At 39.9% G+C, this 72,089-nt stretch overlaps 1 protein-coding gene and 1 long non-coding RNA gene across 3 annotated transcripts; one reads left to right on the plus strand and one right to left on the minus strand.

Moving 5' to 3' along the window:
- Positions 1-22,592: 22,592 nt before the first annotated feature.
- Positions 22,593-28,458, minus strand: LOC120231053. The gene is made up of 2 exons (XR_005528252.1): positions 28,180-28,458; positions 22,593-22,843 (listed from the first exon to the last, which is right to left on the minus strand). It is a non-coding gene; the product is annotated as an uncharacterized LOC120231053 (long non-coding RNA).
- A 106-nt stretch (positions 28,459-28,564) lies between these two features.
- Positions 28,565-40,918, plus strand: AREG (amphiregulin). Of its 2 annotated transcripts, XM_039230931.1 has the most exons (8): positions 28,565-28,632; positions 28,746-28,805; positions 31,091-31,211; positions 32,222-32,470; positions 34,944-35,142; positions 35,858-36,013; positions 38,562-38,661; positions 40,712-40,918. In XM_039230931.1, exons 3-7 carry the CDS (start codon positions 31,151-31,153, stop codon positions 38,653-38,655), a joined length of 759 nt encoding a protein of 252 aa, XP_039086862.1. In that variant the 5' UTR covers positions 28,565-28,632; positions 28,746-28,805; positions 31,091-31,150; the 3' UTR covers positions 38,656-38,661; positions 40,712-40,918. The 2 variants fall into 2 exon arrangements, with proteins under 2 accessions (XP_039086862.1, XP_039086863.1); XM_039230932.1 differs by lacking the exons at positions 28,565-28,632; positions 28,746-28,805 and having other exon boundaries at positions 30,951-31,211.
- Positions 40,919-72,089: the final 31,171 nt, after the last annotated feature.

Genomic DNA, 72,089 nt, shown 5'->3' on the forward strand with positions numbered 1-72,089 from the left:
TTTTCTATTACCTACCATATTTTAAAACCAGAATCGTCTATTAATTTGCACTTCTGAAAATTTTTAGGTACACAGATAGTAATTATTCATTATTACAACACTGGGATGTTGAGACATTCTGAAGAGCTATTTAAAGGCCCAGCATACTTGTATACTCTAATACTTGAAAATAAACAATGCTTATGTAAATCATGTTTGGTGTATCTTAATTAACCATAACATTATTTCCTAAGGATGCCAGACACCAGATTTCTTGTAAATAACATCTATTTATAGGATTCTCCCTTAATTTACATCAGTAGAAAAAGACCCATCATTGAGGCCAATTAGAAAAATGAGTTATACTGAAGAAAAATGATTAATGAATGAATCATTAGCCTCATACTTCAAGCGACAATGAATTTGAACTCATCGATTTCACTTCTCCATCAATTTCCAGTATTAGATGGTTTCTGATTAAGGTTGGTTCTTCTTGACTCGTCTGTCACTTTTGTCATTTGGAGAGTTATGTTTTAGGACCACATTATTGACTTGGAGCACAGATCTGCAATGATGGAAGTGATTGCAAGCTGTAAGAATTATGAAATCCCAATCACTAAAAAGCATTAAAATAGCATTTTGCAAAGCACAGTCCTTGGACAACTCGCACCGAGAAACTATCTGAGATGTTTGGGGCACACATGATTTCCTGGGGCCCACTCTAAATCTGATAAATCAAAATCTTGACATAGGAATGGGCATTTTAATTAAATGCCTCAGTTGATTTTTATTAATGATGAAGACTGAAGGTATCTGGGAAAAAAAATGACTGCTTTTCCTACTTTAAAGCCAAAATGGTGTAAATTCTAGCAATAATTAAAGATTTAGACTTACGGTGATCCTTAAGCTCTTGGCTAATGTCAGACTATCTCTCACCAAGTGATATCAATAGCATGTCCCATTGTCCACAAAACCCATCCTGGAATGCAAGGATTTGGTCAGGGGCAAGGGAAAGCTTTATTGCCATGCAGATTGCAAACTGAGAAGACGCAGCCTTTGCCTACAAACCAAAAATGTGTTCTGAAGGGGGGAGGGTTGGGCTCTGGGTTAAATAGCCAAAAGTCGCCGGTTTTCTGTCCTTTGAGTAATTTGGTCAGACTCAAGTCCCGACCTGCAAGTTTCAGGAGTGGAGTGGCACGGAGGATACAGTTCACTATTTGTGGGAGCAGTTTCAGGAGGTGAGCTCTTCGGGGGCATGATAGCTATGCTGTAGGTGTCTTTTTGCAAATTGTGCTGAATTTTGTGCCAGCTTGTCATCTTAGGCTGTACTGGCTGCTTTGGTTCCTCATAATGACTCAGCCTGATTAAAATTTTAGTTTTTTTTCTTTGACATGAGGAAACCCATCTTTCCTGTCTAATTATTTGGTCTTTTGTGCTCACTATGTAGTCTTGAGGAAGTTCTTCCAAAGTTACAGTATGATGATGATGATAGTGGCAGTAGTGATGGTCGTGGCAACGGTGATGATAACGAAGGCTGTGGTGGTGCTGCTGGTGATGATGATGGTGGTGGCGAGGGTGGTGGGGTGGTGATGATGGTAGTGGTGGTGAGGGTAGTGGTGGTAATGATGATGATGGTGGTATTGGTGGTGGTGGTGACGATGGTAGTGATGATGATGGTAATGGTGATATGGAGGAGGATGGTGATGGTGGTGGCGATTGAGGAGGTTTTTTGGGGGTGACAGTAGGGCTTGCAGGGTCTGGAGCTGATGACTGAGAAAGAATTCTTGAAGATGTCTTTAGTATAAAAAAGTGATTTCATTGAAGCACGGGTCCTGTCCCAGGAAGACGGGTCCTGTTCCAAGCAGGAAGAGCTGCCCTGGAACCAGGAGGAGAGACTGGTTACATGTACTATGGGGTTGGGGGAAGTAAAGTCCAAGGGAAGTTTCCAGTGAGATTTTTGTATGCTAAAGATTCACGGGCTACTGGAGGCCTAGCTATCAGTCATGCTAAGGTTGTTTTTCCCTCTAGCAAAGCATTAATATTAAGACAGTAGGGAGTTCCTGGAGACACATTTTACCTAGTCAGCCTCAAGTATTTGTCAAAGGCCTGTAGGTTATAAGGAAATGTATTTCCATCTGCCATTTCCTTTTGCCTTTGTTCCCCACATTACTATGGAGGGGGGGATGGAGACTTAGGTCCTACGGGACTATGATCTCTATCAGTTCACCACTTGTTTTTCCCCTTTCCTTTGTTCTTGGCCAGCCAGGAGAGTCTGACAAATATTACATGTATCTCACCTCGGGGGTGAGGGGGAGTGTTTGTGGTCTGTCAGCTTGCCTTCTGCCCCCTCATCAGGGATAATGCAGTCAAATTAATTTTAGCCAAAATTCCAGGCTGTTTCTTGAAAATACAAAGTGCAATGCTCATCTCAGGGCCTTTGTACTTATTTATGTTCCCCATCCTGAAATGATCATTCTCTAGATTTTAAGTAGCCAAATTTTTTTTAATGTTTTATTTATTTCTAGGAGAGAGAGAGAGACAGCGTGAGCAGGGGAGGGTCAGAGAGATAGGGAGTCACAGACTCTGAAACAGGCTCCAAGCTCTGAGCTGGCAGTCAGCACAGAGCCCGACGTGGGGCTCGAACCCACGAACCGCGAGATCATGACCTAAGCGAAAGTCGGACGCTTAACCGACTAAGCCACCCAGGTGCCCCTAAATAGCCAAATTTTTATTTGTGCTCAAGAATCACTTTGTCTGACAGATCTTCCTTGGCCATCCTGAAATGTCACCACCCTCCCTTACTCTAACCTCTCACGTGGATTTATTTTTCTTCATAGGTATTATCATGTTATATATTAATATTTCTTTGTTTACTTGTTTTTTAAGTTCTTCTTCCACTAGAATGTAAGATTGATGAGAGCAGTGTCTTCACGTGTTTTGTTCACTGCTCTACTCCCAGTACCTAGGACGGTAACTAGCACGAGATATCTTAATAAATATTTGTTGGAAGTGAATGAGCCAACGTACACAGTTCTTACTCCCTCCGCAAACACATGTTTTCAAATGGTCTAAAAGGGAACTAGAATGTGAACTTGTAAAACCCCAATTAGCCTCATGTTTTTCATGCTCTGGCAAAGCTGCCTACACACACTCACTCACTCACACACACACACACACACACACACACACACACACACAATGGGCTAAAGGTAAATTTATGTTTCAATGTTTCAAGACACTTCCTTTTTCACTGTTGTCACGTCTAATTCATCTTCCACACTGAAACCAAGGCGATCGAATAACATCATTATCTGTTTAAAACCCTTCAATGGCAACCCATTGTGTCCAGGATAAAATACCCCTAGGGCTTTGCATGGTCCAGCCCCATCTGGATTCACACCTGTCAGATCAGCTCATCCCATAGTGCAAACTTTGCCAAACTCAAAGCCATATCGTTACTGACCTCTCTGCAGGGACTGCCCCTTCCTCCTGGCCTTGGCCAGCTCCTGCTTTTCCGTCAGGTCTTAGATGAAATGTCATTTTTTTCTCTGAAGCCTTTTTTTAACCTTGTGATCTAAGTTAGTTCTTCCTGATGCATTTTCTGATAAGCATTCCATGATACATTTCCATAATATTGATCACAGTTCATATAGTTATTGGTGGTATGATTGTTATTTTTAAAAACCCACTTTTCTCCACTAAACTCTACATTCCATTTCACAAGATCCTTGTGTTCTCTGTGTCCCTAGTAATTGGCACAATGCAGCGCGGGCTCTCAATCAATATACGTTGACTGACTGAACGGGCCATCCAGGACTACCTTCTGGTAAGCGTTCTGTTAAACTACTGCCATTTCACACCATTGTGAAGGCTTTGAAGTTCCCGGAAAGTGTAATGCTTTTAAAAAATAGTTTTAATTCTAGTGTCTACTTCTTTATTGTTAACAGTAACTCTCACGCATTACCTGGATTTTATTTAATCTTTTAAAACCCTTCTGAGGTCATTGGTATTGTTCACTCAGAGAGGAGGCTCAGTACAAATGATGGGCGCCAAGATTTGAGTCCCATCCTATTGACACCATAGCCTGTGCTTTAACCTCCAGATGATGCTACCTCAGTAGATCCCTTGTTCCTTTCCGGAGCCTGGGACGCTTGTATTACTGCGGAGTGCCCTGAATTCACATTCACTGAAAACTAGTTCTCTGACCGTGTAAGTAGCCACAGAATCTAATGGAAGCGAGCTAAGACATCCTACTCGATCCGTGTCTACTGCAATCAAATACTCACCTTAGTAATTCATGTACGGCCCTTGTGTTTTTAGGTTCTGGATTTGGGGCCTTAAAAGACAAATTTGCACTTTATGTTTTCACTATTATGAGTCAAAAAATTTTAAGGAGCACAACTATATATATTAACTCTATCTGTTACGATTTGCCTACAGTGCAAGATTCGTATTGGCAGCTCCCTGACATGTTAAATGCTGAGCTTAGACATGCAGTGGCATGTACGAATGAGGTTGCTCTCTCTGACCTCTGTATGACATTCATGCTGATAAAGAAGACTCCCATTCAATGAGAATGCCAGATCAGCTATGGAATTTATAACATTATTTGCTTTAAATCAAAGTTCATTTGATCACCCCTGGCATTCTGGATATCAGCCCGGCTCCTCTTAAATTGTCCTTGTTTATTCTAAAGTAAACCTCAGCTGATGTTTTAAAACCTTGATTAACAGGAAATCAATGGACTCTGTTGAAATAAGTAAAAGGCAAAAATTCTTTTTGTGTCAGAGTCCACTGGGCCTTTGAAGACATAATTGATGCGTGAGTCACCAATGTGAATGAGTTTATTATGCACCACTACGATTTTACCTTTAATCACTAATTTTTTTATGTGAGACAATTGTACTTATACTAAAGCCATTCTAAAATTTCAATACTCTGTGTACCTTTATGTTTATCTCAGATTAGATCCCAAATCTGATTATTCTTGCTTAGATTAAAACAACATGACAAGACAAGAAATCAGAAACTCTCTAACAGAATTACCTATTTTGTTATGTGACTCACAAGAAAGATGAGAAGTAGCATTTAAGAAATTAGACTAATTAGCAAAGATTTCACTCATACTTAAAATAGGAATTAGACCATTTGGTAAGTCATGAATGTTGCTGGAAAGTGAAAAGAATATAAGTAGTCATGTGGCCTCTTATTTTTCCAGGCTTATTACATAAATGTGGACTCAGTGAGTGCATGTAGGCTTTAATGTACATTGGGAATTGCCTGGGTATCTTGTTATGTAACGGTTTGTGATTTAGGAGGCTGGGACCTAAGATTCAGCCTTTCTCTTGAACACTAGCTGATGCCAATGCTGTTGGCTCCTGAGCTACACTGTCCATGCCTTACACCGAGTAAGAATTCAATGTAGGCCGATTTCAATTGAATTCATGCAGATTGATTTCAGAAGGCCATGCTATAACTTTGCCATTCTTTATTTATTGTACAAATATGTTGAGTGCCTACTATGTTCCAGATGCGGCGGTAGCCCCTGGGTAGGCCTGGTGAGAACACCAGACCCATAGCAACTCTTACAGGCCATGGTCGTGAGAACCAACTGAGTCCCGCTCTGCTTCAGAGTCCTGTGGGGATGACAAATATTAAAGAGATAAATACACAGGCATATATATCATTATGAATCCTGGCATTTGCAATGAAAGGTGTAATGAAAAAAACTAACAGGTTTAGGCTGGGATGTGCAGAAGCAGATTTGAAAGAGGCCTAAGTGTTGACCAGATGAAGAGGAGGAGAAATGTGTTTCAGGCAGAAGGAGGGATGATTTGGATGGTGATCCTAAGATGCGAAAGAGTTTAGCTTCCTCCTGAAACTTTATTTTTATGTTTATCTTTAGATGGCCAGTGTTAACTAAAATACAGTGAAAGAGAACGGGCAAAGAAATGGGTCAGAGCTGAGTGACCACCTACCTAATTTATTATCAAATAATCTTTCTGAGAGTAAAAAACTGCATTCTTATTACTTTAAAACAATTAGGGATAGACAAGGGTGTATGGTGACCACCCCAGTGTAGACAGGCAGGCCGAGGCCAATCACACAGCAACTTTTGGCTGTGAAGTTGTTGGGAATTTGTGTTTTGATTTTTCCTCCTATGGAAAGAACTCCTGGTCACAGGGATAACATACTCCCATTTATGACTTCATAGATCACTCTGGTAGCTCTAGGGGTATGACAGTGAAATCAGTCTTTTTAGTTTCTTTCCAAACATTTTTAGTTTCTTTCTAAACTACTTCACAAGAAGCAGTGTTAAAAAGATAGAACAGTAATGGTAAAGAGGCTAAGATCATATTTTAATTTTGCCCACTCATTTATTTCATGTGGTTACATAAGATTTAATTACTATAAATGGCATATGAGTTAAGCAGTTTCCATTTGCTTAATTAAAAGTGCATAAATGCTAAGAAATTCCCATAAAGAACTTTAAGATTCTTATACTGTCAAGCGGTACATAAATTCAAAGAATTATTTTCAAGTTTATTTATTTATTTTGAGAGAGAGGGAGAGACAGAGAACACATGAGGGAGGGACAGAGAGAGAGAGAGAGAATCTCCCTGCTCTATACTGCCAGCATAGCGCCTAATGCAGGACTTGAACTCATGAACCCTGAGATCATAACCTGAGCTGAAACCCGGAGTCGAATATTTAACCAACAGAGCCACCTAGGCACCCCCATATTCAAAGAATTTTTATTGATGGAAAAGTAAATAAGATGAACAAGATATGATTAAAAAAAAAAAGAACTTGGGGAAAATATCAGGTGCATATGCTACCAGCCTGAGTAGATATTCACAGAAATGATGTTCCTTTCCCCATATGTGTCTGCTAGAAAATTAAAATACCTCACACAGATGATACAGAGAGATCTCTGGGGTACTATAAAACAGCTAACTAAATGCCACCAGCTTTCTTTGCATTTCTTCTCTTCAAGAAGTGGTTTTAATGTACTTTATTTTATTGCTTTTACATACAAAAGTGATTTATATCTCTCAAGTGACTTTATGTGCTTTGTTCTAATGACCTTAACTGTAGAAAATATTTCACCACTTTGAACCTTTTACAATACCCACATCATAAAATCTTTCTTATACACCCTTATCTCCTATCTCTACAAAACTTCCTCAGACAAATTTCCACCGCTTGCTTGGTTATACGTGCTGAAGCAATGAAAGGGAATGGAAAAGATTAAGGAAGGTTGTGTGGCTGGAGGTAGACCAGAAAGGGACAGAGAGGGAAGGGAGGGAGGGAGTGGGAAAGGGAGCAGAGGGTGAGATATGGAGAGAAAGAAAGGGAGGAGGAAAAAAAGAAGAGGAAGAGGGGAAGGGAAGGGAGAGATGGAGGGAGGAGATTGGAATAAAGAAGAAGGAAGGAGGAAGAAGAAAAGGAAGAATTAATGAGATGGCTGAAATAGAAGCAAGAATACAGTTTCAGTCATACCATTCACTGGTGACCCAAGACCGATTTCTTAAAAAACTGTCTATTTATCTGGCAATAGATTTTGGAAAATGTTTTTATCTATTTATCTGAGAGAGAGAGAGAGAGAGAGAGAGTGAGCAGGGTGGGGCAAAGGATCCAAAGTGGGCTCTTAGCTGACAACAGCAAGCCCAGTTCAGAGCTCCAGCTCACAAACTGTGAGATCATGACCTGAGCCAAAGTCTGACACTCAACTGACTGAGCCACCCAAGGCTCCGATTTTTTTTTTGTTTGTTTGTTAATACAATATGGCAAAAGATTTTTGTAATCACTTTTTATGGGGGGGGTGGGGTGGGAGGAAACCATGTGAAGAGAAGCCTGAATTCTGCCCATAATTCCCCAAGAGAGAAAATTCTCCCAGTTCTCTTGTATTTACTATTTTATTTTATTTTATTTTATTTTATTTTATTTTATTTTATTTTATTTTATTTTTTTCTATTCCTTCCATAGCCGAGGAAATTCTAAGCCACCCAACTGGACAGAATCAGTCTTGGACAAGTTCTCATGGGCTCTAGGAAATATTGCCCTTAATCACCAAGGGGCTTGTAGGAGGGTAGAAATCATCTCCACCTCAGTGCTGGAGAGCAAATTAATGTGCTTGCTCTATTTCGGACAGTTAGGATTGCCACTCCGTCTAGACACGCTGGCAGAGTTGAATTGTATCCAATTTAGTTTCTTCTCCTGTTTTCATCAATGCAGAAAAAAATCAATCTTGCCCAGTAGTACTTTTTTTTTTTTTACAATTTATGATCTTCACGGTTTATTTACTATTCTGATTACCTTTCAAAAAACTTGGAAAGCTTTTTAAAAAAGCTTGAAAAGCCTGTGCTAAATTAGTTCTTCCCAAATTTTATGTATAGTGGCCTTGGGTTATTCCGAATGCATATATATATTGAAACATCGTTTCCATACATGAATGGAATCTAGATTTGGGCCTCTAAAAGCAGTCTGATAACAATTCGATTTTGAATATAGATAAAATATAGAATATAGAAAAGTCTTTTCTATTATCAAAATTAATGTCTGATGGCTGTTAAAGGAAGCAAGCCCAGATTTGTTGATTGAACTAAAACATAGAAAAATATGCCAAAACCATTGATTTGCGTTTTCAAGAGGGAGGGAGCATCTGGGAACTCCTAGAATTTATATTCACCAGAATTTCATCATTTCATCAAAATTTACATTCACCTGGCAAGTATTTATACCGTCATATTAGTCATTCAAGTATTCAGTGCTTTTGAACTACTTGGTAAATAAATAGCTGTGTCTCTGAGCCCTTGACTCCCCAGCTATACCGTCCACTCTTTCAAGATCTTTGCACTATCTAGAAAGAAAAAGAAAAACAAAAAAAAACAATGATCTCTCATCTCCTTCCCCACCTTTCTGAATAGAAGGCTATCATGCTGGCAATACACAATGCTCTTCTATGACAGCCATTCTTGTATCTTCACCACCTCCCCACAACTGCGGTGTGTCAGACCCTCCCCCAGAGCCGAGCGAGTTTCTGGCAGTGATTTGGTTGCTGGGGGAACCCAGTCACTCTCTCAGGACACCGAAGACTGTTCATGTACCCCAGGAGCCACACATGGGTGTGGGAGTGAGGGCATCCAAAGGCCCCACTGCTTTCTTTCTTCCCTCTTCCCCAACCCCTCACTGCACGCCCTCTGATGCCAGTTGACTCATTCACGCTCCATGACCCATCATCTCCTCTGGAAGCCATCCATGTTCTCCCGCCTTCCCATTTCCTCCGCCTGCAGCTCTAAGGCACAGAAATGCTTTCCTAAAGAGATGAGTGATATCACATCCTTTTCCCAACTGTTTCTCTTATCCCCAGCTCATGCTACACCCAGCAAGTTTAATTCCCTTTGTGCTAGAGATGTCCTTAACATTTGTTACTGAACCAAATTTATTTTAAACGCATGATGACATCTTTGCTGCTGGTAATAGTTCTCCAAAGAATGCTTAAAATAAAGCAAATAAAGCAGGTATTCCTGTCCACCCACCACCATTTATCTCTTTCACGGATAGAGATGTTCACTGATCCTGTTTGCCCAAATGGGGTACATTTGTGTAAAACAAGGCTACTCAGCCATCTCAGATAATAAATGCCCCCCCCCCCCCCGCCTTCAGCATGTAACAACTGGAGACTAATGTAGTTACTGGAAAAAATAAAGGCCATTTTCTGATATTAGGTAGTTCTATAAGATATTTTTTGAGACAATATATTTTTAAAAAATTCTAAAAAACTATATCTTTTTATATTTGTTGCCAAAAGCAATTGAGCACAGAAGACAATGAAACCACCCAAGGATAAGCAGGGTTAGCTTTGGGGACCACTTAAATCACATTTTCAAAGTGAGTTTTCATGCTCTCATGTGGGTAGGCAGGGCTAGCAGTGGGGGTGGGGATGAGAGAATAACAATCATGACCAATGGCTCCAAAGTATTTCTAAGTGGGTGGTAGAAGGTACACATCATTTCCTTGTCCATGCACGATGTCACAGCTGCCTCTGTAGATAGGAAGAAAGGAGGGGGGAGGGTGAAAGCAGAGGAGGGAATGTGAACAAAATTCTCCCATCCCTACCTTCTTCTGGACACTTCCTCAAATGGTAGGAAAAGTCAAAGAATAAAATTTAATACAACTCCTATATTAAGTAATTCACCAAGTCTCTTCTGGGAACACATGAATCTGGTTCTCCTTGTGGATGTGATGTGATCATAGATGAACTCGGGTCCTGAAAGGATTGTAGTCCATTTGAATCTGGGTGGTTGGGTATGTTTGTAACTCTACCTTTGTCACGAATGACACAATTCCATGCAATTATTAGTCCCACGATATGATTGTCCTTTAGGGCTCCTAAGGGGATATGTTATTCCCTAACACAATCCTAGCCCAGAAGACTTCATGCTGGCTATTTCCTCTACCTTGAACAAGGGTCCTCCTAAATCTTTGCATAGTTATTTCTTCATCATTCATCCAGGCTCAAATGTATCCTAAACAGAACTTCCCAAACCCTTTCAACATATAGCAGCCATGGTCACTGCAGCCCTCTCTAAAACATTTCATTTTTCCTCAAGGTTTTACCAACATTTGCAAGTATTGTCTTTACTTACACCAGTTTATTGTCTGTGTCCCAACATTATAATAAGAGCAGAGACCTCATCTCTCTAGTTCACTGCTCATCTCAATGTCTACACCTGACACACACTTTTAAATAGATATTTATTAAATAATGAATGAAACAATATATGATATATGAATGAATGAAACAATATATGATATATTATACTGATGAAATAATTTCACTGAAAGCAGTAAAAAAGCTTAAATGTTTTACACTCTCTGACCAGTCCCTTGAAAGCGGAAGCAAACAAAATTAGGAAATCCTGGGAGAGTATAGCACACAGATTACCCAGAAGGTGAAACAGTCTGAAGATTCTCTTTCTTGTGCTTACTCATTTCCTTTCCCCAGATCCTCTTAATTTAAGCATGTGGAAACACTTGTGCACTGTGACGTACTTTATAAACATAAATGTTTTTTATTTACCAAGAGTCATCTTACGTTTGCCCTGCTTCATTGTTGACGATGAGGAAGACAATGGTTATGTGGGGGAGAACTGAAAGACGTAAATTATCTGAAGGGGCAGTACATGGAAGGTAACTGACCTTCACTGGATGTCTACCATGGGTCAGTTACAATTACAGCTCTCAAAACAATCCTATGAGATACTCCTTGTCATCTCCATTCGTCAGAAGAGAAACTGAGATTAAACGAGTTTTGAAAATCCTGTTCAAATCGCATAACTTATAACTAAAGTTAGTTTCCCCCCCCCATCCAAAGCTAATGTTTTCTGCTATACCATGATGCTCTAAGGAGGGCAATGATGTTGAAAAGGGAAGCCAACTCTGTTACCATTGTCCACTCCTTACTTCACATTATATACAGCATCTAAATATGATGGCTTGTGGTAATACAGTTCCTCAAAATGTGGAGGAAAACGTTGATCATTTACTCTTTCTGCCTCTTCATGAAGGTTCCTCTCTCCCTAAGCTCTCATTTCCCCTGTGCCTTTGACTTAATTTATTATTGCAAAGGAAGTGGGAAGGGAGAAGGAAAGGAAGAAGGAAAAGGAGGAGGAGAGGGAGAAAGGAAGGGACAGAAAGGAAAAAAATATATAGTAAGCCTCTGGGCACCAGGATCCTGTCATTTTTAAAAAAGTCTTGTTGGCCTGCTGTACATAGACATCTATATCTACCATTATAGAAAATGAGACCAAACAGAAGTGCCTTTCCTCCATGTACATCTTGCACCAAAATATCTGGCTCAACGTAGATCTAGATTTTGTGTTTTTCTCTTACCACAAATATCACTCTCCTTTCATGCAATGTTTAGCTTCCAATTTGGTTTTCATGGTCTTTGTTGAACAACCTTTAACAGTGATATGTTTTTGCTGTCTCTGTAACTTTTTAAGGAAATATCCTATCTTTGAATAAGGAGGGAGAAGCTGGGTTATGGATGTGGAAAGGCTGAGATACGAGAGGAAAAGGTGCGGAAGCTCAGTTTTAAATGAAAAACTTTGGGGACACCTGGGTGGCTCAGTCGGCTAAGTGACTGACTTCAGCTCAGGTCATGATCTTATGGTTCATGGGTTCGAGCCCCACGTTGGGCTCTATGCTGACAGCTAGCTCAGAGCCTGGAGCCTGCCTCAGATTCTGTGTCCCCCCTCTCTCTGACCCTCCCATGCTCACGCTCTCTCTCAGAAATAATTTTTTAAAAAGCATTACAAAATTTTAAAAAAACAAAAAAAGAAAAACTTTGGAAAGAAGAAGAGTAACCCCACCACCACTCCTAACTCAGCCCTCAAGAAACGAAGAGGTGGGGCAGGAGGACTATTACCTAAACTGGGTAGGGGCATCCAGCAAAACTGGCCATTTTAGTGTGGGATCTCAGCTTAGAGTCCCATTGTAACTGGTCAGCACTTTGTTCTCCCGGTCACGCTTATAACACCACCATCCCTGTACCATATACTAGAACCAGTCATGTCTGTAGTGAGGTGGAGAGGATTTAGAGTGTCCTCAGCCACCCATATGGTGGTTTAACATGGAGCCATGTTTGGGCCTGGTTCTTCTCTGACTGGTGCCTCCTCTAGCTTTCCCTGGTTAGGTTGACCATGTGCGTATATCGTTCCGGCAGTTAGACCTCTATCTGCTTCATCCTACTGAGACCTTGAATCTGTGGCCTTCTGACATATCCTTCTAGAGTCTTACTTTGCACTCCTGACCTCAGTTCGATGAGTTTTGATGTGGACAATATATTCATGTAACCACCACCCAAAACCAGATGTAAAATATTTTCATCACCCTAGAAAATGCCTTAGTCCCCTTTCCAATCAGCTCATCCTTCCTTTGCTCCTAAAGCATTCACTTTCTGAATTATGACCCTGTAAGGTTAATTTCACCTGTTCTTGGACCTCATACATTTGAAACTCATATATTTGCGTGTTCTTGGACCTCATTAATTTGAAATCTTTATGTCTGGCTGCTCTCACTTAAAATGCTTTGGGGGTTCAGCCACGGTATTGTATGTCTCCTTCCACCATACAAATATACCACAAATTTAACTGTTTATCTTTTCTTCTGTTGATGAACCTTAGGCTCTTCCTAGTGTAGGTCAATCATAAAGATGGCTGCTATGAAGAGTCATGCGCATTCTCTTCAGAAAATACATAGCAGTAGAATTGCTGTGTCCTAAGTTAGATGTGGGTTTACCTTTATTAGAAACTGGCAAACAGTTCTCCATAGTAGCTGCTCCATTTTATAGCTCGCCCCCCACAACAATGTAGGAGAGATCATGTTGGTCCCCATCATCGCCAAAACTTTGTGTTGTCAGTCTTTTCAACTTTAGCCTATCTCAGGGGTATGAAATAGTCTCATTTTGGTTTTAATTTTCATTTCTTTGACAACTAATGATATTGGGTGCTTTTCATTCACATATTCCTCATTCATTCTCTTGCAATGCATTTCCAGTATTCATTATTTCGTTGAGCTGTTCATTTTTGTATTGTCAGTTTGATCGAATTTTTTAAAATGTTTTATTTATTTTAGGAGAGAGAGAGAGAGCGTGAGCAGGGGAGGGTCAGAGAGAGAGGGAGTCACAGACTGAAACAGGCTCCAGGCTCTGAGCTGGCACTCAGCAGAGAGCCCGATGCGGGGCTCGAACCCACGAACCGCGAGATCATGACCTAAGCGAAAGTCGGACGCTTAACCCACTAAGCTACCCAGGCGCCCCGATCGAATTTTTTTATGTAGTCTAGATACAAATTCTTTGTCAGATATAGGTACCATAAATATATTTTTCTAGTCCATGGCTTCTCTATTCATTTTCTTAATGGTGACTTTTGAGACTCAGAAATTTTGAACAGGTCTAAACTATTATTTTTTTTCTTTTATGGCTTACTGTTTTTGTGTCTTATCTAGAATATCTTTGCCTATGCCAAGGTCTTAAAGATATTTTGACATGCTTTCTTTTAGAATAGCACAATTTAAATAACTTCCTTAACTGAACTTTCTTCCATAGCTGCACTATTCAATACAGTGGCCTTTAGGCCTATCTAGCTAGTAAGGACTTTAAGTGTACCTAGATATTTACTAGGGGAAGGGGAAGAGGTGTGGGCAAAATGGAAGAAGGGAAGTGGGAGATACAGGCTTCCAGTTGTGGAATGAATAAGTCATGAGAATAAAAGATACCTCATATGAAATATAGTCAATGGCATCATAATAGCATTGTTTGGTGATAGATGGTAGCTGGTGGTAAGCAGAGCATGGCATGTAGACTTGTCAAATCACTATGTTGTGCACTTGAAATTAAAGAACATTGTGTGCCAACTATACTTCAATTTAAAAGGAGGGAGAGGAACGCAAAATGTGCCTAGTATGACTGAGGAACTGATTTTTCAAATTTTAAAGATGTAAATATATATATATATGTTAGTAACTACTATACTAGATAGAGCAATTTAAGAAGGTTTAAGGTTCTGCATTTTATATTTAGGTCTTTAATGAATATAGACCTACTTTCATGAGTGAAGTAAGAGAGAAAAATAGTTCATTTTTATTTCCATATGGATATCTACTCATTGCAGCAAGACTTCTCAAAACAGACTTTCCTTTCCCCCTTGGATTGATTTGGCATGTTGGTGGAAAAATCATTTGGCTGTATAGCGTGCATGAAAAAAATTCTTAGTAAATGATATAAAAAAATTTTAGCACTTTTATTTCCTAGGCAGTGCTCTAAGCCCTGGGAAAATAAGGAGTCCTGTCTTTAAGTTCCAATCAGGATGCTATTACCTCTGTTCTCATTAAGAACTCAGTGCAATTAGGAACAAATGACAATCACAGAAAACTGCAATATGGTACATGGTAGGTGAAATACAGGGTGCCTTAGATATATGTACAAAGGGCATGTAATCTAGAGTTGGGGAGCAAAGTCATGGAAGGTTTCCTTAGAGGAATTAGTGTCTAAGTTAAGGCTGAAAAGGATTTATAGTCAGTGAGAAAATACTCTTTGCAAAAGAAGAAGAAAACATCTAAGGAAGAATAATGTTTGAGTGCTTACAATTAGCCTATGCCTTACATGGGTCATTTTAGTTAACTTTCACAATGATCAGTTGAGGAACAGTAATAATAACCATTTTGCAGACAAATAAATTGAGACAATCAAAGACTAAATAACTTTCCACATTATAGATGTAGTAAGTAAAAATACCAACATTCCAAAACAAACTGCCACTCCAAAAGCCAGGCTTTTAATCGACACTCAGTAATGTTTGCCTTATTTGATCCGTATTCCGTTATTTTGTATTATTGTATTTCATTTTTATTTTTTAACCATGCTGGGCCTTAGATCTCCAGAACTTATTCATCTTATAACTGAAAGTTTGTAACCTTTGACCTATATCTTCTCATTTCCTCACCTCCCCAACTTTTAGTAACTACCCTTCTACTCTGTATCTGAATTCATTTTTTTTAGATTCCACATATAAGTGAAATCATACAGCATTTGTCTTTTTCTGTCTGAATTATTCTACTTGGTATAATGCCTTCAAGGTCAATCCATGTTGCCATTTGCAAAATGGCAGGTTTTTCTTCTTTTCTATGGCTGAGTAATATTCCATTGAGTGTATATTTAATATGCCTATATATATTTCACATTTTCTTTATCCATTTATCTATCAGTGGACACCTAGGTTGTTTTTATGTCTTGGCTATTATGCTGCAGTAAATGTAGGGGGTACAGATATCTTTCAGGATGGTGACATCATTTCTTTTGGATATATATTTAAGAATGGGGTTGTTGGGTCATATGGTAGGTCTATTTTTAATTTTTGAAAAGCCTTCGCACTGTTTTCCATAGTGGCTACACCAGTTTATATTCCCAATACCAGTGCACAAGGGCTCCTTTTTCTCCATATCCTTGCCAACAGTAGTTATCTCCTGTGTTTTTGATAATTGCCACTCTAATAAGTATAAGATGATATCCCATTGAGGCTTTGATTGTATTTCCTTGATGATTAGTGATATCCTGCATTATTTAAATAAATGTATATATTAAAGAAGAATAAAGAATATAAGCCTTTCTAAGATTATTAGGTCCATTAAGAATCAAGGTATCTTTAAAATTTTCTCCATCAACACTTTAGCCAAAAGCTTCCTCTCTAATAGTATTAACGAATTTTAAGTTAGAAAGTCCTACAGAGATCAGACAATTCTGCACCCACTGAGGATTGGTCAAATCTTTTAACCTGAGTTTAAGTTACTATCATACGGGCAGCCTGAATTTTGTTTTTTTCATTCCCCTTATTCACACTTTGAAACTGCTATAAAAGTTTTGGTTTTAAAGGATCTAATGCTCCGTCACAAGGCCATATTCCAGGCTACGGTAGGAAGAGAAACTAGTTCACAGAGCACATAATGAGTCCCCGAGTTATCAAGAGCTGGTTGTAATAAACTAAGAATAGCCTGTAGCTCACTTCCAAGTCTTTGGTGTTAGCTCTATAGTGCTGACAACAGAGAAAGTAAACAGTCAACAAACGGCTATGACTCAGACCCAGTACATGGTATGTTTATAGAAAGCCAAGTCTGGCTCTTTCTTTGTATCCCACATGGTTCCTCCTTATGCGGAATTCCTTTTGAAGTCAATTAAAGCTCTGTGATGGAAATGCATTAAGAAACGTGTAGAAGAAAACAATAAATGTGCCGGTAAGTGGTTTAAATGACAATTATTTGGGGGAAAAATCATTATGTCTAATCAGGAATCTAAAGTCATTTACTAACATCATACAGCTGACCATCAGTTATACTAAAGTTAGCGAATGGATACCCAAGTGTTCTTTCTGTTTTAACAAGTCCTTTAAATAGTTACATACATGTTATAAATATGCTTTTGTTTGCACAGAATATTTGATAATAAAAATGGAAAAATGGATCCTAACACATTTCCACTTAAAGATACATCAAGAAATTTTATTTCTACACATCTGCATTCCATCATCTGCATTATTAAACTTTCTTATTTATTGCACTAAAATGTCACTTAAAATTATTTACAGCTGGCAAGCTTAATTTGCTTACACTTGAAAGTGTTAACAATTCATATGAAAATAGAATGTTGATCTTTCATTTGATTTAATAATATCTAAAATTCATAACACCATACCGTATGAAAAAAAATCTTCAGCGATTCACAGAGATAAATGAAAGGTGGTTAGAAGGAGAATCATACTGATGATGTTGGATTTCTCAGCAGCAAAGCTGAATGTTAGAAGGCAATGAGGCAGTGATGATAATGTTCTGAGCAGAATAATTTGAAAGTAACATTTGATACACAGTCAGCTATCACACAAATGTAAAAGAAAACACATAATAAGATGTGTAAGAACCTGGACAGCTAACAGCTCACATACCCTATATCAAAAAGTTTATTTGAGGACATACTCCAGAAAAAGAAAAAAAAGAAAAGAAAGAACATGGAAGAGAATGACGTGTGGTAGAAGGAAGAAAGGCAGAGAATATGACCCACAAGAAGCAAAGGAAATTAAACAGAAAGACACTGAGATTAGACTGAAAGACAGAGATGCCTGGAAGATTCTTCTTTGAGCAGTAGAATTTAAGTGACCTTTTTCTCCACAGATGCAATCTCTTGCTTGATTCTATAATGTTGTAAATACTATGTATTAATTTTCAATTTTTAAATCATCTGTATAAAAAGCAAAATGACAGTAATTATAGTAGTAGAATAGGAGGCTGGAGTTACAAAATAGAGTAAGATTAAGGTAATAAAATAACCATTGGAAGGAGATTAGGAAGTGAAAAGTAAAGAAGAAAAAGAATAGGGGCAGGAGTGGCTCAGTCACTGAAGCACCTGATTCTCAATTTTCCCTCAGGTCATGATCTCATGGTTCATGAGTTCAAGCCCCATGTCAGTCAGGCCTCTTTCTCTCTCTAAATAAAAACTTTTAAAAAGTAAAAAGAGTAAAGTACACTTATTTCTGTTTTACTTAAGAGTCAGTATTTTCTATGTGAAGTCAATAAATCCAGTCATATTTAAATATGACTTGTTTAAAGGCAACCAAATAAAAAAATACAATTATAACTTATAAAATATAGGAACCAAATGAAACTGAAAAGTAGGGTCGGTTATTACATTTCTCTTCCTTCTCTGGTAAAACTCAATAATGTGTGAAACAGATTAAGTCAAGAATAGAGCTACCACTGTATTATATAAAGTTATAATAACCATCAGAAGAACCAAAAGCAAATGGATACCAGGGATTGCATCTGAGCAATGGCAGGGTGGGAAGTGGTAGTGGAGGCAGAAGGTCTTTATCGGTTATTTTGTGTACATTTTTACCCATGATTGATTAATCATGTCTAATGATTCATCTGTAAATTTACGAATGAACAACTTGTTAAAATTTCTGTGGTTTAAGGACCCCAGGGTAACTCAGTCGGTTAGGCATCCAACTTCAGTTCAGGTCATGATTTCATGGTTCGTGGGTTCGAGTCCCACATCAGGTTTTGTGCTGACAGCTCAGAAACTAGATCCTGAGGCTGCTTAGGATTCTGTGCCTCCTCCTCTCTCTGTCCCTCCCCCACTTGCACACTTTCTCTCTCTCCCTCTCTCAAAAAAGAAAAAAACATTAAAAAAATTTTTTTCTAATTTTGTAAAAAAATTCTGTGGTTTAGTCAGTGATTTTTATTTCCTGACATTCCAAAAAAGAACTTAAGGAGGCTCAGTTCCATGAGTTCTGGGTTTTATATTTATTAAAAGATTTTTTCTTTCGGGGCACCTGGGTGGTTCAGTTGGTTGAGTGTCCAACCCTTGGTTTTGGCTCAGGTTATGATCTCGCAGCTTTGTGGGTTGAGCTCTGTACTGGCAGCAAAGAGCCTGCTTCGGATTCTCTCTCTCCGTCTCTGTGCCCCTCCCCGACTCACACTGTCTCTGTCTCTCTCAAAATACATAAATAAACTTAAAAAAAAAAAAAAGGCTTTTTTCTTTCATAAGCCAAGCATTTTCAATTTGCTTTTTTCCAAGACATGCTTTGGATATCTTGAGTGTATAAGACGTCCAAGGGGAAAAAATGTCCTTAAAACAAATACCTGGTTATTATATGGCAGCTTGAAGCACATTAATGATTTAGGGGCTGCCACCCTCAGTGTTCTACCCTACTCCAGCATTCCTGAATCTGGCAGAAGGCAGACCAACCCAGGCCGGTGCGCACCTAAGCCTTCAAATGCAGGATATGTCAACATTCTTTATTATTCTGTACTATTCCCAATATCATCCTATTCTAAAATGTGCCCTTTTCAAGATGAGATCCTTAAGAATGTTCTCTTCAGCTTACACTGTCAAAGTCATTCTTTGATTCCTCCTACAAAATTTTACAGAATAATATTAGAGCCTTCCAACCGCGGGCGCCGCATCCCTGAGCTGTGTGTCATTTGCAAACAGTGCACGTATTGAGAACTCTTAAATGCATGAAGGGTGCTACTTGTGTTAAGGTCTCCGGAATGACTCATGTGTAATAGAACTGCCGCAGCAACAGCTCTTGGTAGGTAGCAGTCTTTCTCACAACAGGAGGAAACAAAGCAAGATGATGTCATCAAGGATCAAGTCCAGAAGTGCACTACTGAATGCCTGGGCTTTGGTTTCCTGTCTGTTGATGTGGCTTGTAACAAAGAAAAGGGGTCACAGAAGAAGAGTATTTGTTGCTGTAAGAATGAACCATCATAGGGGTGCCTGAGTGGCTCAGTCAGTTGAGCGTCTGACTCTTGGTTTCGGCTCAGGTCATGATCTCACAGTTCATGAGTTCGAGCCCTGCATCCAGCTCTGTGCTGACAGTGCGGAGCCTGCTTAGGATTCTGTCTCCCTCTGCCTCTTCCTCGCGCGTGCTCTCTCTCACTCAAAACTGAATAAATAAACATTCAAAAAATGAGCCATCATATGTCTTAAGAGTTAGATCTATTTCATTATAACTTTAAGACTGTTGACAGTGGCCTGGTCAGCTCATAGACGGGGCTCTGTCAGCAGCTTGTCCCCAGCTCCTCATTAGATACAGGCCTTTGTAAAATGCTGTCTCCTTGCCTGGAACACTACCATTCTCCTCACCCTCACCCCCACTCCCACAATAAACTCACATACACAATCACCTACTTGTCACCTAACCAGTCCAACTCATCCTTCCCAGATGTCATTTCTCCCACTAAGTCTTGTTGAATCTCCCAAGTCCAAGCTACATTCCCACACTATGTAGGTCTCAAGGTACCATGTCACTTCCTTAGTCACTTCCTCATGCCACCTATCATGGTGCATGATTCTAATCACCTATCATGGTTCTAATTATCTGCTTCTCATCCATATCTGCCTCTGTACTGTAAGCTATCGAAAGGAATTGTCCTGTTCATTTTTGGATCCCTAGGCTTCTCACAGTGCCTGGGATAGAATAAGCACCATATAATAATATGTAATACATAGTAACACTTAATAGATAAGAGGCGTTGAATGGGTGCATGAATAACTTACAGGTTCGGGACACCATTGTGGGCATTGCTGAAGGCTAAATCTGACTTTCAGAGGTGGTCTGACCAAACTTGCACAGTGAGAAAGAAATCCAGATGACAATTTAGTAATTTACAGTAAGAATTATGGCTACTGTTGTGGCTGGTTGCAAAATTTTTCCAGCCTACAGAGACTTTGGACTAGAAAAGTCTAGAAAAGAGGACACATTCTAATCGGGAAGTTGCAAAAGCACGAAGGTGAGATGAAATGAGTGAGTTGGATATATATACTTTTTCCATAATGATGTATCCACTACCAGAATAAGAGAGAGGCATTCCTTGAGCCAAAGAAGATCACTCCAGAAAATGTGTTTGGGTGGACAGAGCCAGCCTTAGCCGTCTTGAATCTCCTTTTTGATTGACACATTTGTCCTTTGATTTTATTAAATCAGTCAATGTCTTGTAGGTCTAGGAGCCATTTTGATCTTTTCGACTTATTTCACATATATGCTTAGTTTACATCTTCTCTATTCACATCATATATCTGCTCTATTGGTTATTATAAACTCAGAGGTCAATTTATTTCCGGGTTCTTCTACACTATGGTATCATCAGCATTTGAGTTTATCAAGCAATCAGTTTCCATTTTAAAAAATGTCTGATAAGCACCTAATATATGCCTAATCTTATGCTAGACATTATATATAATGGTGATTAAATGCATGGGCTGTGGGTCAAAGAGTTTGGATTTCACTTCTATGAAATAAACACGTGACCCTCAGCAAGTTATTTGAACCCTCGATTTCCTCATCTGTTACATGGAGGTGATAACATTTATGTAAAGGGTTTTATGAAAGTCAGGTAAAGTATAATCTCTGAAGTGGTTAGAGCACAAACTGTCAATAAATGTTATCTAAATTATAGGATGATATTTACAACTTAAAGGTACTCTTTCCAGTCAGAGTCACCTCTTACTATAAAGGAAAGGCAAACCGTAATTAATAGTTGCAGAATTAATAATAAATTATGAGGGTTGTTTTAAGTGTAGGAAGCACTTCATGGATTTCTGTTCTTATCTCAGGTACTGTGTACAATAATAAATAATATTATTTACTGAGAACATCCAGCATCTATAAAATTGTGTTAGGAACGAATGGTGAAGAACAGAAAGAGAACACACCCCTTCTCTTATTCTTGCACAGTATCCATGTTGGATATAGTTGGTTCTCATTCTAGGTAGATTTTCAAGTATTTTGTTTCACTTAACTTTGGCAATCAAACTAATGACTACACAGTTCTCTTATGTGAAAAACAAATCATTCAGAACGATGTTAAGTTCATTCAAATGTTATCTTGGCAACTGTGAAACTGGATTTTCTTGAGTTGTTTACTAAGCACTTTCATTCATTTCATTTTTCTAATACTAATGGAGCCCCTAACTTACACCAAGCCCAGTTATAGGTGAGAAAGAAAAAAGCATCCTCTGACATCCAGGAGCTAGGACTATCACCTTGGCCTTGACGTTTTCTTGTTGAACATAAACAATTTCATAGAACATCAACATCAAACAAGGCTACTCTGAGGCCATGATGGATTATGGTGAAAGCAAGACCATTCCATCATTATGTTTGAGCACAGACAAAACATAAACATGGCCTAAGCCACAACACTCCCTAAACACCCTCCTCTCTTGACTCCTATGGGTGATGGCTGATTCTTTAACAATTAAAGCTTTAGTCTCTCTACTTCTATCAGAAATCTATTAAGACACCTAATCATGAAATTATGTTCACTTTCTCACAGTAGCCAATCCGGAGCAAAATGTCATTCCTTCAACCTTCCTCCAAATTACCTAACACAAGCCCAGTCCTGTATGCTCTTTCTAACACTTACTCTACACTATCTCTTACTGAAAAATACACATTCTTCTTCACTGTAACTTGTTCCACCGTGTCCCTGGTGGTCTTTGGCTGGAGGCCATTGACACAAAAAGGCGTATCATAATAAATACAAAAGCGTAATGATTAAGAAATCATTTAATATTGGGCTCAACTGCATAGATCAGAAAGCCTAAAATAAACGGCTTATAAAAGAAGTCCAAAGGTGAAGAGTACAGGGCTGATGTGGTAGCTCCACATCAAGGATTTAGACTCTTTCTTTCTTTCTCTTCCATCATTCTAGCACACACCTTCCAGATTCAGGGTCGGTTCATGGTCGGTCCACCAGTACGACTCCTGGAGATGCAGCCAAGTGTCAATAGTTTAGGCAACTGGAAAGGAGTAAAGACAGAGGGAGGAGAGGAGTGGCCCACATTTTCATCAGCTCCCTTCGAGAAGCCCTCTAGGAAATTCTACACATCACTCCTGCTCAAAGCTCATCAGACCGCATTGGCAGAACTCGGTCACGTGGCCAGCATTATCTTCAGGGAAACGTGGGAAATGTTATGTGTTGGCTAGACACAATGCCAGTCTGAATACCAGGGTTTTACAAAGGGAGAAGATGAGAACCAATAATGAGTAGGGTTTATGACAAAATGATTGACATAATAATTTGGATTAAAAAAAAATAACTCATTATTTTACTTCAGTGTCAGTTGGGTTAGTTTATGGTGAAAAAGAAATTTCACTTCCAAGCAATGTATTTACAGCAGAAATGGCCTGATTTCTAAAGGAAGTTGTGGTCTGATGATATTGCAGGGTAGGAAATTGTCAAACAGCTAAAAAAAAAAAAAAAGAAAGAAAGAAAGAAAAGAAAAGCAAGGAAAGAATTATTCCACATAGACTTTAGATGTGTAAAAACAAGAAATGCCCTGGAAATGTCATATTCCTGGAATCTGCAGTGTAAGCTATTTGAAACAAGACTTTAAAATAACAGAGTTCATTCCTGTTGCTTCATTGGTCTAAAATTTTTGAATTCAGGGCGTCTTGGGTGGCTCAGTGGGTTGAGTGCTGACTTAGGTTCAGGTCATGATCTCGTGGTTCGTGAGTTTGAGCCCCACATAAGGTTCTGTGCTGACAGCTCAGAACCTGGAGCCTGCTTTGGATTCTGTGTCTCCCTCTCTCTCTGCCCTGCCCCTGCTCATGCTCTGTCTCTCTTTCCAAAAATATAATTAAAAACATTTAAAAAGTTAAAAAATAGAAGAAATACCCTGGTCTTTGTACACTTATTAGAACTCCAGGTAAACAACTATCTTTTCAACCAAAGATAAACATTCTTAGTACTTCATATACTCTCAGAATGTTTCTATGCATGTTTATCTGCATAGACACATTTTAAATAATATATACATAAATATCTGTAAATACATTTTTATGAGTTTCACACTGTACACACTGTTTTGTTTTGTTAATGTTTTACATAATAGGTATCACATATTTATTTATTTATTTAAATTTTTAAATGTTTATTATTTTTGACAGAGACAGAGAGCAATTGGGGGAGGGGCAGAGAGAGAGGGAGAAACAGAATCTGAAGCAGGTTCCAGGTTCTGAGCTGTCAGCACAAAGCTCGACACAGGGTTCAAAACCAAGAACCATGAGATCATGACCTGAGCCCAAGTCAGACACCTAACTGACTGAGCCACCCAGGCACCCCTCACATACTTGTAAATGTTAATAACATATGTCTATAAAACTTTCCTTTCTTTCCTTGTTTTATTCTTAAAAATAATGGATTCTTTAAAAATGTAGACTGTTCTCTTCCCTTGTGTGTTTGTGTGTGTGTGTGTGTGTGAGACACTTCAAAATCTATGAATGTGGACATAAAGTTAGACTTTTAGGTTTTTCCAGGAAAATACCAGTAAAGTAATCATTTTGTGCAGACTGAAATATCGGGAAGGAAAATAAAAATGAAGCATATTTCATAAATTAGTATAGATGTATCCTCAAATATCCAAATTGAGCAAATGTAGAAACACAATATTTAACACAGAATTTGTAAAAGTTCTTATATCCTTAGCTATCTGACAGTTGCAATAACTTTTAAAAGTGTAAGCTGCATGACTTTTTCCAAAGACATAATTTTACACAAGAAATACCTTCAAAGTTTCTTTTTTTTTTTCCTATTTAAATACATGTAAGAATTTTAGTAAATACCATTTTTGAGATAGGACTGTTTGACCAAATTCATATTTCTTTTAAAAAATCCTTTAATTTTTTTTTTTCTGTCATGTAAGGAGCACACCCTCATCATTATATCACGATTAGCTCAGGCCAGTTGTATACTGTATTTCTAGGGAGACTGGAGGAGCATCTGACTTTGGCCCAGGTCATGACCTTGTAGTCCCTGAGTTCAAGCCTCATGTCAGACTCTGTGCTGACAGCTCAGAGCCTGGAGCCTGGAGCCTGCTTTGGATTCTGTGTCTCCCTCTCTGCTCCTCTCTCTCTCTCTCTCTCTCTCTTTCTCAAAAGTAAATAAACATTAAAAGAAGTTTTTTTTTTTTTTTTAAGGCCAGGTATTTCCTTATACCTAAGGAAGCTAAGTAGGTACTTCCTACTACAAGGTAGTGCTTGAGAATTGTGAAATTATTTAGCAATTTGATATTAAAACTATGTTCTTAGAATATTTGCTATCTCGAGATGTTAGCAAAACTAATGACTTTTGGAATTCCTATGGAAGGAAAGAAAGCTAGGAGTGAAATCACATCTTCTGCACACCGGACAAAATAATTTGGGAGTACATAAATCCAGGTTTAAGGCAAAAATATTGATTCCAGGAAGACTACTAAGGGACACACTTGATGTTTACAAGATTTATAACTCTATTGTGAATTCCTCTTTTTCTATGAGTCTACATTTGTCCATATTTTTCTATATGAACTTACGATTTTTTTTAAAATTATGGTCATGAAATTTCTGCACACACACTCAGAAAGTTCTGGAAGCATGGCATCCAAAAGCTAGTTTCTTTGTGGCCTAACCTATCCTTGCATAGGACAGACTGTACAGAAGTGGTTTATTCAACAATAAATAAATAAAGTCATTTATTCACTTACAAAATTTAAAAACACCTATTCTCATTGAACTTGAAACAAAAGCTTATTGTGTTCATGGGGAAATACAACAAAAATCTATACATAAGATAGACTAGCTTTGCTAAAACTGTATGGACATTTAAAAAGACTATCTAAATTCATAACAAGATTACATCAACTATAGGTTAATGATAATAGGATCACATAATTTTTAGAGGTATGAAAATGTAGTCAATTAAAAAAATTTTTTAAATGTTTATATATTTTTGATAGAGAGAGAGACAGACAGAGAGTGAGGAAGGGGAGGGGCGGAGAGGGAATCTGAAGCAGGCTCCTGGCTCTGAGCTGTCAGCACAGAGCTCGATGCATAGCTTAAACCCATGAACCGCAAGATCATGACCTGAGCTGAAGTCAGACACTTAACCGACTGAGCCACCCAGGTGCCCTTATTATTGACAATTTTTAAGTAATTATAAGGGAAATAGGAGCACTCAGAAACTAGGAAAAAGTGGTCATCACATAATTTTGAATGTGTGGTACCTGGAGGGATGAATTGTAAAATAAAATACAAAAAAATTTTTAGTAAGTAGAAACACACTAAGGAGAGATTAAATACAAAGAAAACATTTTCTGAAATAACTAATAAAATCAAGAATATCATTTTTTAATGACTATAATTGTTAGTCCATAAAAATCTTTCATACTTCAACCATCTGACTTCAATATATTAATTGCTGAAATAATAAAATGCCAAATATTAATCTGAAATCCTAAATTCATAAAGCATTGATAGAATATTCAAATTTGACATGTTTTCTAATTCAGTGTATGATAGTTACAGACATTCTGTTTTCTGATCTTATTACATTCAGACCGGAGTTAGTGAGAATCTGCAGTAACTTGGTATAGATATGATTCCATTTATGTGACAAATTGGTTTCTGAAAGCTATATGCAAAGTGAATGTTTTCTTTTTCATAGATTCAGATGCATTTTTATTCCACTAGAGTAGTTTCATATTTAAAGGAATTGTATTTGAATCAGTTTGTAACACGAGTTCCTCAGAGATAAATGTCTTCATTACACTTACATGCTTCCTGTTGAAATTCATTTTTCCATCCTTTACATTTCTGGCAAAATTTCCACGTACATGATTGTGCTATCCCACTAGTTTACACTCTCTCTGAATGTAACTTGACTTTTTTTTTTACTTATGTGTCCCCTACTGGAGTAGTTCTTAATTCTAAGTGCACATCAGAATTTTCTTGAAGGTTCTCTAAAAACAAAAAAAATACCATGCAGGCCTGCACCCCACACCAAACCTACCCAATCAAGAGAGGAGAATGGAGTGTATATTTAGAAAAGGCTCTTGGGTGATTCTGTTTATTTGACTTTTGGTTAAGAGCTGGAGACCTCTGATCAGCAGTGCTGAGAGGGTGTTTGAGAAGTGACAGGTGGAATGAATCCTTTTTTTTTTTAAATAATATTTATTTATTGTTGAGAGACAGAGTGCAGGCAGGGGAGGGGCAGAGAGAGAGGGAGACACAGAATCTGAAGCAGGCTCCAGGCTCTGAGCTAGCTGTCAGCATAGCGCCTTACATGGGGCTCGAACTCACAAACTGTGAGATCATGACCTGAGCTGAAGTAGGACATTCAATGGACTGAGCCACCCAGGCGCCCCTGTAATGAATTCTTGTGCAATGTCCCCAAATCCTCCATACTTTTGAGGCTCCTCCATTCAAGGCATCCATCTGTTCACCATCCCTCATTCTTCTTGTCTATGCTTATCTCTATCTCTCTTTCTTGTTCTTGCCTATCTCTGCTTTCCACAGTTGTTATTATCCCGTAAGCTACTCCTCTCCATTTTATCCTGCCCTGTTTCTTCTAGAGAGAAACTGTGACCTACTTAACTGTAGGGGCTACCTTGAATTTCCTTTTATCATCTGCTTCTACTATCCCAAGTCCTCTAGGTCACATATTTTATTTCCTTTCATCACTACCTAAAATTATTTTATGTATATTTTCCTTGCTTATTATATGTTTCTCCTTAATAGAATGCAAAGTCCTTAAAAACAAGAACATTATGACTTATCCAAAGTTTTATCCCCAGTGCCTGGAAGAGGATCTAGTTCTCAAAATGTATTTGATGAGTAAATGAACTACCTAGAGTGTTCGTTTCTCGTGTGTTTAAATGCAGTTAATTGTATGTTACATTTACCTAGTTCCTACTGTATCAAAATGTCTGCTGCTTTCAGTCCCATCTGCTAATTATTGCTCTGCAAAAGCCATCGTGTTAAGGTTTTAAAGGGCAAGTACTTTTATTTTACTAGTATGCCAAGGTACCCAGCAATCAAATTCATGTAAGGCCTGCTTTGAAGAAACTAGGAATTATATATTCTTTAGCATGGATAAATTCCAAGGTGAAAAGTAGAAGATTATAGACATCTAAATGGAGCTAATGCATTTGTTAATAATACAGTAAATGTTACTTATACATTAGAGAATTTCTTAATTTTAGTTGAGGGTTTCATGGGTTGACTCAGTGAAATGACCATGATATAATACTTACTCAGCCTGAAACTCAGATCAATTATACGAACAAACACATAATTATTCTTTGGTTCTATAGCACACCTTTTAGCAGAGTCAAAGTGAGTTTGTTTCTTCTCTACATATAAAATATTATCAGGATCTGGATACTAGGCTTCAAAGTGAGTGGCTGGCTGGGAGCCTTGGCCCATAGAGCTGCCCATAGTCTCAAAGTAAGCGTGGGAACCATCAACTGTTCAGTATAATGAAGAGTAGCTACTTGAATTCTACTTGAATTTCTTGAAATTGTTCCTCCTTGTCTCTGCTTAGCGTGCAGAATGTAGAGGATCCGACACTACGCAGGGTAGGTTTCCTTCTCGTGAGTCAATTCCAGCATGCTGTGAGTCACCAGGGGTGCTACATTGTGATGCAATCATTATGACGCCCCATGGTACCCTATGATGGACCATAAAATGTTCAAAATGGTTAGTGTTCATGTGAAGTAGGTACAAAGTTCATGGGCTTGAAAATACTGAAGGAGATTATTTCACTTGCTCTGTGAGTAGTTCCATTTATAAGAGTCACTTGGTTTTTCAATGTGATTAATAGAATGTAACTATCGTAATGCCAAGGCTAATAATAATAGCTGCCATTTGTTGATCCCTCCACAGATGCTAGGTCTTGGATTGCTTGCATATGTATCTTATCTCATTCGATCTGCTTAACAGAAGGTAGGTAGCTTTGTTTTTATTTTCAGATGAGGAACCGGAGTCATTCAAATATTTGATGGTTGAGTATGTGGTGGAATGTGTATATGAATCCCCGGCTGGTGTGAATTTAAAGCTCATACTAATCACTAGCTATCTGCCCCTATAATTCTATGTTACATCCCATTCCAACGGAAATCGTCACCCTCTCCACGTTTCCAGCTGGAAAAAGACTAACCAACTTGCAGTGTGAAGAGCTCACCTTCACTTCTAAGTGAACCGTTTCTGAGGACACATGTGCACAACTCGCCTTTGTCCCACTTAAGAAGAAAGAGTAAGGGAAAGAGAACGATGGGACAAGAACAAAATCGAAGCCTGAGAGAAGAGCAGCGCCGCAGCCTGAACTCTCAACAAAATCACTGCCATCTTTTGAAATCGGTGGGCAAGGCTCTGAATCTGTCTGAATCAGAATCTTTGCATCCAGTGACAAAGATGACCGTGCAGGTCCCTGCTTCACCCTGGGATGGGCAGTGTCAGCTTCCTAGTCTTATTTTCCATTCTTGGGCATACTTTGCCAACAGATATTCTCTCTATTTAAACTTTCTGCTGGGAAGGACATTGTGGAGGGGGTGGGAGGCAAACTAAACCACATCCTTGTCTCCCATGGCACTCCGAATCCTTCTTAGCATCTGACCTAATAGAATTACTTTTCTGGCCCACACCACCCTGAGCTTCTGGAGAGCAGGGAGGGGTGATCAGTTAATCGCTCTCTTTACTGCCCCCGCCCCCCCACACAAAAAATTAAAACAAGTGGATGACACAAAATATACTCTCAACAAATGTTGACTAGGGGAGAAGGCATGAGTCATGATTGTCTATTTCATCCTACTAAACGTATGGTATTATTTAGCCTACTACCTCCACATGCCATTAAAACGTGAGTAGCTTTCAAAAAGTCTCCCAAAATTAGGATAGATGCACTGTGATCCACACTCTGAAAAGGGCTGTTTTACTGGAAGAATCAAGGAAGAGAGACATATCTTCAGGACAGGGAACCAGTTAGAGAGAGAGAACAATGCTTCTATTTTTTTTTCCAAGTCCAGGAAAATCCAGTTCTGGAGTTGTGTCTACATCAAAGTTAGTCGAATTGACCCCCTTCATTTTTTCTTCTTATGGGGATTAACTGCCCTCCCAGATCCTAGCTGGGTCCTCAAAGCTGGTGGTTTTATCCTGGGATTTGCGGTACACAGGCTTGGGTACCTTCTTCATTTAAATGCCAATACTCTCCCAGCAGAGGTTATTCCTTAGGACCAAGTATTGTTCTTCTCAGAAGCTCTCTTTACAAAGATCGGTTTACTCTAAATGCCTTTATCAGAGTGGAGAGAGGTTTTAGAGTCAGAGGAACTTAAATCCATCTGGCTTCTGCCATAACCAGATGTGTCCCATCCTCCTTGTAAAATAGGGAAAAATGATTCTTAACCAGCCAGGGTACTGACCGAGATGGTGCAGGTAATCCTTGAAGCGTGCAGTTCGGCAATAACAGATGGTCAATAAATCCTCATTTTGACAAGGCCCTTGGGACACAGACAAATGGGAGGGGAGATGATTTGAAATTCTGGCCGCTTTCCAGCAGTGGGTAAGAAAGGGCTCTCGGTTGAGAAAAGGGCCCGTCATAAACAAAGCCGCTCCTCATTAGGGGGCGCTCTCTCTAGTCATTTAATGAACTTCATAGTCCCTGTTAAAAGGCATCGGGCTCTCCTTGTTAAGTCACTCTTAGTCTTAAAGTACTTTTACATCTTAATATGGAGCCTTTCTAATCAATCCCTGCCATTTGTAGTATTAGGATCAACCAAAGTCTATACGGAGGTTTTTCAGGAGGTTGGAAAAAGTGGGACTTCCGACGGTCAGGTATTAGCTCTCCAGCTCGACTCCTACTCTCGAATGTGGAGCGGGCGTGTTCCCAGCTCGCAGCTAGGGTTTAATTTCCATTTCCTCCCCGTGGCTCTCCGCGCTCCAGGGAGGTGGGGCGCCTGCCATCCGCGTGTGGTTTTGGGGTAGTACCCTCTTCTGGTGCGGCCGCCCGCCTCCACCCACGGCCGCGGCCGTGACGTCACGGCCTGGCCTATAAAGCGGCAGGTGCGCGCCGCGCCTCCGGAACGTTCGCACACCTTTGGCCCGCGCCCGTGTCGGAGCCCAGGGATCCCGGCGCGAGCTCTAGGCGCTCTCCCAGCGCCCGAGCCCGGCCGGGCGGCGAGCACAGCCGCGCACTCCCTCCCGTCCCCTCTCTCTCCCGCCACCTCCCGTTCCAGCCGCGACTCCCCGCCGAGTTGCCCCAGAGACCGCGACGCCGCCGCCGCGCCGAGGGACCAATGAGAGCCCCGCTGCTGCCGCCGGCGCCCGTGGTGCTGTCGCTCCTGATCCTGGGCTCAGGTGAGGGCATCCCGGCTCCGAACTGCGGGCCTGCGCTTCTCCCACGGCGGGAGGCGTCCGCGGCAGCTCCCTCCCTAAGGTGATTGCCGAGGAGGAGGAGGAGAAAAGCGGGCAGGTGCCTCTGATGTCCCAGGTCAGGAAGAGGGTGCCAGAGAGTCCCTGAATTTTTGCTTTAGTCCACCTGGAGGAGACTTCAGGGATCCTGTGGTCCAAGTCCTACCTTTTACAGATAAAGAAACCGAGTCCAAAAAGGCGAGGTGATTTCCGCAGATCTTAGAGTAGTTAAATCCTGGACCCAGAGCGCTGCCTCCTGTCTACATTCTCCGTCTCCTCTGTCGAGTGACTGTACCTTCACCTTCCCAGAGGGCCTCACAACGTCCCAGGTAGAAGTAGAAGCACCACCCTGTTGCTGTTTCGGTGAGACCTGAAAGATACAGCAGGGGCCTGAAACTTGAGGCCCTGAATCTAACCTTGTCCCCCCAGTTTCTTCCCTAGGTAGGGACAAGAATAATGAAACAATGACAGTACGAGTCATTACTATCAAAGAGCGTTGATGTTGTGTTACGTTTACATGTGTGACCTTTTTAAAAATGAGACGACGTGTTAAGACAGTTTGATACTCATATCTAGAACCCATCCATGCAAATGGGTCATTCTGGCAAACACTAAGGCGTTGGGCATGTGAAGCGATGGGACTCTATGCATTACCTGTTCCGTAATTAGATGAACTTGTCCATTTGGCAGCATTATTTAGTGTGGAAGGCAATGGAGACTATCTGTGGAAAAGAAAACCTCGATGAAAGAGGCTCTGTAAATTGGAGCAGCTGAGTTTGCTTGTTGGCAAAATGTGAAGATGCTTTCATAAGTGACTCAATCCCAAACAATAGCACATGTGCAATAACAGCTTTGATATCAGAAGATAAACATTTCTCCTGAACGCAGCTGACTGGTGAGAAAAGCACTCACTCTGCTTTACCTTTTCTTTTCTCTCCTTGTTCTTTCTCCCACAGCCCATTATGCTGCCGGTTTGGATGTCAACGACACCACCTCAGGCAAAGGGGAACCATTTTCTGGGGACCACAGTGCTGCTGGATTTGAGGTCACCCCAAGGAATGGGGTGTCCTCAGGAAGGGAGATTTCCCCTGTGAGTGAAATGACTTCTAGTAAGGAACTGTCCTCGGGGATCGACTATGATTATGCAGAAGAGTATGATAACGAACCACAAATATCTGGTTATATCATAGATGATTCAGTCAGAGGTGAGTGGAGGATAAGGCAAAAACATAGCCTAGAAGATGTGTGTGTATGTATGAGCAAAGCTCATAAAAGAAAAGCCATTCCCTGGATCTTGGAGTGGTTTTCTTGTGTGCATGTGTGTTGCATATCCCTTGGGGAAGCTTCCACCTGAGATGGAAGGAGCTGTGTGTGGGTACATCTGATATGTCTGGAGCTCTAAAAGTGGTTAATGTCTGTTTAGTCTGCTTTACAAGTAGGAATTGTTAGCATTTTACAAAGATGTTGACTGGAGAAGGTGGTTTTGTCCAAGGTTCCATAGCAAGCTAGCAGTTGAGCGAGAATGAGAATGCCACTGTTTGAGGACACCCTATGCTCTTTCCCACCGGCCACACAGCCTCCATGCTGAGCGGCAGGCATGGAAATCAACCAGCTGCCAACTTCTGTGGCTACTCCCCTCCACTAGGCTTCCCTAAATACCTGCATTTTAACACAAATAAGGGAACAGAACAAAGTAGTGGGGAAGGAGCAATTGGACATTAGCCTTTAAGTCCTGGTGACTTTAAGTCCTGGTGACTCTAAGTAACTGGTGATTCTAAAACACAACAACAATAATAATATAACCTTCTGGAAATATTAAAGAGCAAATATGCATGGATTTCAAATTGCTAAAGTCATGATTTAACCCCAGATTCCATGTGTTAGTTAAATAATAATGACCCACAGTTTTGTTCTCTTTTGCTATTATCTGATCTTTAAAAAAGAACATCCCGCTATGGAGGCAGGACATAATGCCCCTTCTCTCCTGACCTTAGTTTCCCTGACTTCTCCCCCTCTGTCTGCCTCCCAGACCCGGTGAAGGGACAGCAGGTGATACCACAGGGACAGTGCCTGGGTTTAAGCGACAAGTGGGAAAAGCTTTAGGAAACACTCCACTTGACCCCTTGCTCAATAACTTGTGCTTTTATGTGAGGTGGGGAAGAGGTTCCCTTTATACTTCTTTTTGGAGGGGTAAGATTAGAAACTGTTCTCTTAAAGATGTTTCAAGCCATTGACATTTCAAAAGGCCAAATAAACTGTTAGCAGTGAAACTGACTAGTGCCTTGTGAAATACAGGGAAACTGATGGTTGAGCTCCTTTGAAAGGCTGTTGAACCGCTGGGGTTGATGTCTGTTGCAGCACTTCAGCATTGTCTCTGTCTACAATTTGCAACATATCTGATAATGTGCACCATATCTGATAATGTGCTGTAATATTCATTTAAAGTGTTTTCTGTTAGAGGACTTATTCTAACTTGTGCTTATTTATCATCAAAGGTTCAATATAAAAATTGCATAAGCGGTTACACTTCGCTCCTAATTTGACTATTATTGTGTCATAATAACCTGCTAAAATCCTCATAATATTTGTTTGTTGCTTCCTTAATCACAGGGTTCTATCTCTGATACCCTTCCCTATATTTCTAATGTTTTCTGTTTAATGGGACATTATGCAGGACCAGTATGACTAATGGTATTATGACATTATGGCATTTTTCCTCCTTTCACTAGGTTATGTTTGCTATACTTGCTTAGGTAAGCCTGTGCAGGTACTGATACAACAAAACACGCATCTCCAACATGAATGCTCCTCCTTCCCATATTTAGTATGTGGGTAAACTATGCCCTGAATGGCAATAACACTGAATGAATGTTGCTGTAGATCAAAAGAGTTAAGATGAATGAATCTCTGAAGCATATCAAGTACAAATATTTCTGGATTCCTATTTTTTTCAAATAGATTGACCACAGAGATGAGCCCCATATAATTCATAATTAGAATCCGTCATAATCTGGGAGTTGGAGAAAATTGATTAATTCTAATATAATTCTGTTTTTTCCACCCTCAAGTAACACGCAGTAATTCTCCACTATGATAATGGGCACAAGACTGAGATGCATAAATAAAATCATATAAAGCCCGAGGTTAATCAGTAGTTTTGACCTATCCAAGAGAAAACATAGGATGGGGGAATGCCAGGTTTTGATACCTCAGCAATGTCATTCTCTAGCTGCATGTCCCAGGGCACATAACTCGTCCTCATTCAGCTTCAGTTTCCTAATCTATATCACCTGGATAACAATGCATTCAACTGTGATCTGAGTTTAATCAAATTAATGCTCATTACCAAGAACTTGGTTTGTATAAGAAATTCAAGAAGTGTGCAAGGTATTTCCTAGATTTTTTTAGAGACAGGTAAATACTAGTAATAATACTGGTACAAATAAATTCAAAATCTGTTTCTGAACTAATAAAATAATGAGGAGGTTCAGATTTTTAAGTGCCACACCACTCAGATATTCTCTTTAACCAATTATTATGTATGAATTTGGGTTAAATAATGAGAAAAATGATTATCATCTCCATGAGCTCTCACTGCTAGGACTTCTTTCATGTCTCCAAAATGATATGCAAGATGAAGAGAGACTGCTGTCAATAAATCATATTTATTTTTTTTAGTTGAACAGGTAGTTAAGCCCATGAAAAACAAAACAGAAAGTGAAAAAACTTCAGATAAACCCAAAAGAAAGAAAGGAGGCAAAAATGGAAAAAACAGAAAAAACAGAAAGAAGAAAAACCCGTGTGATGCAGAATTTCAAAATTTCTGTATTCATGGCGAATGCAAATATATAGAACACCTGGGAGCAGTAACATGCAAGTAAGTTTTCTAAACTTAAAAAGAAATCTATGTTTATAACGCTAGGTCTGAACCGCCTAGATGCAGAAAACCATTTATTTCTCCAGTGTCAAGGGTCTGTAAGTTTTTTCTTAAAGGACCAGCTGGCAAATAATTTAAGCTTCTCTGGTCCAGATTATGTATGTACTTACAATTAAAATGTAACCATTTAAAAAATGTAATCATTTTAAACCTGGTAACCATCCTTGGCTTTTTTTTTTTTACACACTGTAAAATAAAAGCCTGGCAAATGGCCATATTTGACCTATTGGCTACAGTTTGCTGACCCCTGGTTTTATAATATACAAAGCAAAATAAATAAAAATATACAAAAGGTTTAAAAAACCTTTTAGTACCTAAAGATACTCCTCACATATGTTCTGTCCTCCCTGCCCTCAAAAGCCACTAGCACATTAAATGATAGTGGAATGTATTCTGTGCATAACAAGTCACTGAACTCATCAGTTGGTCATAAAAGGAGCACAAAGAATGAGAAGGTGTGTCTTCCTGGAATATCACACCCAAACTAATCTCAACTTGTTCTTATGCTAATAGATCTTTGGCCTGAATGCATTCTCATTGAAATACGAATCTAATCGATGGCATGCCTTTTTTTTTTTTTTTGAGTGTTATAATTAAGTGCTAAAATATATAGAATGCTTTCAGTTATTAATTTCTGAATGTGGGTTGTTTCCAGATGCCATCAGGATTACTTCGGTGAGCGGTGTGGGGAAAAGTCCATGAAGACCCACAGCACAGTCGACGGTGATTTATCAAAAATCACTTTAGCCGCCATAGCTGCCTTTGTGTCTGCCGTGAGCTTCACAGCCATTGCTGCTGTTATTACAATCCAGTGAGTATGGCATAACTTAAAGATTCCTAATAAAATGATAGCAGCTTGGTTTATTTTCAGTGTGCTATCACAAGGTACTAGATCCTATTTTAGCTGAATTCTTCTACGGGTGACATGGAATCCTTGGTCGTATGTTTACACTTCACTAACAGAGATGACAGAACTAGGTCAAAATTTCTATTACTTGGGCCACCATTGAAACTTCATATGTAAAGTTCTTTTTCAAAAAGCCTAGAAATTTTTTGAACTTAAAAACGGATGGTTGTGTTTCATGTCCTATTGGAACTCATGGCTACTTCCTATTGGTATCCATCCACTATGAATATCTTTAAGCTTCAGGAAGCTTCCCAGAGTCTAATGAAAGCCTGGTTCTGGTTCACAGTAGGTTGTCAGAGATTCTGCGTTGGCACTAAAAATCACAAAAAGCTTCAAACCAGGAGCCAAGCAAAGATACATCTGCCTTTGTTAAAATGCAGAATTTGGAGTTAGAAATGTCATAGCGTGGCTCTGATTTGCATAGAGCTTATGCCTACTTTGTAATTGTCAAAGGTAATATGGGAACTCAATTACTAAAAAAGAAAGAGAAAGAAAGAAGGAAGGAAGGAAGGAAGGAAGGAAGGAAGGAAGGAAGGAAGGAAGGAAGAAAGGAAGGAGAGAAAGAAAGGAAAGAAAGAAAAGAAAGATTTCCTCCACATGGGCGTGGTGTAGGAAGCAGAGACAATTCGGTTACTGTCTACTCCTGCAGTATCTGCCCTGTGCTCATAATAACAGATCATCACACTTCATGACCAATGAATGTTAGAAGTAGACTGTTCCTGGTAGTAGGCACTGGTGGGTATGTCAAAATGGCATTGTCTGTCAGACAGAAGTCACTGAATGAAGGAAGCTGGAGGAGGGCGTGAATGGCTCTATAATGACTCATGTGCTACTAGAGCTTGGGAAAAGCACTAGACTCATTATTCTAATTTTAGGTCTTGGTAAATTACTTTAACAACTGGACTGTGTGCATGATCTACCACTCCTGCCATTCAGAAAACAAGGAGTTATCTTCTGCCATTGTTTACTATTATTTAAGATGCAGATTAGATAATGATAAAAAAGACACATAAAAAACTGTTTTATGATGCACATAGAGTTTGATGTGTGACTTAAATTTGTTTTACACACCCTGGAAATTATTTTGATCTGTTAGCACCTCAAGCCAGTTATGCAAATGTGTTCAGGAAAAATATTCTCAGACAAATCATTATTGTTTGACAGAGAAAGATGGAAGGGAAAAAAATAGCCAGATAGGAAAGATGTTTTGAAATAATTATTTAAACTTGTGGTTGTTTAGGGTGAAATATTTAATACTCCTTTGGAAAAGTATGGAAAAATTTTTGTCATGTTGGCACTCTTAAAAGTAAGCAGTGACTTTTCTCCCATATTCTGGTGTTTGAAACATATATCAAACACTAGCCCAAGCCACAATTTGCCCTTTTTTCAGCATTGAATTTTTTCCCAAACATCATGTCAAAGTTTTTACGATTTTAGTAGGAACAGTTAGTAGATGGATTAAAGACCTACCCAAAAGAGAATTTCTTGTACAATACCAAGACATTTCTAAACAATTGAATTTTAATAGAAAGTAACAATAAATAAATCTAAAAGGAAGTATTTGTTATATTTAGGCATAAAGAAAACCCAACTTGTTTTGTAAGCTTGTTTGAAAAAAATCTAACCATTTCAGTTAATTTGTACACGTGTAAAGTCCTTCCCTGGTAAAACTCTACCATCTTTTTCTTTCTCCATTTGCACATGGTAATTGTGCTAAGTGTTGAGGAAAAAAAGAATGAGACCTTGCCATTTGCAACAACATGAATGGACCTAGAGGGTATAAGGCTAAGTGGAAGTCAGACAAAGAAAGACAAATACCACAGGATTTCACTTATATGTGGAATCTGAAAAACATAACAAATGAACAAACCAACAAAAAGCAGAAATAGACCCATAAATAGAGAGAACAAACTGGCAATGCCAGAGGGGAGGGAATGGGGACATGGGCAAAGTGGGTGAAGGGGAGTGGGAGATACAGGCTTGCAGGTACAGGGTGAACAAGTCATGGGAATGAAGGGCACAGCACAGGGAATATAGCGATGGTATTGTAAAAGTGTTACATGGTGACAGATGGTAGCTACGCTCGTGGGGAGACTAGCATAATGTATAGACTTGTTGAATTGCTAATATTGTGTGTCAGCTATTAAACACACACACACACACACACACACACGAATGTGTTCTCTGCCTTTTGAAAGTTTGTGTCTCAAGGTATATCTGTTTAAATCTCAGTACTCTGGGAATATGTTCATATAAAGTCACCATGAACACCCTCTTGAAAAGAACAGTTGTAAAATATTTTAGAGCTGGGTTTAAGTTTTGGTTTGGTGCATAATACAGCATAACGGTCTAGAGGGACTCACAGAAAGGAATTCCCTGTACTCACAAAAACCCCAGTCAAAATGGAGATGAGTAGAACTTTGATGACCGTAGAATATCTTGTTCTCTGAAGGCTTCGAAAACGATACTTCAGGGAATATGAAGGAGAAGCTGAAGAACGAAAGAAACTTCGACAAGAAAATGGAAATGCACATGCCATAGCATAGCTGAAGGTAATGAATGATAAAGGTTTGGGTTTAAACTTTAGATCATATCCTATGATTTTGAAAAACTACAGCATCTATTATCTCAAGGAAAGTGAGGAAAGTAACTGTCCTCAATTATGGAGACACTTTGAACATTGACCACATGAAAGTCTTGTTTTTGAGCATGAGATGGGTTCACTAGTGAGAAAGGGCTATGTCCTTAGTATCCTAAGAGATGTAAAGACGAGGCAGACACAGATCCTCTTCTCAAAGTTAGTGTTTAATAGATAGAAAATAGTATAAGGAACCAGAATGCTAGGGCCAGTGAGCTGTGTCATACTGAAGGGAACATGGGGAGTGAAGGAGAAAATGGAAAATATAAAGTGTTGACCATGGGGTGTGTGTAGGGAGCAGGGCAGGATGTTGTATGTAGGCATTGGAAGTGAGCCTCAAAAGACTGAAGAGATTGGGATAAGCAATTATGAAGGGAGAAGAAGATTAATACTATGAGATGGACGCGGTCCTAAGAGATGTAAAGATGAGACAGACACAGATCCTCTTCTCAAAGAGATTAATGTTTAGTAGATAGAAAAATGGCCTCGTTCAGATGGGTGTTGGAGAGGAGGTTGGAATGATAGGTTGAACTCACGCGGTGGAGAGCCAAGTCAGCTGCACAACCACAAACATAAGAAAGTGGCAAGAACAGGATGAATATCCTTTTAAAGACAGGAAATTGGAAGGGGGAAGGCGGTACAAATTTGCGAGATATCTTGGTTAAGATATATTATAGTTCTTGTTCATATTTTGTGTGTGTGTGAAGAGGTAGAGTTTAGCACATTGTAGGAAAGGTGAGGAACTATATAGAGAGGAATGTTTTATTCATCACTAAAGTGGACAGCTAAAGAGGAAGAGGAGGCAATGAGATGGAGGATACATTTAAAATTGGTCAGGAGAGGGGCACCCTGGTGGCTTAGTCGGTTAAGCGTCCGACTTTCGCTTGGGTCATGATCTCGCAGTTCGTGGGTTCGAGCCCCGCGTCGGGCTCTGTGCTGACTGCCAGCTCAGAGCCTGGAGCCTGTTTCAGTCTGTGACTCCCTCTCTCTCTGACCCTCCCCTGCTCACGCTGTCTGTCTGTCTGTCTCTCTCTCTCTCTCTCTCCTAGAAATAAATAAAACATTTAAAAATAAATAAATAAATAAATAAAATAAAATTGGTCAGGAGAAGGAACTCCATTTGCTCAGACATTTCCGAAAGATGTCACATCCTTAAATCATCGATACTCTACCTTCATAGGTTTAAGAATCACTTGAGATGCCATTTAAATATGCATATTCCTAAGCCAAACCTTAAATCTCCTGCCATCCAGTAGTTCTCTTTTTAGTGAACACTGCAGCTGCTTGGAGAAACACTAGGCTTGGCATTGGTTGAGCACAAGTATTGTGTTCTGAGCCTATTCCAGAATTAGTATGCTAGCTCAGTAACTCATGAAATAGCTAATTACCCACACCAGTGCTATACTCAGTACTTACTGCAGCGAAATTTATTATTGTATTGATCTTTGGCTAAGACCATCAACATGAATAAAGGTAACTTTTGGTTCTTTAGTGCAACTGAGATCTCTCAAACTAGGTCTGAAATGACTTTTGGAAAAGGAATATGCTTGCCTGGCACATAGGGGCTGCTATTAACTCGTAGCTACTATTATTATGCCCTTGGTACTAATTATCCCAAATTAACTGTATATCGCAAATACACTATGCCACTTAATCTTTTTAATTATGTCACTGCACAGATTTGGTTAGGAAAACGAATTCCCGTGAGTGTTGATTTTTATTAAGCAGAATTTGATGAAACAGCTTTCAGCATATGCAGTCCTCCACCTAAGTAGGCCCGTAACCAAAGGAGGTGTGAAAGTGGAATTCAAGTCCAAGTGATGGTCTGTCTCTGAAAAGCTCTTAGCATTTTTCACAAGACATTCGAAATAGACAGAAATTTTGATCCCTGATTTTTTGGATATTTTCTTAAAGCTCTATTAAAATAGATCTTATCTCTAATATTTTATTTTATTTTTGAACAGGGTATCGGATCGGAGTCACTGCCAAGTCACAACCACAAGTGACGAGTTGGTTCCTCTTTTCAGTGGATTATAAGAAAACAGAACCTTTTCGTTCTGATGGTTTTAAACTTTGAATTGTCGCTTTTTATGCTAAGTCTTATTTCTGTACATAAAGATGCATGGAGATAAAAAGTATTTTTTCAAGTTGTAAATAATTTATTTAATATTTAATGGAAGTGTATTTATTTTACAGCTTATTAAACTTTTTTAAGCAAAGAGATTGAGAGTTTGAATATTAGTTTTGAGATTGCAAGACTGTAGGGTACTTTTCTCCTAACACTTAGTTGATCATTTCGAAAGAAGTTCCTTCTATTTTTTCCTATTTTCATATTATTCTCCAAAGCTTACTTCTTTTCTTAGAAATCACTCTTGGGGAGCCTGGGTGGCTCAGTCATTTAAGCCCCCGGCTTGGGCTCAGGTCATGATCTCGCAGTTTGTGGGTTCGAGCCCTGCATCAGGTTCTGTGCGAACAGCTCAGAGCCTGGAGCCTGTTTCAGATTCTGTCTCCCTCTCTCTCTGCCCCTCCCCCACTCATGCTCTTGTGTGTCTCAAAAATAAACTATTAAAAAAAAAAAGAAATCACTCTTAATGGAAAAACTATAAACTATAGTCATTTAATGCTCCCACAAACACTAATATCCCAAACCAACCTTTCTTATTCCATGTAGAACTTACTCCAACTCCCAGTAATTTAAAAACTTCTAAGATCAATGTGTAGCATTGTCTCTCTGTCACAGCATACACAGATATTAGAAAAGAAAGAAAATCCAATGCCCAATCTGGCAAATAAAATAAGTGGGAAGATTGCAAATGTGGCACTTCAAGAGAATCAGGAAGTATTAAGAGACTTTTTTCTCTAATATCATGACATGAATCTATAAAGCACTAAAACCCATTCCTTTTCCTCCCATTGCTAATTTTTTTAAACATTATCTTAAACTAACACATGTGCTTCTGTGGTGAGTGCTCCTTCAAGAGCATAAATTCCTTCAAATGACCCAGACTTTGGTTATTGGGGCTGGCCAACTAAGTTACCTGCATGCAAGGCAAAACGAGCTAACCTTTATATGTATGGGGAATATTTTGAGGAAATTAGCCAATAAGTATAATTCCAGCAATCATCCCAGAGTTTCATGAATGAAAAGTGCCTAAAGCAGAAATACTTCCATTTCTCTCTAGCATACCATTCTCCAAATCCTTGTCCAGTGATCATCTAACCCACTGGTTCCCAGCCTCAACCTGCACATTATCACATGAGTTTCAGGTGTCTAAATGCCTAGCCCTCTGTCCCAAAGCTTCCAGTTTAAAAGGACTAGTGTGGGTCATTGATAGCCATATTTTTTAAAGTTCTCCAGATGTTTTCTATATGCAGCCTGTGTTGAGAACCTCTGATTCATCTCTGCTTGGACATCTTCAGGCCACATTTTCCTCAACCTCATTCATGAAATGCTTCTTGTGGATGATTCAAGTGTAGTGCTACAGATGCAAGACAGAAAACCCCTGACTTTGAGACATTTGCCACCCAGGTGGTGGGAAGGAATATGTCTTGTCAATATAGTGCAATAAATAATTGGATGAGGTGTGTACTGGGGATCCATGGGAGCTCTCATCTAGCCTGGCCTGAATGAGTCAAGGAGGGCTTTCTAGAGAGTTGCTAGCTGAGATTTTCCTTGAAGGGTGAGTGGGAGTTATGTGGCCATCACTTACAGGCACAAGCAAAACTGCCAGGTCATGAAACAGATCTGAAAGGGAAAATACATAAAATAGTGCAGTATTACTGAAACAGAAAGTGAGAAGGCAACAGAGGCTGTAAAGGAAGCAGTGAGGGCAGGGTCACATAGGACCTTTAAGTATACTGCAGGCCAGAGGAATCATTCAAGCCAGTTGGTCAAGGGTAGAAACTTGATCAGATTTGCATTCCAATTAGGTTATCAGGCAACCAGGTGGGGGAGGGACTTGAGCCCAAGCCAAAGGTCAAAGGACTGGCTTGGGAGCAGTTGAATGAACACCTGAAGCTGAGAAGGTAAAACAGGGAAAGAAAAACCCAACATGTATTTGAAGATTTGTTAACAGATTAAAAAATAGAAAGCAAGGTGATTTATTTTAAAAAGACTATGGAGGGAGGGGCGCTTGAGTGGCTCAGTGGGTTGAGCGTCTGACTCCCGATTTGGCTCCCTTACCCTCCCCCCATCTTCCCCACTCAAGCTCTCTCTCTCTATAAATAGAAAGATAAAATAAAATAAAATAAAATAATAAAATAAAAAGATAAAAAGACTGTGGGTAATGAGATAGCGAGGGAAGAGAAGAAATCTATGATGACCTTCAAGTTCTTGGATTTGGTGGCTAGGTGGATGGTAGGGAATATCTTGAACTAGTTGATTGAATATTCTAGATGGGACACATAGCTTTTTATTTATCCTTGACTGAAGAATGCTCTTCTCTATTTTGTAAAGACTATCGTTTCTAATTTGTAATGGATTTATGGGGAAATAAGGACTAGCCCAGCCAATTAGTTAATTGAATCAACCCTAGGCCTTACTTCACGTCTGAGATTGAACCTATGAATGGGAAAAGTCTGTATGTGTGATAAGGAGTTCGGTTTGGGATCTGTTGGGTTAGAGATTCCAGGAAATATCTACTAAGCAGCTAGATCTACAAATCTGAAGTTCAGTGAGTGGAAGAATTATATATTGGGACCTGTCAAGGTATATATGATAACCAAAGCCACAAAAGTGCCCAAGATTACCAAAGGAGGTTATAATGAGTTCAAAGGAAAAATATTTGTATTAACAAATCTCCCCCAGCTGTCACCACACACTTGTAGAGAAAAGCTAGGCACCTATAGCCATTGTGAAGGTTCTAGGCACTTGCCTGCTATCCCATGTACTTTGCTAGCCCTTAAACAAAATTTTATTAAGCCATTGCAGTGGAGTGGAAAGAAAAAAAACTTACTTTCATAATAAAAATAATAATCTTAAATTTATTGAGTATGTAGTTATCCCACAGATCATTCTGAGTGCTTTACACGTAGTTGCTCATCGAGTCCTCATAATTTCCTTAAAAAGTAAATACATTTTATAGATTAGTAAAGCTGAGGGGCACCTGGCTGTCTCAATCAATGGAGCATGTGACTCTTGATCTCAGGGCTGTGAGTTCAAGCCCCATGTTGGGCTTAGAGATTACTTAAAATAAAATCTTTTAAAAAATTTAAAAAGGGGCACATGGGTGGCACAAGTCACTTAAGCATCTGACTCAGGTCTCAGGACTCATTGACTCAGGTCATGATCTCACGGTTTGTGGGTTTGAGCCCTGTGTTGGGCTCTGTGCTGACAGTTCAGAGCTTGGAGCCTGTTTGGGATTCTGTGTCTCCTTCTCTCTCTGGTCGTCCCCTACTCATTCTCTTTCTTTCACTCTCTCTCTCTCTCTTTGAAAAAGAAATAAAAACATTTTTAAAAAAAAGGCTTGGAGAGATTAAGTAATTTGTCTATGGTTACACAGCTAGTAAATGATAGAGTCAGGCTTATTGGCTCTGGAGCTGACCCATTTAAACTCCCTTTCTCTACCATTTCTCCTAGAGTGAAGGTGTTTATTTTAGGTTTAAAGAATGCTATCTACATACTGATTTATGATGGTTTAAACTACAATTTATAAGAAACCTGGTTTATTTCTTCAAGACTCAGGTGACACGTTTATCTGTGCTACCTTCACCAAACTTTCCAGGCCATACCCTCCCTTGAACTATATAGAATACACACCTTAGAGTTAGCCTACCCAAGGGGTGAGAAAGCTGAAATAGTTATATGTAAATTGTGCCTATAAATTTAAAAATAATTGGTTAAGAGTTACTTCTGGGGTGGGGGAGATTAATTCCCTGGAACTTCTGGCCAGCCTCAGGTGTAGGCAAAATGAATTCCAGTGGTCAAAGGAAGGCCTCAGGTACTGAGATACAGGTGGGCTGTAAGTAAGACTAATGTATTTAGAAACAGAAATGACTTAGGGTTTATAGGCCGGGCTCAGTAAGCATCTGCTAAAATGGCTGGTTTATTGCTGGGACCCCTAGGTGGCTCAGTCTGTCAAGTGTATGACTTCAGCTCAGGTCATGATCTCACTGTTGATGGATTTGAGCCCCACGTTGGGTTCGTGCTGGCAGCTAGGAGCCTGGAGCCTGTTTTGGATTCTGTGCCTCCCTCTCTTTCTGCCCCTCTCCCCGCTCGTGTTTTCTCTCTCAAAAAGAAGTAAGAACATTAAAATTTTTTTTAAATGAATAAAATGGCTGGTTTATTGTGAAACAATTTAGCTCTTATTTCCTGGCTACTTTGTCATTCATTCAATAAATAGTTACAAATAATTATTAAGCTAAACTATGTACCAGGCAAGTATAGACTACTAAAGAGCAACATCTCATTAAGTTCTAAGGAAAAGTATTTGTAAAGTTAAGAACAAAAGAGAAATGGCAAAGTAAAAGATTTAGATGGTGCCAAACTAGATAATAAACCTATCAATAATTGATGATTCACTTTGATAGATCTGACCATTATACGTTATGACCAAAGTAATGATACTGGTTTTCTTCCATGGCTTAGAAATCAATATAATTACTCAACAATACCCCATGCAAATATACCCACATTAATTTCTACTCCTTAAAATTACATGTATACACTATGTTTGTTTAATCATTAGTAAGTGTTTATTGAACATCTACTGTAAGCATAGTGATGCTTTAGACAGTACAGCCCAAACTTCTTTCAAATCTCTCTGGAGAGACCAATTATGTCATAAATTTCTCTGGGTGTGTATGTGTATACATGTTGGTGATGAGGTCATTGGCAGCTTGGGTCATAGAGTCATAATGCAACACAATTAGAAAACTTTAAAAGGAGGGGCGCCCAGGTGGCTTAGTCGCTTAAGCGTCTGACTGAAGCTCAGTTCATGATCTCGCTGTTCAGAGTTCAGCCCTGTGTTGGGCTCTGTGCTGACAGCTCAAAGCCTGGAGACTGTTTCAGATTCTGTGTTTCCCTCTCTCTCTGCCCTTCCCCTGCTCACCCTCTGTCTGTCTTTCTCCCAAAAATAAATAAACTTAAAAAAATTTTTTTAAACTTTGAAAGGATAACAAAAAAACTACTATATGTCCAGACTCTAAAATAATATAAAATCTCTTGAGTTATCTTAAGAAAAATTATAAAATACTGAGAACTGAATAAAAATGTTACAACAAAATTTGTGAGGCACAGCTAAAATGGTACTGAGTAGACAATTTATATATTTAAATATATTTATCGAAGAAGAAGAAGAGCTTAAAAGGAAAACAACTTAAGCTAAACACTTAACTCAAAATTTAGAAAAAGACCAATAGAATAAGCCCAAGGAAGATAACAAGGAGATAGTGAAAATAAGGGCAGAAATAAATGCCAAAGATATTTAGAAAACAAAATGAAAAGGCTATTCTTTGGAAATACTAATAAGCAAGGCCTCTGTTAAAATTGATCAAAAAAAAAAAGGATATAAAAATAAGCATAGAAATAAAAATTCAAAAGCATATTTAAAAAATTACATCATGAAAGTAAAGTTTGGGTCAGGAATGCATGGATGGTTCAACACCAGAAAGTCTATTATTGTTGTATAAAAAAAGAGTAAAAAAAAAAATTAGAAATTTTCTATTACACAAAAGACAGTTAAAAAGCATTTAAAATTTTTTTCTTTTATTTTAATTCCAGTATAGTCAAAACATTGTTTTTCAAGTTAAAGGCAAAGAAAGCTTTTAAATGCAAAATTTACTTATAATTTAAAATAAGCTTGGAACTAGGCATAGAATACTTGCTGAGCTTCGTAAAAGCTATATACTAGAAGTTACAACAGAATTTATACTTAGTAACAGATCTATAGACCTGAGACAGGGATGCCCATCATCACTACCACTAACTACTGCTTCACACAGGACAATAATTCTGATCAAAGTTGTAAGAAAAGAAACACAATAAATATAAGAGTTTGTAAGAGAGAAATAAATCTTTTATTGTTTGCAAATAACATGATAGTCTGCCTAGGACAGCCAATAGAATTAATATGCCAATTATTAGAATTTATAATTTCATGAGATTGACATATATAATGTAAAATTCCAAAATTAATTAAGAACAATTAATCGTATTTTTCTTCAATGGCAAATTAGCTCAATATTAAAATAAAAATAAAATAACATTCACAATTGCTAGCAAACTATAAGATATTTGTGTTTAACAATAAATACATGGTATTTCATTTAAGAAATAATTAGATATCTGTTAAAAGAAAATAAAATACAGTCTGTCATGGAGCGAATCTCTCCTTTTAGACTTTGGAATGTGAACAGGTTAATTTTCTTCCCAAATACTCTTTAAGTTCAATGAAATCTTAATTAAAATTCCAGCTCAGTATGTTGAGGAACATCGTACATCATATTCTAAAATTTTCTTGGGAAAATTTCATGAAAATCTGTAATTTTGAACAATAGAGCCAAAAAAAAAAAAAAAGAGCCTTGTGTACAAAGACATATACAAAGTAACATAGTACAATGGTTGAGGTTTTAGCATGAGCAGGACATGACCATGAACAAATAGACCAGCTGAACAACACAGTGAGCTCAGAGACAACTAATTATGTGATCAAAACAACACTATAAGTTAGTAAGAAAAAAAGCTGACTGCTAAGCAAATGTTGTAAGAAAAAGGGTCCTTGAATGTGGAGAAAATTAAAGTCACATGATTACCTTACATCAAAGTGAAAGGCAGATCCCACAAAGATTAAATATCTAAATGTGAAACACTATCAAGTTAATACAAAATAAGGCAGGAAAATACACTTGTGAGTTAAAGTTGGGGAAAGATTTAAGCAAACTCCTACAATTTAAAGACATGAAGAAAGAAAACGTTTTTTGATTATGTCAAAATTAGGAAGTTCTGTTAAAAGAATATCATAGACAAATTTGACAGTTGACTTGTAAAAGAAATGTGCAATGTCCGAAACCAAAAAAGGATTATAATGCACAAGTAATGACTAAAAATTAACAAGAAGTTACAAGACCTTCAATGTAATGAGGGGAGAGGATGTGAGCAAGGAATTCCCAGAATGTGAAACCTAAGTGACTAATAAGTATGTGATCTGGACTAGTACTAGCCCATACATTGCTTTAGTGAAAATTAGCAAAAGTCTGCCCTTTCTGTGGATACCTCTAGGTCCCCAAGGCACGCAGAGCGGGGCTTGGATCTCCGCTCCCACTCACATTCTTGACTGGGTACTCTTCTGTACATAGTGTCCACTCAAACATCATGGCCCTGCATATAAAGGGAGGCTCAAACTTCTTGGGAAAGATAGAAAAACAAATCCAAACAATAAGATATCACTTTGTACTCATGAGATTTGCAAAAATAGAAAGTTAATGTTGGCAGAAGCTTGCGGACGTAGACAACCTTAGACATTACTGGAGGTTGGCCTGGAACCGCAATTATGGTGGTACTTAATCAAATTCAAGGTAAATATACCCCATTACCCAGAGTGAACATATCATGGAGACATGTAGGCTCACAAAGGGACGTGCATGAGAATGTTCATTGTAGTAATCTAAGTAATGGTCCATTACTGGATACCACAAAAGTCAAATGGGGTGAACAAACTCAAAAACATGATTCAACCATTAGAAACAAAGGAGGTGTGCTCATAGTCATTTGAGTAGATTTTTTTTTAATGTTTACTTTTGAGAGAGAGAGAGAGACAGAAAGAGACAGAGTGTGAGTGGGGGAGGGACAGAGACAGAGGAAGACGTAATCCGAAGCAAGCTCCAGGCTCTGAGCTGTCAGCACAGAGCCCAAACTCGTGAGTTGCTGAAGTCCAACATTCAACTGACTGGGCCACCCGGGGCGTCCTCGGGTAGATTTTTTTAAATGTTAAAATTTTTAAAAATGGTACTGGTACCGAAGCAGGTTAAGACATAAACCAGGACAATCCCTAGTTCCTTATGTTAATTAACACATATTTTACAAAGGTCGCAAATTACTACTATTAAGTAACACTCACCTTAATTCAATATAAGAAGGTCACGTAAAACACAGAACAAGGGTGAGGGAAGGATGCTGGGAGCAGAGAGAGGGCAGAGAAGGTACTGAGAATTCACTGAATAAAAGAACCGGAAGTCTGAGAAGAATGTTGAATTTAAACCTCTGCATCTGAGGCCAAAAACCAAAACCAAAAACACGACAAGGAATAGAAAAAAAAAGTACATAAAATGGTGACAAATAAATGAAGGTCATAAATATGAGGCTTACATTATGATTAACTTCTGGGTGTGGAGGAGGGTGTTGTAGACCAGGTGGGCGGCCTCACTGAGGACAGGTCATTTAGTCGATACCAGAAGGGCAGTGAGAAATGGGAAGCCTGGTCAATAAGACAATTGATGTGGGAAGGTGGCCCCCAGAGGTGCTGCAATGGAAAAGAGTGAGGGCGGGAAGTCCGGGCCAGATCCTTCCGGGGTGCTGGAGTTTAGATTCTTGTGTGAATACCAGGGGGAGCTACAGACTGACTTAGAAGAGGAAAGTCACACGTTGTGATTAGCATGCAATGTTGCTGTGTGGGGAATGGACCAGAGAAGGACAGGGAGGAAGCCGAGAGACCAGGTGAGCTGACACTTTCACTGGGGCGAGGGCCGGAGATAAAAGTAGCTTGAACTGGGGAGGTGGTCGTGACAGTGGAGAGCAGTAAGAAACTATTGGAAGAACACAAAACATAGCCCTCAGGACAGAGATTTTTGGGGAAAATAGTAACTCCGGTTAAGTGTCTAAATCTTATCAGTAAAAAAATAGAATCGTGGGTTTCTCCTGCTGTCCAGCAATAGAGCATTGCCATAAAAACTTTCCTAACCCCAACTGGCATACACTGAAGAAGAAGTGCCATTCATTTATGTGGGAAAAACATTTTTTAAACTAAAACAGTTGAATACGTGGTTTTCACATTTCACAATACAAATGCAAATTGCTTTTCGATTTTTGTTTTTTTCTGTCTCACTACTTCCTTGCCAAAACTATTCTTTCTTTGGTAGGAAGGGGAAGCGAGACTTCCCTGTCCGGCTGTTAGAAAACAGAGTCACAACGCCTTGATCTCCCGGTGAAGTAAAATGGATTAAAGTCGTTCCTGTCTCTCCTTATCTGTCTGGTCTAGTCGGCACCCTCAGAGTGGGACTCAGAGTGGGACTGGTAGGAAGTCTCGTCACTGGGGGCCCAGGCATCGCTGGCACGTGGCCTCCCATAGGTGCCCCTCATTCCAGAAGCAGCCTCCCCACCCACCCCCGGGCATCATCCTGGGAGAAGGAGGACCTATCACTGGCATTCCGGGAAGACTCCCCATGTGGGGCGCTGGCATCATACCAGGGCGAGGGAGACCGGGGCCCTGGGGGTGGTGGGCTCATTGCCCCTCCATGAGGAGGAAGAGAGAAGGGAGTAGAAGGAATCTTTCCTTTTTGAAATGCAGTGGTGTTTTGTCAGATCAGGCTCTGAACCTGCTCTCCCATCCACTTCTGGTGGTCGTTCACATTCTCTTTGTATTTTCTACCACCGCTGTGTGCCTTTCTCACAGGTGCAGAGACGTGGGGGAAGAATGTGACCCAGGGGTCACAATAAAACGTGGGCTTGTTGCTCTGAAGGCCGTTGGCCATTCCACCCCATGCCTCCAGGAAATGGTGCACCAGATGGAAAATCTGTGTTTCCCAGACCCAAAAAATAACCACCCTCTCTTAAGCTTCTCTAATACCTTAGGACACATCTTACTAACTCATGCACAGAATAAATCAAGATAAGCCCAGATACTCACAGACATGGTTCAAATCTATGGTGGCTGGATGCTGGGATGCTGAGGGTAGTTGCCGGGAAGGAGCTGAGTGGAGCCACTCTCACTGCTCAGGGTGCGCGCTGCCTCTGTAACGTGGCTCATTACAAGACAAATGCTAAACGCTACTTTCCCTTTTTGTCTTAATCTCTAATAGGGAAAATCCTTTCCAGATTTCTTTCAGTTAACGAAAACGGGATGTAGGCCTTTCTAATAGCGAAGTGGTATAAATCAAATTTTGAAAAGCAAGGGATACCCATACTCAGTTATTAGTGAGAAAATGCAGTATCTCTATTGCTCCAATTCTTAAGGGTTGTCTTTGTTGAATGCAAGTGAGGAATACCTGAAAACTCTCTGGCCATAGACGTTGCTGCCACTGAATTTCTGGGTCTCAGTCTAGGAAATCATTTAAGCTAAAACCATGTCTGAACCTGTGGCAGAAAGGAATAGGGAACAGTAGTGAAATCTGTGTAGTGTGCAGAGGTTGAACTAAGTGACCATTATGGTCTCTTCCAACGTTAAGTGACATTCATTCTAGGAGAAAAGCAGAAATCTAGATAGGAGGAGATAGTGATTGATTGAAACCCCAAACCTCTAGCCGTTCTAGTTTGCTAATTTTTTTCCTTTCTTTCTTTCTTTTTCTTTTCTTTATTTATTTATTAAAAAAATTTCTTTTTACTCTGAGTCTAACTATAGGATCCTCTGCAATCACAGAATCCCTTGGAAATAAATGCGAGTTTTTCCCCACTCATTTATACTTTGTTGTTTCTAATTACAGGGGCCCTACAGTTTTCTGGAAGTCCAGTCATTAACCACTGAAGAGTCCATGGGCCAGGACTAAGAAACTCTGGATTAACAGGTCCTATGTGTCTTGATTTTTCTTTTCTTTTTTTTTTTTTTTAAACCTTCCAATGCACTCAGAACTTGTTCAGAATCCTCAAAGGCTAAACTCCAGTTTTAGGGGTTTGTATGCAAATAACCACACCCTTTATCCTTGCTCTAAGCCTCCTCCAGAACCCAAGAATGCTTGGAGGAACACAAGACACAGGTTTCTCTATTCATGGGAAGATGGTCGGTGGAAATTTCTAAGACGGATGGCAGCTGGAAAAAATAAACCAGGGTAGCAGTTTCGAGTACCAAGAAGGTGATGAAGTGGAGGAGGAAATAAGTGCGGAAAGACTGGCAGGATAAGCATGGCGCTGGGCTCTGGAAGCACGAAGGAACCTTTGCTTGTAGTACTGAAAACGTGCAAAGGTTGGGAGTGCCGACTCGAATACTGCTTTGGTCGAAACAAAGGCCTTTTGAGGTTCTGTAGAAATCAGTGAGTTCTTCATACATCCCGCATCTCCCTCCCAACTCAGTTGGTGTGTATTCTTTCCAGATAAAGAGAATTCCTAAAGTCTTAAGGTTCTCATTTTGTAGGGTGAAGATTGGGTGGAAGTTATGCCTTGCTGTTCAGAAAACAACTGGACATATGCCCAGAATGAACCTAAGAATAATCATGTTGCATATACAAATATGGTATTTCTTGAAAAGCATTTTATATTATATGAGTTTCGCTTTCATATATAAACATGAATGTAGAGGTACATCCACACATATCCCAGTTAGTGGTAATACATGCTTATTTCATTGCAGAAATATTAACAAGAGTGCTACAGAATACAGCACTCTATGACACTTAAGGTACCTCCGTGATCCCTACCTGTAAAGGAAAAGGAGACATGGGGGCGCCTGGGTGGCTTAGTCGGTTAAGCGTCCGACTTGCACTTAGGTCATGATCTCGCGATTCGTGGGTTCGAGCCCCGCGTCGGGCTCTGTGCTGACTGCCAGCTCAGGAGCCTGGAGCCTGCTTCAGAGTCTGTCACTCCCTCTCTCTCTGACCCTCCCCTGCTCACGCTGTCTCTCTCTCTCTCTCCTAGAAATAAGTAAAAACATTAAAAAAAAAAAAAAAGGAAAAGGAGACATGAGCAAGGGCCTCCATTCCAAGACACTGGTTTCTAATCCTCTACCATACCATCTGGTAAACATACATCCCTTACCACTGCCAGGGCTTGGTTATTAAATATTTAATCAATTGAATGATTCTAGGATCCCAAGAATGACCTGAAATCGGTGACCCATTAACTTTTAGGCACTTTTCTTAATCAAAGGTCACCGGCAACTGACTTGGTAGCCTGCCCATTGAGTCCCCTGAGTATTATTTCCCACACATGACTCATTCCATGGGTGCTTTTAGAGCCAATAATCTTAGTACTAAGGACAAGGACTAAAGATGTGGCTCATTAGTTAGGTTGCCTTCAACTAAGAGTGGGCAGGGAGAACCTTAATTGGCCAAGATTTGATTAGAGGCAAATTAGGGACAAAGACACCAAAATACCTAATTCAATCTCAATCCAGCTGTCTCTGTCACCCAGGTCCCCAGAGGACTTCACAGAGACCAAGTAGCTGACTGAGCTGGACCACCTCACGCCCAGCACTCGGGTACTTGATCGGCGCTCTCTTTGTCCTGTCTTGTCATGTGCTCACGGCCAGGGCCACTTGTATCCCTTTCTGATCAGGCCTGGACTTGCTGTATGATTCTGTATTTTTCCCTTCTGCATGTCAGTTTCCCTCATTTATAAAGGCTCAGGCCCTTCCACTGGGAGAAGATAACACTTGCATGGTATGCACTGCATAGCTACTCTGTACAAGCACATCCTAAATGCCCCTGTTTATCACTATCTTGGGAATATAGAGCCCATCCTCCGTCTATATTCCCATCAAGCAGAATGTGCAGAAGAACATGTTGTTCAGTGTTCAAGGTCAGGGGCTCTGTGTGTGGCCAACCCAGAACATCTTCTTTGTAAGGAAGAATGTCTGGATGGCAGGCCCTGATTTCATTGGAACCCTGGCCATGCAGGGAGGGGAAGTGCTACAGAGAGTTAGGCTAAGTTGTTTCGCTCTAAAGCTTATCACAGGGCACGTGGGTGGCTCAGTTAGTTAAGCGTCCGACTCTTGACTTCAGCTCAGGTCTCAGCTGGAAATGAGACCCTTGGAGTAGAAGTTCACCGGCTCTCTTTTAATACCGAAGTGGCTATTTTGGCACAACCTGAGCTTAATTATTAGCATGCAAAAAAGAGCCTTATAAACATTTTAAAAAGTGTAGCTAGTCCTCTCAGTTAGTTGGGGATCCAGTTCCTCTATATGTTTTCAAAAGGCAATTCCTGAAAGCTACATAAGTAAGAATTTTTTACTTTAGCTGAGCTGGGACTGGACTCTTCCCTACAGTATTTGGAAGAGCACCGAAGAGCCCATGGTAGCCACTCGATACATTTTATTTTTAATATGTGAGTAGATACATAAATGAGGGCTTTTTAACCCAGGCAGAGGGAATGAATGACTTGTTGACCACGTGGAATAGGTTACAATTGAAGTTTGGATTGAAAGTGAAATATAGTAGAATGAGCACTATTTGCCATCAGATGCCCTAAGTGTGAGGCCTGAATGGCCTCTGACAAAGTGTGTGGATTTTCTAAGCCTCAGTTCTCTCAGTTGCAAATGGAGACAAATAATATATCTACCTTCTTTGCCCCACAAGATTCCGATGAGAATCAAATAACATCTGAAAATGCTTTGTAAACAATAGTGTTATAAAAACACGTGATGTCATACTACCTGCACAGTCCAATGATTCGTGGTAATGGGTTAATTACTTCTGTATTTCCTTTACTGTTAGCTATTAAGTGTTTCATTAGTAAGAGGTAGCTTTAACTCATAAATTCAGAAAAAAATTTCCTACCAAAATTCTTCTATTGTTTTTGAATACAATGTAAATGATCACTTTCTCTGAAACACATTTTAATCTAATGTGTAATGAATAATGTGTATGTGTATATCATGAATGATGTGTATGTGTATATTATGATGACATCAATATCTGAGCATTCTGTAGTTCCTAGGGGCCTCTTAGGAGCCTTGAAAATCCATATCCTTGGTCCTTATCTGTGACTGCCGAATGAAAAATCTCCAAAAGCCAACTTTTTTTGTTTTTATTTACTTATCTCATTTGGTGAGACTATTTATTCATTTTGTTACAGAAACATCAGAGTGTGACTTCTTGCATTGTCCATTCCAGCTAGAGATATTATGGAAATACATGGAAATACATGAGGTGTTACCTTTCTAAAACCAGAAGAACTAAATTTCATAGCACATTTAGTTTCAAAGATTTGTGATCAGGGATCATGGACCCGTGCTATCAGAAGCAAAGAGTGAATGCATGACAACAACAGCAGTCCAGGCACATTGGAGACTAATTTTCTCCCTGCAAGTATATCAGAACTTAACCACTACAGTCTGTGTTGGTCTGCTGGGAAGCTCTGTTCGTAGCCTGATGGTACTTGCACTTCCCACTGAAAAGCGTCCTTGCAGACAGCATCACATTCCCTTGAAAATCCTCAGTGATGGTAAATCTTCAAGCTTTTTCTATGCATTACATTCTTGAAAGGAACCCAAATCATCACAAAACAAATCTGGGGAAAACAGTGGGCATTCAAGCTGGGCAACATGTTGCCATTTTTGTGGTTATTGGTGTAAATAATACATCTAGATACAGGAATAGTGACAAGATGGGAAACCAGTAAAATAGGCTGTAATTAAGTCTTTTCACACCTCACAGGATCTCTCAGATAGTTTTACAATCATTATTTTATAAGACTTAATGACTGTTAGATCGTCTTGATAAATTCCACATAAACAATAGGATCATGGAAAAACAAGCATAAAACATTGTTCCCTGGATATTGTAACTTTTGTGTGCTAGAATAGCAGAGCCTACATAGAAGATTTTTTCCCCTGAAAATTTGCTTCCAGACATGCTTTAATAACTAGTACTAAACTTACTTTCTCACTGTTAACAACTAGAAAACTAAAAAAAAGAAAAAATGAAGCAACTCTTTCCAGACTATGGACAACAGATAGTACAGGACTATGATCCTTGAGAAAAGGATAAAAAGTGAGACGGGCCCTGCTATCGGTCTGGAACTCTGCCTGGGGGACCTTCCTGGATCCCAGCACAGGGAGGGGAAACCCAAGCAGATTATGGAGTTCTCACTAAATCGAGGAGCCAGAGATTTGAGTACAGGGTGGCGGGGACAGCCAAAGTGTCCTGGTCTGAGTACTACGGAGATGAAGTGTAGGACGAGAAAGAAGTCCAGGAGTCTGCATGGGGTCTCGCTAAGCCTTTGATCCATTATTAATCTGTGCATAACTAGGATGAAATTCCACAAGACCCGGTAAAGAACAACTTCTGGATCTGTGAGTAGAACAATTCCCAGGGCTCCAACAGGAATGAGAGATGGTCAAGTTCATACTACCCATGTGGAGATTCCACACTGAACCCTCAACAGAGACTTCATTAAGACGTGTCCTATCTCCAGGGTGGAGGTTTCTCTAAACGAACCCAAATATAGCTTAAGAATAAGTTGTAAAAGCATGAAGCTAATTTGAAGTAATATAGCTGCCAACTAAAAGGAAAATGAAGTCTTAAAGGGAAGACAACAAAAATATAGACATTCAAAAGCAGAATCTCAAAATCCAGTCAAAACTTTCTGGACATTCAAAACAGCATTGTTTTGCTCACATTCCAATAAAAAGAATAGAACAAAAATGATGTTTTCTGTTTCTGCTTAGGTATATATTGACTTTTCCTTCTAATCAAACTCCCCTTCAGAATAAGCCTTTATTTTACACAAAAATTAACACTTCAGCTGTCTTGTCATAGTTCACAATCCATTTGCATGGATGTTGCCTTTGACAATCTTAGCATTTTTCCAGAATATCAGGTTTTGAGCATTAAGGTACAACTGCATATGAACAGGCTTGCATGAACATGGACATCAGATCATTTAAATATACTTTGTGGCTCCCCAGAACTCCTATTCTGGATGCTACTTTCTTCTAAAGAGTTTTATTTACATACCAACAAGATCTGTTTGACCCCAGGCAAAGATAATAATAAGATTCTGCTCTAAATAATATACATTACTACCAAAACATAAAGTACCTTCCCCTTCCATTCCTCTTTGCTATTACTTGAAGGCTCTGGCTTTCCCATAAGCACATTGGCAGTATATAGGCTGAAGCATAGTGCAAGATGTCGCTGGTGTGATCATTTGTCCTAACACTACCAAAGACTGGAGAAAATTAGCTTTCATTTGCTTATTTTCTAGTCTTAGTTCAAATAAAGTGACAACAGATATATTCTATGATCCAGAAATATACTTTGTGAAAAAGGGGCACCTGGGTGGCTCAGTCAGTTAAGAACACAACTTCAGCTCAGGTCATGGTCTAATTGTTCATGAGTTCGAGCCCCATGTGAGGCTCTGTGCTGACAGCTCAGAGCCTGGAGCCTGCTTCGGATTCTGTGTCTCCCTCTCTCCCTGCCCCTCCCCTGCTCATGCTCTGTCTCTGTCTATCACTCAAAAAATAAATAAATGTTAAAAAAAAGAAATATAGTTTGTGAAGAATAAATTATACATCAGCTCTGTAAAAAAAATGCATAGAAATAATTTTATTCAACTCATTTTAAGATATGTGGATTGATTACCTACTATATGCCGGAAGTCCTGATACACAGTAAAATCATACAAAAGCAAAAAGAGCTTAGTTTTCCGTTTTGTAAAGGCAGTCTTGAATTCCAGGCATTTAACTCTCAATCTCCACTTCTGTGTCTTATAAACCAACATCCTTGAACTAGTTTTGATAAGCCTTCCTTGGACGTTTATGCTTCCACTGACACAGATTTCACGTCACAGTGTGGCAGAGCTCCCTGTCGGTCAAGAATTCAGATTGGAGTTTATTGCCCCTGTGGTTAGCATACTAGGTTTTATTTGTGCTATTATTGAAAGATTTTGTTGTAGTGGCTTCCAAACATAAAAGGGGGAGAGGTCTCAGAACTATATTGTGGGGTGAGGTGGGGGCAATTCAGTGAGGTTCTATGTCCTCTATTCTCATTTTGATTAGGAATCTCTGCTTCCATTTGTTTGTTGAACTGGGCTCCTACAACTTAAAAAAATGAAAAGTCACAAAACTATTTTACATTTTTTATCATTAGCTCATAAAATAAATGGAAAACAGAAAGATCAAAATCAATAACCTAAGTCAAAGATATTATACATTATTAGACTGCCAGAGCGGCAAATTTTGGACACTGGTCAGACAGTTATTGCGATCAACCAGTACATTGCCTTTATCCGGGAGGAGAAAAAACAAAATTAATAAGTACCACCAAAACCATATAACTTCATTCATATGTAGAATTTAGGAAAGAAAACAAGCAAAGGGAAAAAATGAGAGAGAGAGAGAGAAAGAGACAGAGAGGAGGCAAACCAAGAAACAGATTCTTAACTGTAGAGAACAAGCTGGTGGCTCCCGAGGGGAGGCCGTTGGAGGGATGGGGGTCATCCCCCTTAAGTGCACAGGTCATGAAGAGACCCGGATGTTGTATGGAAGTGTTGAATCATTATACTGCACACCCTAAACTAATGTTACACCACGTGTTAGCTACTCGGAATTTAAACAAAATCTTTTAAAAAAACTATTTAATTTTAGTTTCCATTTAATTAACTATTTAATGGGGTGCCTGGGTAGTTTAGTCAGTTAAGCGTCTGACTTCGACCCAGTCGTGCTCTCACGGTTGGTGGGTCCGAGCCCCACATCGGGCTCTGTGCTGACAGCTCAGAGCTCAGAGCCTGCTTCAGATTCTGTGTCTTCCTCTCTCTCTTCCTCTCTCCCACTCGTGCTCTGTTTCTCAAAAATAAATAAACATTAATAAAAGCAATTTTTAAAAGCTATTTAAAAGAAGAGGTATAATTATAGGTTTTGAGATGTGTTTTTACTTTCTTAGAACGAAACCTCCCATAGCACGTATAAGTATCTGATTTTGAGAGCTTCAAACTCATTATATGTTTTCCTTTAAAGTAAAAGCAGGAGGGGCACCTGGGTGGCTCAGTCAGTTAAGTGTTCAACTCTTGATTTCAGCTCATGTCATGCGCTTACTGTTTGTGAGATCGAACCCCTATCGGGGTTTGCACTGATAGCACGGAGCCTACTTGGGATTCCCTCTCTCCCTCTCTGCCCTCCCCCCACTCACATGCATGCAGGCGCTTTCTCTCTCTCAGTCTCCCGAAAGAAATGGGAGAAAAACAAACAAACAAACTTGGATTTAAAGTAAAAGCAGGACAAATTTTAACCAGGTAATGAAAACGTGAATCAAAGCCATCTTTACTGAAAGTTGCCTTCTCGGTTGGAAACAATAAATCACCTTTTCTTAGGAATGATGTCCCACGGGAACTCCTTTAGGAATGCCTTCCAACTGAGCTCTCTGGAAATCATTGAAGGCAATCAACACGCCTCCCCTGGAAGAGATAGCTACGGGAGAGGGGGGAGGGGGAAAAGCCCAGAGATGCAGGGAGCCATTTCAGGGAAAGGCACTGTTTGAACTTGTTCTGGGAGGGCCCAGCTGATCAGTTAGATTACCTTTCCAAACACAACAAAAGCTCTCCGGGGTAGAACCGCAGTCCCTGGGTAAAGCTTCCTATTTAAGAGCAGAGATTGCCTGTGGCGTCGGCACGCCCAAGTCCTCTGAGGACGGGTTTCAAGGCTTGAGGAGGTAACAAAAAAATGGGACTGAGGGAATCAAAAATGTAGGACTAGCTTCTAATAGAGAGAAGAAAGAGGTAGGGGTAGGAGAGGGAAAGCAAGAGGAAAACGATTAACTTAGGAAGGAGGTATGGGTTAAGAAAACAAATCTGACCAACTTGAACCAAAATTGTCCAAAGAAACCACTTCAGTTATAATCGCTTTTGTAGTTCATTGATTTTCCAAGGTTCAATTTTCTCCAGTTTGTCTCACTACTTCCCTTCAGATAGCAACGGAAGAGTATGCACAGCTTTTTAAAGGGAAGGTTTCCTCCAAAATAATAGTTTTATTGTCAGCCAGATCTGAATTCTGATCAAATGTGATCCCTTTCCAAGTAAATGACTTAGTGTAGCCCAGTAGACTTCCTCACTGGAAAACTGGAGAAATGATGGTAATCACCCAAGGGGGCTGCAGCTAAATTCCCCGCACACAGCAGACACTTAATAAATACTAATGAACTCATTGAAACCCTAAGCCAATGGACTGGCCGAACAGGTTTGAACTGTTGTTACTAGCTGTGTGCCTGTGGACAAGATAGACCACTTTGTGAACCCTCAGCTTCCACAGCTAGGAAAAGGGGAAAGTTATATGATGGTAAAAGGCCCTACTTCATGTGGTTGTTTGGAGGATTAAACGGAAAGGAAAAATAATATAAAATACATATTCCTGGACCTGACACGGTAAGAGGTCACTGAATGTTAGCACTTACTATCCCTTATTCTATAAATAGCTGCTGATGAAGTATTCTTACCAAGGACTCTGTTTTTACCCTTTGAACAGCATAATAAATAGGGTCACCCAAGTGGCAGGTTACCTCACTGAATGATATCAAATGACATGTAAATGGTGGTAATGAACTGAGGACAGAAGGTGAGTCAGAAATGCCCACGTTTCAATTATGCCAACTGCCTGAAAATAGATGAAACTGAAAATCAGAACGAACACACACTTAATCTTCCTGCACAGGCATCAAGATAAGTGGCTTACCTTTTAAACTGTCCCCAAGTCCCTATGCCTAATTTATTTAGAAATCAAACACAAATGACAGAATTACTTCTTTATAAAGTACCGGAGAGATTGTGGAAGAAGCAGGATTTCTTGAGATCTGGAAACTAAAAAAGACAGTAGCTGCCATATTAGCAAAGCTAAAACTGCTCATAATCATGTTCTGATTGAAAGTGATATTTACAAAAGAGAACTTTTCTCTACCTGGTTACTGATTAAAGATGGAACACAGAGGAAGGATGGGATTTTTGTATAGAAAGAATACAGCCAGAAGCTTAGTCTTTCACCGGCTGTGATGGTGGTAGGTGCTACAGAGGCAGATATAAATAAGATACTATTCAGAAGGCCTCCCCTTTCAGAATACTAAGAATATAATAGCATATCATGGATACAGTTATGTTAAGCTTTAGGAAGAAAAGGGCTACCTACCTACAAAGTATTAACAAGCTTAATGTATCTTTCCGCCAGAATTTAATTTTAATAACCTAGTGATGACTAACTATAAATAATAAAATGGAGGTTCAAAGCCTCAAAGCTGAGCTTAACAGTAAGTGATAAATGCTCCCTGTTCTCTGCTATGGTCCAGACACTAGCAGGAGAGAAAGGCTTGTACACAACCACCTATAAGTTGACTGTAATGTTCATTGCTCAGCATTTACCTGTGACACTTGAGAGCTTGTTAGGAACACAGAATCGCAGACTCACTCCGGACCTAATGAATCTGAGTCTGTCCTTTAACGAGATTCCCGGAGGAGACATGTTCACATTGTGTTTGTGGAGCACTGCTACGGCAGATGTATGAGCAATGGGCTCTGAGAGCCTCATAGGAAGGCACTCCCAGCTTCAAAAGGACAATGGCTAGAAAGCTGCATCAAAGCCTGAAGGCAGTATGTGACATAAGACATCAGCGTACCTCTTCTTGCAGGTAGATATGTGCTTGATGAGGTTGTATGTAGGTAGATAACATTACTTACGAGTACAGAATTGGCAGGTATATTAACTAGTACAATACCACGCATTGGTGAAAAAAATGACAATCAGACATATTTTTGAGCTCATAGATGCATGTACTTATTAGCATACGCTTATGTATTATGGTCTTTAACAACATGGTTGTTGCTCATTTTTGTTCAGTGAAATGATGGATATTGGTGACCATCTGCATTATTTAGACTTTTCACATAAAAACTTTGCCATCTGTCTCTTCTTGATGTCCAGGATTCCTTGGCTTTCCATTGACCCGAAACTCAGAGAGACAAGGGGTTTAAATGGTAATATGCATTAGAGCACCTTGGTGGCTCAGTCGGTTAAAGCCTCTGACTTCAGCTCACGCCATGATTTCACAGTTTGTGAGTTTGAGCCCCATATCACGTTGGGCTCTGTGCTGACAGCTCAGGGCCTGGAGCCCACTTTGGATTCTGTGTCTCCCTCTCTCTCTGCCCCTCCTCTGCTTGTGCTCGCTCTCTCTTTCTAAATAAGTAAATAAACATTTAAAAATAGTAACAATAAAATAAATGGTAAAACACATTGAGAAAGATTAGGGAACATACTTTTCCCTTTTCTGTTTGAAGGAATTGGCCAGTTACATGATTTAACATAACCAGGCTTCGAAAGACATATGAATCATGCTGTGGGACAGACACAGATTGGGGGTGTGACTTATAAAACAGCTCATTGGTGTTGATTCCAGCCTCATTCACCCTCAGACTAGCCCATTTTTGTGTGACCTATAATGGGAGACACATACCTTCAAATGCTATATTCTACCGGTTAGTGGTGTTCACCCAGTGACAACAATTCTTCCCTTTCTTTGACTTTTTTAATGTTTATTTATTTATTTATTTATTTCTGAGAGACAGCACAACCGGAGAAGGGCAGAAAGAGAGGGAGACAGAGAATCCCAAGCAGGCTCAGCACTGACAAAGCAGAGCCCGACATGGGACTCAAACCCACGAATTGTGAGATCATGACCTGAGCTGACATCAAGAGTTGGCCGCTTAACTGACTGAGTCACTCAGGTGCCCCCTTCCCTTTATTTACTCATGGACAAAAATGGACTCTGCTCTTTCATGTACCATGCAGAATGTCATCAGGGTGGGCTGAAGGAAGCTATCAGCCAAGAGACAACAGTGGTCCTTTGGGCAGCTACCCTTAAGCTGTAGCAGGCTGGAGTGTTCAAAGCTCAACGTAATAGAATGACAATAATGAATAGGTTTCCAGCCCTTTCTAGAACCCAGGCTATGTTCTAAGCTTTACTTGAATTGGCTTGTTTAATCCTTACACTGAATCTATGAAATAAAAGCTATTATTGTAGTAAGCTGAGGGAAATTAGATCCAGAAAGACTCAGAAATTTCAACAGGATGACTCAGACCTGAAATTTGAATTTACATTCTGGGCTGAATTGAAGAGAGTATCAAGTAAAAGGAAAAAAAAATTGTTTGAAAACATTCAACTGAGAGCGTTATCTCACACAAAACATACACTCTACTCATGCTTCTTGCCATGTTAGATTAGGCAGAGCAACGTATTGACGGAAACTTGTTGACAGTACTGGTCACTGTCACAATGTTTAAAAACATCACAATATAGGGCGCCTGGGTGGTTCAGTCAGTTAAGCGTCTGACTTTGGCTCAGGCCATGATCTCATGGGTCCATGAGTTCGAGCCCCCGTCAGACTCTATGGTGACAGCTCTGAGCCTGCAGCTTGCTTCCGATTCTGTGTCTCCCTCTCTCTCACTGCCCTTCCACTGCTCATGCTGGGTCTCTCTCTGTCTCAAAAATAAATAATCAGTAAAAAAAATTTTTTTTAAAGGTATTACAATATAAAGTGGTACTAAGTATATCTTTAGTGCATCAATGCAAATAAGCAATAATCTATAGGTAATCACAGAACTAGATTGAGTTGAATTGTAACAAAGCCAGTTTATATCAGATATGGTAACTTTCTTCTTTGCATACAGCTTAGAATAATAAAAATAGCCACATTGGTGGTGAATAAACTACCTCCAGGAATTTCATTTTATTTTATTTTGCTTTTTTAAGGAGGCTTCAAACCCACTGTGGAGCCCAGCATGGGTCTTGAACTCATGAACCTGAGATCAAGATCTGGGCTGAGGTCAAGAATAGGAAGCTTAACCGACTGAGCTACCCAGTGTTTTAGATGTATTATCATCTTACTTAATCATCATCCCTGTCCTATGAGTAGGTATTATTTCCTATTTATAAATGAGAAAGATCCAGTGGTAGAGATCTTAAGTAATTCAAGCAAGATGTCATCGTTAAAAGTAAGTGGCAAAGTTAGATATTGAAACTGGCAGCCTGATTCCAGAACATGTATCTTTAGCAGCTGCATACTACCACGCATGAGAAATGAATCAAAGTGCCAGGTTTGGGCACCATGATGGAGGTGAGTTTAGTTCACAAGGATATTCTCAAAGCCTATAGAGAGTGCTAAACAGAAAAAGTACCTTCTTAGAAAAAACTTCCCCCTGATGATGGAGCTGAGACAGAACTGCCCCTGTGACCATGTTCTAGTTAGTGTTCTTGTAAGTGTGGCCCTTTGAACTATCCAATTGTATCGGGACTTTGGATCCAAGTTTTGATATGGCCATCTTTGGTTCCCCCACCAAGTTCTTATCACTTCTTGTTCTTGGTAATATTGGATGGGCATCTTCTGAGCAATTAATGGGGTGGGCTGTGGCATTTCCCCTTAAAGGGCCTTGCTGCTGGGAGGTTTCAGTGGCCTTTCTCCCCTTTCTGTTTTTCAACATATCCCTGCCCTACTGTATACCACCATGCAAATTCTCAACATTGATGGAATCTCATGACATGTGAAAGACCAATCATATCTAACATAATGCCATGTTACACAATAAATTTAAGGAATTGAAGGAATTAAGTAAATCTTTTCCAAACACTGCTTTTGACTCTCCTTCTAGCATAGTTCCCCTCCCCTGTATCACCAGTATTTCAGAACCCTTTTCCTTTCCTCCTTAGTGCACTCTACTCACTAGATAAACTTAGCTAGAGTCTGTCTTTTCAGGTTCCCTGGGTCATTTATGAAGTGGGGACAACTTCCTCTCTGAGCCACAGATACATCCCTTTGTTCCATAGGTCAAGTTGTTCTGCTCATAGATCTGTCAGATCTTTCACGAACAGAGCCATACTGACCAAGGCACGCTGGAATTCAGATGAGAGAAGGGAATCGGGTGAAACTAAGTTGCCCCGAGGGGGCTGGTCAAGGTAAATATTGACTGTGGAAAGCAGGTTCTAGGGAAGCTCATCATCTAGATTTCAGTCTGGTCTCACTGTCCCTGTCCATCGATCTGTTGGAAGAAGATGGGCCGGACTGAGGAACTTTGAGATATTTTATTGTTCTTAACGCTAGATGAGATTTGGGCCAGTTATGCGGGGAAGTGTCCATTTGAGATGACCACAGGAACATGAGAAGCAGAGAGTCAGGTTTCAGCTGGGCCCAGCTTCCCACAGGAAGTCAAGGAAGCAGATAACGGGACAAAAGATGAGCCACATGGCAATATGATTAGAGAGAAAGGCAGCTACCCAGTCAATCCTGGACCAGTCCTTAAGCTCTATGAAGGATTGGAGACACAAATCCATGCCCCACTTTCTGAGAATAGGAGCAAGCTCTCTTTGATCCAAAGCCTAGGTGGGGCTGAGTCCACATCTGGAGCAAAACATGAAGGAAGCCAGGGCTGGACCGTCCACCAGTTCACACCGTCACTGAGCAGCTGGCCTTCTCTTCCACATACACAATCTCAGGGTCACACGGGCTCACTTTGAAACCAAGCCGGAGATTTCTGAGTCCAGCTTCATAAACCTTCTAGCTCTCTCTTCTCATTTCCTTGCCCATTGTTTCAAGCTTTCATCAGGGTGGGGGGAGGGGTGCTTATTCATGCATTCTAGATCTGGGTCTTTTATTTTATTTTATTTCATTTCATTTCATTATTTCATTTCATTTTACTTTTTTTTCGGAACACATACCATCTCCAAAAGTGCTTGAGCTTCTTCTCCAGAATCTCTGTTTCTTCAGAGATGGCCTTTTCTCCCCAAGCTACCCAGCTTACGTCTAACTTGCACTGCTGCCCCCTCCGTGGGGGGGGGGGGGGTGGCGCAGCACATCACTCTAATTCTCCTTTGTGACAATTCCTCCCTACATCTCGTTACTGGGATGGCCTCTGAACCAGTATATCCCAAACAGAAGAAACCATCTTTACTCCTAAAACTGCTGTGTTTCTTATTTCTGTTCATTGCTTACTACATCTACATCCCTTTTTTCCTTTCTTTATTGAATATCGAATCAAAATCATACTGACTGTATCCAAATAAAACTTCTTTATTTTGAATGAGAGAGAGAGAAAGTATGAGAAGGGGAGGGGCAGAGAGAGAATTCTGAGCAGGCTCCACCCTGTCAGCACAGAGGCACACTGGTGAGGCTCAGACTCATGAACTATGAGATCATGACCTGAGCTGAAATCAAGAGCCAGATGTTTAATCTACTGAGCCACCCAGGCACTCCTGAATAAAATTTCTTAGATTGATTGTCTATTTTTCATTCCACTATGCTTTTGTATAGCCCCAATTATCTCTCACTTAAAGTTGCAAAGCCATCCAATGAATGTCTTGCACCTTAACCATTTACTGCTTATGCCCACAATTAATGTTTCATAGAATTGCCAGACTAATAAATATTATTGGAACAAACCACTGATCATATAATTTCCTATGTAAATAGCCAATGCCTTTATTCTCTGATGTTTCTTAAATGACTACACGTTCCTACATACTCATGATTGGCCTGGCAGCCTACAATGGAAACAGAAGTCATCCTGGGAGTATATGTCAGTATCATTTCAGGGACTCAAGCTCTCATTTTCTTATAGATGAGGTCCACCATCAATACGTGGCAGAAAGAATATTTTTAAGTTGAGGCCAACATTTTCATCCTCAGCTACCTCTGGGTGGTCTGGATAATTTGACTCCTGGAATCAAAACACAGCTCCTTACCCAGTGTTCAAGCATGCCCAGAAGTTCTTCTTTTTAGGTGATGATTTTCCAAGACAAGTGTGGGCTGGAACAGTAATACCGTATCAATGTGAGAAATTAGTCTTAAATCATCTATTCAGCAGCTTTGCAAACTGTTTTACCATGATGGTAATTTTTTAAAAAAAATGTTTATTTTTTGAGAAAGAGGGTGAGAGAGACAGAGCATGAGCAGGGGAGGGGCAGAGAGAGAGGGAGATAGAGAATCTGGAGCAGGCTCCAGGCTCTGAGCTGTCAGCACAGAGCCCCACCCATGGCTGGAACCCAGGAACTGCGAGATCATGACCAGAGCACAAGGTTGCTCAACTGACTGAGCCACCCAGGTGCCCCTATGAGGATGGTAATTTTAATAAGAGACCCAGTTTTGTTCTGGATGGCCTCCCGCCTCTCTGCTCCTCTCAGGAAGTGTGGCCATCATGGTATTTACCAGCCTTGAGGGATTGTTCCCACACCATCAGGTAGTCAATTAATTAAGCCAAAAACCTTTTGACTTTAGCCTTACATGTGCATGTATCTAAGCCCACTAGTACCTTTTTAACCCTTAATCATATCAGTGATGTGAGAATTGATGAGCTGAAGGAAATGCTCTCTAGAGCCGGGAGGGGCGGGGGGGAGATGGGGAGAGAAAAGATCCTATGATCTGTTCAGTTTTTATAGAGGCAGTTATAACACCCTTAAATCTGGGCAACTTGACAGCTTAGGTTGCTCTCTTTACCTTGCCAACTAAAATGTTCTGCAATTCTTCTTAGGTTGTTGACAGGTTGTTAAAGAAGGGCAACTTGCCCTCATCTAACCTGCCTCAGCTGGAGTCTTTGCTCCTGGCCCCGAGTTCCTGGCCTTGCTTGGGGAAGGCGTGGCTTTGGAAGAGTGTACCAAGTTCATAGTCTTGAAGTCATAGAATAAAAGCGGGGTTGTGCTCTTATGCATGGGCCCAGTAAGCAGGGCCTGGCACTGGTAGCTATGAGGCATGCCAAGGCCGCAACAGAAGGATTTGAGAGAGAAAGAGAGAGAGGGAGAGGGAGAGGGAGGGGGAGAAAGGTAGGTTAGAGGCTATATTTGGGCACGTTTACTTTTATTTGGACAGTGAAGGCCACTCTAGGCCAAGAGCCATCCAACACCAACAGTCTTTGCTATGGCCCAGTCATCACTTAATTTGAGGAGAACTATGGTTTTGCCTTGATGAGCTTTGTTGATGAAATGGTGATGGGTTTGCTGCAGTGAGGTTGGAATTGATGTAATAACCTTTTGAACATAAACATGATAGTGAGGAAGAGAAAAATAACAAGATAGTTTTTCTCTAAACAAAACAAGAACCAGTACTCGTCAGGGGCAGCTATATAATTTGTGGAGCCTGGTGCAAAGTGAAAATGAGGGGTTGTTTCCTCAAAAAGCAGGAGAAAAAGTGACATTAAGGGAATGAAAATATAAGATTTTTCATTTCTTCTGGAGTCTTTTTCTTCTGACCTATAACGGTTTAAATGTTCTCAACTAAAGAACACTTAGAAAACATATATTGTTAGCTTGAATTTTACCACTCATCTCTCTATTGTGCAACCCGATGTTTTTTGTTGTTTATTTATTTTTGAGAGAGAGAAGCACAAGCAGGAGGGAGGCAGAGAGAGAGGGAGACACAGAATTTGAAGGTTCTGAGCTCTGAGCTGTCAGCACAAAGCCTGACGCGGGGCTCAAACTCACAGACAACGAGATCATGACCTGAACTGTAGTTGGACGCTCAACTGACTGAGCCACCCAGGCGCCCCACAACATGATTTTTAAAAATGAATGTAATGGTACCTCACTTATTTGCAGAGTCAGTGACATTATCCAATTCTTCCTCTGCAGAGCGCACATGCATATGCAATTCTTCCCTTCCAGAATAGTGGAAACACTGGACAAAACTCAGCTGTTTTTATTCTACTTCTTGATAGGCACACATTCTACCAACACTCTACCTTCAGCTTACTGATAGGGACTGGAGGGACTGAAAGACAGAAAACTGTGGTTGGCCCTGTCTTTTCTTTTCCTTCCATGTCATTATTTTCAGTGTAAATGGTTGGCTAATGCAATGAATTATTGCAAGAACAAATAGGAGGTGTATATTGTATTGGGTTCCTAGGGATTCAAAATTCTCCCACATACTAGCAATTTAGTCATAATTACCAAAAAAACAAAAACAAAAACAAATTAAAACCAAAAGCACTTGTTAAACCTAAAGAAACACAGTGGCAGGACAGGTATCACCAGTAAGTATGACAGGCTGAGGAAGTAGTGGGGAGAATGCAAGAATTTCAGAGGAGAGAGAAAATACAGTGGGAAAGGCCAACTTCATCAATTACATCCTTATCAAATTTTAAATAGAAAGAAGTAAGAGTCTCTTATGTGGGAAAATTTGAATCATGGTTGGGATTTGGAAAATAAAAGTGGAAAGAAAAGCCAAGATTAGGGCCAAGGTGGTGAAAAATTGGGGTAGAAACACTAGATCAGAGGGTGAGACCCTAGCTAAAGCATTTCAGCTTTATTACTATAGCCACTGTTATTGTTAATAAGGAAATAATAAAGACCGACCATCTGATGATTCCCTACTCCATGCTAGGAACTGTGAATTAATCACAGTTATGAATTAATTAACTCCTTTCAACTTTATGACAAGACATGAGTGAGGTACCATTAATCAGACTCATTTTTACGGAAGAGGAAATTATGTTAAATAACTTGCCCATGGCCTCACAGCTGACAAATGGAAGCACCAGAGTGTTTAAGGATAAATAATTGGAGTATCTGAAGCAAGGGAATGACGGAATGAGAGATGGTTAAATCTGCCGATGATGAGCAGGGCCCATGGATGGGGCTGTCTGTTGGCACGTGTTAACTTAAAGGCAGTATGGAAGTTGATATGCATGAAATTTTAAATGCATGGACTGGTCTTTAATAAAAAGACTTAAGGGGCGCCTGGGCGGCTCAGTCGATTAAGTGTCTGACTTCGGCTCAGGTCACCATCTCACATTTCATGTGTTCGAGTTCTGCATCAGGCTTTGTGCTGACAGCTCAGGGCCTGGAGCCTGGTTCAGATTCTGCATTTTCCTCTCTCTCTCTGCCCATTTCCTGCTCACACTCTGTCTCTCTCTGTCTTTCAAAAATAAACAAACGTTAAAAAATTAAAAAAAAAAAAAAAGACTTAAGACACAATACAACAGAAAAAGCATCAGGTTTGTGGGTTGGGCATATCGTTGGCTAAAAGACAGCTAAGAATCAGAGATTGTCAGTTTATACCAGATGTATATTAATATAGCCTGGTCAATCAACCAACAATTTAGTGAAGTAAGGAACTGATCTTGAAATGTCAGCACTTTCTGCTTGTCTTACACTTGCTCATGTATGCATTTCTTTAGTGAGTATTTGTTAAGTGCCACACAAGTTACTGAAACAACCCACATTTCAATGAACAGTATCTTATTCATGACTTAAACCCTGTAGGTACTAGGGTTACAAAGGTGAATAAGGTAGATAAAGTCCCTACACTCAAAAACCCTGCAGGCTATTATAGAAGAAATGAAATAGAAATGAATAGGAAAAAAAAGAACATAGCCACCACTTCTCCAAAGTGATAATACCAAAATGTCAAAGAATAAATAATATGAAATAAAACTTGAGATGATGTCAAAAAATACAGGTGCTATGAAGAAAACCAGCTTAAATTTTTTTAACGTTTATTTATTATTGAGAGACAGAGAGAGACAGAGCATAAGCAGGGGAGGGGCAGAGAGAGGGGGAGACATAGAATCCAAAGCAGGTTACCAGCTCTGAGCTGTCAGCACAGCCTGACTCAGGGCTCGAACCCACAAACCGCGAGATCATGACCTGAGCCAAAGTCACACGCTCAACTGACTGAGCCACCCAGGTGCCCCAAAGAAAATCAGTTTTAAAGCAGAGTGATGAGTTGGAGAGTGACTAGGGAGCTGCACATTTAGGTACGAATGGTCAGGGTCGTCTGAGGACGTCAGCTGGGTAGCAGTTTGAATAAAGAGAAGGCAATGGTGAATGGCTTTGGTGCAAAACGCCCCCAAATGAAACGAGCTTGGTATGTTGGAGACACAGAAAGACCAGTCTGGCTGGAGGCTGGTGAGGCAGCGGGAGGGCTGGATGTGCTAACCTGGAGGCTTGGACGATGGCCAGGTCACACGAAGCTAAAAGACCCAGTTTCTCTACCCAAGGAGTAGAGAACTCCCAGGCTAGTGCAGGAGACAGGCTTCTAAACAGACATTGCCTCTGCGCTACAGTGCGGTAAATGTTCAGACAGCAACCTGCACCAGTGAGAAGTGAACACAGAAGATCAACTCTACCTCCTGGAACTTGACGGGGTCTGTGAGGTTTCCCCGGGACGGACCACCGCACACACACAGTACCCACCTGCCTCGTGGTTCCAGGGCAACCCGCACTCCCCACTTTCATCTGAGTGTCCCTCTGAACTGGAAAAGCAAAAATCGGGCTTGTTGCCTATAAATTACTTTGAGCCCTTGGGAAGAGGCACTCAGTAAACAAGTCCTGGGATTATCTCACTGATTTATGAGATCAAAGCACTCTGCAAACATTAACTAATTGAGCATATCATGTTGCAGAGTGTCAGTGTTGTAATGAGTCTCTGTTTAAGCTCTGTATTCTTTCTTAAATGCCTAACTACCCTTGGAAGGTATGACTTTCACATTGATTGCAGTGGACAGAAAGCCTTTATTTGGTCCCCCTTCTCCACTCCTAAAAAACCATCTCAGCTCCGGGAGTAGGGGAGTTGGGTGAGGGTGGCACTTGACAGAGCATCAGGTTCCTTACCCCACAGCCAACTTGAGAAGGTTTGAGTCAGACCTCTGTTAATGAAACTAAGACTATAGAGTCCAACCCTTGTGGTCCTGATCTTTGCCTCGCTCTGTGAGCTCAATGACACCTCTAAACTTGGCCTACTTTCTCCCAAAGAGATTTTGTTGCACAAGAGACTAGGAAAGAAGACTCTCATGATGGTGAGTCCATCGTGATATTGATGGATCCATGTTTCAGAATCACTTGTTGATTTCGTGCAGATTCCTGGAATTCTCTCAAGAGCCAATGACTCAGAATTCCAGGAATCTACATCTGAAAAGCTTTTCAGTTGCAGGGCCTCTGGGTGGCTCAGTCAGTTAAGCTTCAGGCTTCCAGATCAGGTCAGGATCTCAAGGTTCTTGGGTTCGAGGTTGTTGGGTTTGAGTCCCACGCCAGGCTCTGTGCTGACAGCTCAGAGCCTGGATGGAGCCTGCTTCACATTCTGTGTCTCTCTCTTTCTCTGCCCCTCCCCTGCTCACACTCTGTCTGTCTGTCTCTCTCTCAAATATAAATAAACGTTAAAAAGATTTTTTTTTTAAGTTTTCCAGTTGCTTCTTAGGCACGTGCAGTTGAGAACTACTGCAGAGAAATCAACTCAAATCTCAGGTGAATGCAATTCCATTCAGTACATATTTATCAAACACCAAAGGCACTAAGCAAGGCACTAAGCTAGTTGCTGCTGAGGAGACAGAAAAGGAAGACCCACTTTCAGCTCAGGAAATATATATTGCAGAAGAAAAAAAAAAAACAGAATAAGAAAACAGGTGATTTAAATACAATACAGAGCATGATAAAGATATGCAGGAGAATATAATGGTGCTTTTGAGTAGGCAGGGGTGATACCCATTTGGGATCCAAGGAATGGAGAGTGCAGCCCTTCCAGCTGGACTT

The sequence above is a fragment of the Hyaena hyaena genome, unplaced genomic scaffold (assembly GCF_003009895.1).
Source record: "Hyaena hyaena isolate Hyena2069 unplaced genomic scaffold, ASM300989v1 scaffold_54, whole genome shotgun sequence".
NCBI lineage: Eukaryota > Metazoa > Chordata > Mammalia > Carnivora > Hyaenidae > Hyaena > Hyaena hyaena.

Bases quoted from the DNA above. Each gene is read 5' to 3' on its own strand.
- AREG (XM_039230931.1), top strand. From the start codon at position 31,151: ATGAGAGCCCCGCTGCTGCCGCCGGCGCCCGTGGTGCTGTCGCTCCTG. The intron at 31,212-32,221 runs GTGAGGGCATCC...TTTCTCCCACAG, and splicing joins GCTCCTGATCCTGGGCTCAG to CCCATTATGCTGCCGGTTTG. The intron at 36,014-38,561 runs GTGAGTATGGCA...TGTTCTCTGAAG, and splicing joins GCTGCTGTTATTACAATCCA to GCTTCGAAAACGATACTTCA.